At 45.7% G+C, this 72,089-nt stretch overlaps 2 protein-coding genes and 1 pseudogene across 3 annotated transcripts in view; all 3 read right to left on the bottom strand.

Moving 5' to 3' along the window:
- Positions 1 to 30,639: 30,639 nt before the first annotated feature.
- LOC306788398 (ganglioside-induced differentiation-associated protein 1-like) lies at positions 30,640 to 33,136 on the bottom strand (annotated as a pseudogene). The gene is made up of 4 exons: positions 32,991 to 33,136; positions 31,983 to 32,184; positions 31,304 to 31,471; positions 30,640 to 30,842 (listed from the first exon to the last, which is right to left on the bottom strand). The product of its transcript is annotated as a ganglioside-induced differentiation-associated protein 1-like (transcript).
- A 12,440-nt stretch (positions 33,137 to 45,576) lies between these two features.
- LOC306788397 (uncharacterized protein) lies at positions 45,577 to 49,448 on the bottom strand (the record flags this gene model as incomplete). The annotated part of the gene is made up of 3 exons (XM_079283923.1): positions 45,577 to 45,697; positions 45,819 to 48,320; positions 49,353 to 49,448. The coding sequence occupies 3 exons, from the start codon at positions 49,446 to 49,448 to the stop codon at positions 45,689 to 45,691; spliced, it is 2,607 nt and encodes an 868-aa protein (XP_079140049.1). The 3' UTR covers positions 45,577 to 45,688.
- A 21,086-nt stretch (positions 49,449 to 70,534) lies between these two features.
- wscd1b (WSC domain containing 1b) overlaps positions 70,535 to 72,089 on the bottom strand; it is a gene marked incomplete at both ends in the record, with an annotated part of 17,204 nt that continues 15,649 nt past the window's right edge. The window contains 3 exons of the mRNA XM_079282971.1: positions 70,535 to 70,887; positions 71,089 to 71,289; positions 71,383 to 71,547. Coding sequence (XP_079139097.1) covers positions 70,535 to 70,887; positions 71,089 to 71,289; positions 71,383 to 71,547 — 719 coding nt within the window. The remainder of the gene's footprint in view (positions 70,888 to 71,088; positions 71,290 to 71,382; positions 71,548 to 72,089) is intronic.

Below are 72,089 nucleotides of genomic sequence, written 5' to 3'. Positions count from 1 at the left end.
AAAATTAATGTTAATACTACTACACTGAAGTTCAGTGGTACTAAACTGAACTCATGCAACTTCTCTAAGTGTCCTGACTCTTGCTTTCTGTTTTTATTGGCACCTACCTGTTCATGTTGACAAATCCTATTTGTTTCCGGTACTGAATAGAGTTATTTTTCCATCGTGGATCCTGTTTACTAGTGGCTGACCACTGAGAGGGAGGGGCCAGACAAGGGCACATAAGGATAGGCCTATCTCCCCCGATTGCAAAAAAACCTCAGGAAACCGGATTAACCCAAAAAATATTCTTGCAGGGTGTACATTTTTTATTATGTTATTCTATCCTTGGCAAGTTAAGCCACATACTCAAACACTGTGAAATGGTCTCTCATTAGACTGAACCTGTTGACTGTTTTTCTGTCGCGGCTCGAGGCGACATTAAATTAATTGAGATTCGAGCTTTGAGCCAAAAATAGCGGCGTGTCTGTGGAGAGTGAAATAGCACAAATGATCCTCTTTTGGCTGCCAGCGTGCAGGGCTTTGGTACAGATAACAAAATGTGCAACGTGTTAAAAATCACTGTTGTCGAGTGAACAACTCCTGATTAATGCATCTATATACACGTCTATTTTCTTTTACAACGGGCGCCTACCAAGGGTTAGTAAACAAAGGGTTTTCTGTCACATATACCTCAGCTTTGGTGTTTCACTATGACGACATTTTTACTTCTGTTGCAACGCAGATGTATGTTGTTGTCAACCTATATTAAAGCTCTATGTTAAAGCTTTATATTAAAGCTCTATATTAAAGCTCTATGTTAAAGCTTTATATTAAAGCTCTATATTAAGCGCTATATTAAAGCTTTATATTAAAGCTCTATATTAAAGCTCTATGTTAAAGCTTTATATTAAAGCTTTATATTGAAGCTCTATATTAAAGCTCTATATTAAAGCTTTATATTAAAGCTCTATATTAAAGCTCTATATTAAGCTTTATATTAAAGTTGTGTATTAAAGTTATAGGCGGTAACTTTAACAAAAATAACTATTGGCATGTATGCGTTGGTGGGCGGTGCTTGGTTTTGGCTTGACTGTTTTCAACATGGCAGCCGGATCACAAACTTTGAAATAGAGAAGTAGACAATAGAGTAACAGAATCTTGACTCATATTTGATCAGCGCTGCTTAATTTTGATCAGTTTGATCGAAGTTCAGAGCTTTGACAGCTACGTTCTCCTCGGGTGCCATGGAATCTCTCGAACGCCATTAGGAGCATTAAAGGAGGCAGAAGAACCTGCTTATTTCACAGATCATCTGGCTCATGTTCTGCTGTCAGGATATAGTGGCAGTTTGAGCAAATATGATAAAAATGTATTCATATTAAACTGTAGCTTTAACAGCGCGTTATTTAAAAGCCACCATGGTAGTTTTTTCATATCTGTGCACCTATGATGTGTTTTGGCGTCCCTCTCCCCCACAGACTATAGATTTTTCACATCTACCAGCTTGAGAAGTCCGTCAGATATTTCCGCCCCTGTCTGGTGTGCAATGGTATATCCCGTCCCCACCCATTCTCATTTGAACTTTGACCCTGGCCTCCTGCCTCTCAGGATATGAAATGACCCTCTCAGTGCGAGAATGTTTTGGAACTGTTTTAGATGAGTCTGTTTTTTTTGTTGGAGGCCGGAGCAGATCAGCTCAGAGGGCTGCATGGCCATTTTGTTTATTATCGTATTGTCTATTTTAACTTTGCAATCGTAATGACAAGTTGAGTCCTTAGACAATGAGGATGTCTCTTGTGGACTCTTTATATAATGTGCTTGGGTGTTACATGAATTATAGATAGGCCAGCCAGTCATAGCACCGGTCTCATGTGTTCACTGAACCGATGTGCCAACCGTGGATTGTGCTCTTCAACGACGATTCCATTGCTTTCCATTGGAGAGGAGAGCAGCAGAGATGTGTCGATTGCATGTGATGATAATCAACATAACGTGCATGCATCTCTATGCTTTTTGTGCCTCTCCTGCATGAAAACAGAAAACAATTCAACTACCAAACTGTAGTAATGATGTTTGCACCAGTTGTTCTTGCACCACAGTGGATGGGCTCCGCTTGTCCCGGCCACGTCACCAGTCTGTGGTCAACACCATTAGCTGTAATGGATTTTAGATGAATATGGTTGATGCACTGATTGTGCATGATTGCTTGTAATCTATTGTCTTCTCCAGCCATTGTTCACGTTCTCATTTTTTAAAATCAACCACAGGCCAGTTAGGGCTGGGCGATAAATCGATTTAATCGATTAATTCGAATGTGTGCTTTAAGGCGATGTGTTTTATTGAAAATCGAGAAAATCGCCCCCACCCTCCCCCCCCGTTGGGTTCCCGTAGTTGAGTGCGCGCGCATTGTTTACAAACGAAAACAATGGCGGCCAGCAGTGAAGCTCTCGTCCTTAAGAGAGGGAAGAATGTGTCTTCGGTGGTCTGGAAATGGTTTGGGTTCGTGTCATCTGACACAGAACAAACAGCCTCAAACAGAGGCATGCCGCCGAGTGGGAGAAGCGGTGCACCCTGAGGAGGGAGCAGGACCGCGGGAGCACAAGCGACGCTGTCTTCCTGGCAAAAAATATTTCGAAAAAACATGCACTACTGTTTAATACTGTTGGTTATGTTGTGAATGCACTTGATTTTGTTTACATGCACTTATTTACTGTGCAAAATATGTTATGTTGATGTTAGATCAGATGTTGCACTTTTGAAAATGTGAATGTTAAAGGGTCACATACATTTTATTTCATGCTGTGTTTGTATCAGTGTATTCAGTTAGAAAAGCTTACTGTAAAAAGTTACATTTGCACAGTTGTTTACAATGGAAGGCTACTATTTAATGCCATTTAATGTTATGTTTAATTTAATTTTATATTTAAATGATTCAGGGAAACAAAAGAGTGACCAAATACTTTTTGTATACTACAGGCACCTTTCTACAATGTTCAGGTTTTGTTTGCACTTTATTTTTATCAACCTACGAGGGAAAATCATCACAAAATAAAATAAAAAATTGTTTTCAACAGCTTCTGTCATCTGCAAAAATTTGTGGGGGAAAAAAATCGATTTAAATCGTGAATCGGATTTTTTGTAAAAAAATCGGAGATTTTTTTTTTTGGCCATATCGCCCAGCCCTAAGGCCAGTACATGCTCAACAATCTGATTTAAATTGGCATTTCTAGCAGCAGCTCAAAGTCTTACTTTACTGAGGTATTCTATTTGTTGCGAAAAATTGGTAATACCGTAGTAGACCACACTGAATTAATAAGCTGGGTCCTCCCAAACGTGGCCAATGAATGACGGACATTATCAAGAAGTCTTTTAGCAACCTAGAGCTCAACCACTACTGTCAAATCTTTCCTGCATCCTTTGTTTTGAGACCATCCTCGATTTCAAGCTAATCTTTAGTCAGCTGCCACAATATATCTTTAAGTGCTTTGTGCTGGGAGAAGAAGTGAATCAGCTTATAAGATTCCATTCTGGATGATCCATCCATCCATCCATTTTCCTCCGCTTATCCGGGGTCGGGTCGCGGTGGCAGCAGTCCAAGCAGGCTGACCCAGACTTCCCTCTCACCGGCAACATGTTCCAGCTCATTCTGGGGGATCCCGAGGCATTCCCAGGCCAGCTGGGAGATGTAATCCGTCCAGTGTGTTCTGGGTCTTCCCCGGGGTCTCTTCCCAGTTGGACGTGCCTGGAAAACCTCCAGTGGGAGGCGTCCAGGAGGCATCCTAATTAGATGCCCGAACCACCTCAGCTGACTCCTTTCGACGCAAAGGAGTAGCGGCTCGACTCCAAGCTCCCGCCTGATGACCGAGCTCCTTACCCTATCTCTAAGGCTGAGCCCGGCCACCCTACGGAGGAAACTCATTTCGGCCGCTTGTAGCCGCGACCTTGTCCTTTCTGTCATGAGTTGGTGACCATAGGTGAGGGTAGGAACGTAGACAGAGTGGTAAATTGAGAGCTTCACCTTCCGGCTCAGCTCCCTCTTCACCAAGACGGTCCGGTGCAGCACCTGCTTTACTGCTGCAGCCGCACCGATCCGCCTGTCGATCTCCCACTCCATCTTACCCTCACTCGTGAACAAGACCCCGAGATACTTGAACTCCTTCGCTTGAGGCAGGCACTCCGTCCCCACCTGGAGGGAGCAATCCACTGGTTTCCGGCAGAGCACCATGCCCTCAGATTTGGAGGTGCTAACTCTCATCCCCGCCGCTTCACACTCGGCTGCAAACCGCCCCAGTGAATGCTGGAGGTCACGACCCGAGGAGGCTAACAGGACCACATCATCTGCAAACAGCAGAGAGGCGATCCCGAGACCCCCGAACCTGACGTTCTCTGCCCCCAGGCACCTAGATATCCTGTCCATGAAAGTCATGAACAGGACCGGTGACAAAGGGCAGCCCTGGCGGAGGCCAACACCCACCGGGAACGTGTCTGACTTATTGCCGAGAATGCGGACACAGCTCCTACTGCAGTCGTACAGAGACTGGATCACCCGTTGTAATGGGTCCGGCACCCCGTACTCACGCAGCACCCCCCACAAGAACCCCCGAGGGACCCGGTCGAAAGCCTTCTCCAAGTCCACAAAGCACATGTAGACTGGTTGGGCAAACTCCCAGAACCCCTCCAGTAGTCTTGTGAGGGTAAAGAGCTGGTCCACTGTTCCACGGCCAGGACGTAATCTGCATTGCCCCTCTTGGATCTGAGGTTCGACAAGCGGTCGGAGGCTCCTTTCCAGCACCCTGGCATAAGCCTTCCCCGGGAGGCTGAGTAGTGTGATACCCCGGTAGTTCGAGCACACTCTCCGGTCCCCCTTTTTGAAGATGGGAACCACCACCCCGGTCTGCCAGTCCAAGGGCACTGATCCCGACCCCCATGCGACATTGAAGAGGCGTGTCAGCCAGGACAGCCCAACCATGTCCAGCGCTCTCAGCGTCTCAGGGCAGATCTCATCCACCCCCGGCGCCTTGCCACCAAGGAGCTTTTTAACTACCTCAGCGGCCTCTGCCAGGGATATGGGTGAGCCTCCCCTAGATCTTCAGGTGCTGCCTCCTCTGCAGAGGACATGTTGGTCGGGTTTAGGAGTTCCTCAAAGTGCTCGTTCCACCGCCCGACGATGTCCCCCGTCCGGGTCAGCAGGTCCCCCCCCCCCTGCTGAGAACAGCCTGGGGTAAGCCCTGCTTTCCCTTCCTGAGCCGTCTGATGGTTTGCCAGAACCTCTTTGAGGCCAACCGAAAGTCCTTCTCCATGGCCTCCCCGAACTCCTCCCATGCCCCAGTTTTAGCATTCGCGACTACCGCAGCTGCAGCCCTTCTGGCCTGCCGGTACCTGTCAGCTGCTTCAGGAGACCCCTGGGCCAACCAGGCCTTGAAGGTCTCCTTCTTCAGCTTGACTGCTTCCCTCACCTCCGATGTCCACCACCGGGTTCTCGGGTTGCCGCCACGACAGGCACCGATGACCTTCCGGCCACAGCTCCTAGCGGCCGCGTCCACAATAGAGGCTTTGAACATGGTCCATTCGGATTCCATGTCCCCAACCTCCCTCGGGATGTGTGAGAAGTTCTTCCGGAGGTGGGAGTTAAAGACCTCCCGGACAGGGTCCTCCGCCAGACGTTCCCAGTTCACCCTCACTACACGTTTGGGCTCTGGATGATGACCTTTGCATTTACGATGGTCAAACAATTCTGAAGGATGAAAAAAAAACAAAGAAAACTTTAATTACGAATGAAAGTCACGGTGACTCTTTGTACTTCCTGTATACAGTCTGTGGTTTACACACCAAAAAAATGTATAGTTAACTTTCATGAAGTGAAAACACTGTGAAAGGGTTAAAGTTGTCAGACAAAAACAGACGACTCCCAGCCAACAGCGTGGCAGCGACCTGAAGCATCCCCTGCTTGATGGTCTGTTTGACTCTAAATGGACCATAATTTACCAAATGAACATCATGCTGTATTGAAGAAGACTTGAAACTAGAGATTGAGACCATAAACTCATGTTTACAATGTTTACTGAGGTAATAAATCAAGAGAGAATAAGTCATTTTCTCATAGACTTCTATACAACCAGAGGAGTCACCCCATGCTGGACATTAGAGAGAATGCAGGGTTAAGTCACTTCAGCATCGGCTTCACTTTGCAGAACTTGAGACTCCCCCCTGGTGTCAACGGGATTGACAGAACATGTCGTTTTTATTTTTGAAATGTGCAACAATGTGAATTTATGAAACTTGAATGTTGGAATTCTGGTGTGCAAAGGCCCTTAAATCAGATAATAAATAAATAAAAATAACTGCTCAGATATATACATGGTTTATCATCACATTTACTGGCCTGCAGTATATTCTTCCAAATGATCTATGTGTGATGTCACCACTGCCTCAGCACCTGTGCAGTCTGCCATTTGGTCGTATGGGATGGAAGTACTTAATGTATCGACATACTATCATTATACTGCCGTAGACTGTGGGGATAAAATGATGATTTGAGTATGTGTGACCAGACATTTCTAGGCTTTTTAGATGCAGGGCTCCTAAAACATGGTTAGAAAACTAAACAACAAAAAGCTGTCAACAAACAACAAAACATGTCCTAATTTATTCATGAACAGATTCGGCAGATAACATCAGTTTTGGTGTCAAATAGAGCGAGAGAGATCGAACGCGTGAGAGGCTCTCGAGGCAGAACTTGAATCTGGTCTCTGGCACAGGTCCATGACATTATACCTGTGTCATTGTAAGAAACCACTGTGTTTCGGCTAGGAAACACGTTCGTCTGCTGTCAACATGTGACTTTGATTGGTAAGTCAGAGCGTGTCTACTTTTAAATGATCGGCCATATTGAGTCACTGAGGAAACGCAGCCATTTAAATGTACAGTCACTATGAATCTGATGTAGTCACATGGTTTTGGATGAATCGCGTCAACTTTATTTCAGGATTTGGATCAGGAGGAGCGGTTAGTCATTAGTTCGCCCCGGGTCCGCTCTTTTGTGTTGACTCTGTCAAAAAAAATCTGCTGGTATCTGAGCTGAAATCTCAAGCAACCGAAACACCCACAGAGTTGACTTTGGAAGGCAGCGCGCATTCCTGCTCGACACCATATTAGCCCCAACGCCCCCACCCACCACCACCACCTCGACGTGCCGGGCAGCCTGCCAGGTAGAGGTTGCCATGCCTCCTAACAGAACCCTTTACTGACCCCCCCCCCCCCCCCCACCCCACCCCACCCCCACACACACACACACAACCCCAGAAGGTGCCAGATTTTGGGAGGGGGCTGCCCGGGCTAACGTTTTGATTTGGACAAAAGATGTCTTCACAATGTCAGCAGAATACTTACTGGGAATGCTGTGGCTTTCTGGGAGGAAATCATGTGATCTTTCTAGCCAAGGTTTTGTGACGGTGCCAGGGCGAGAGAGAGAGAGAGAGAGACAGAGGGGGGAGGGAGAGGTAGAAAAAGGGGGAAACTTTGAATAATGATGCCAGCAAATCGTTTTCATCCAGTCTTTTTCTTCTCTTTCTTCCTCTTGTTTGTGTTCGGAGGAAATGGCGGCCGGAGCGTCACCGAAACTGAACCGCGCATTGTCAGCGAGCTCAGTTTTTAAGAAGGTGCCCCCTCGGTTTCTTTTCATCATTCCTCTCATTACCGAGATTAAAACAACATCAACAAAAACAAAGGGTTGCGGCGCTCGCTGCTCACTACCAGACATAGACACGATAAATCAGACAGGGTAGTAGAAATGTGGGTAAGTGGCGTTTTTTTTCTCACTTCAGACTTTCCTTTGTCGCACTGCGGCCGTAGGAATATTCCGGTTTGCAGGCTCTCTGGCACTGGCACAGTTAATGGTAGCTGACCGTGGCATGCTTCATTACACTGGCAATACTCTCTGCTCTCTGCGGTCTAGGCTGAGCTGAGCCAACAGCCACATCGCTGCTGGTCAGGGCGAGGACTGCTCTGGTAATTCTGCGGGCCAGTTTGGGGAAAGCGGTTCACAACAAGAGTTCTGATTGTTCTTATCACGGACTGTGAGCTTCATATCTGGGAACTGCCGTGGCGTGTGACTCTCCCAAAACCCGAGGCACAGCAACCTCAGAGTGTACAGTCATTTGTGTTCTCAGATGTTTGTGTGGATCTGGTGTTGTCACAACAGTTATGTTATGTTGTGTAACCTCAACCTTTGTTTTCCTCCTCACCATCACACAACTCAATGGTTCCTTTGCAGTTTACTGATCGTTGCTAGTGTTTCATAAAGCACTAAAACCACTTTCTTTTTCCTGTTTCTTTAAAGGGGAAGAACTCAAAATCGATCCCGGCAGCGAACCCCCCCCCCCCCCCCCCCCTCACTGAGCAAGACACTTCCATGAAGGGTGAGTTTGTCTGCTTGGTGAACTTTCATTTTACAGGACTGAATCTCAACAAGACTCCTGCTGCAGTTTCTCTAAATGTCAGCGGAACGGAACTCTTCTGTTGCACACTTTCCACTCACTGTCAGCGCTCAGTACAAGAGGCAAAGACGTTTTGAGGTCAGGTCCTGTTGTGTGATTGGCATCGCTTTCTCCCATCAGAGACACGTCACAACATTTTCACTCCTTTATTGAATTGCTTTGGTACTTTGGCCATAACCATTTGGCACAAACCCGTAGATCCGATCTTGTGGCAAATCTGACAGCACAAGCTCGCCTCTGTGGGTCTTTGTCATTGTGGTGTAAACATCGCCTTTTAACCTTTTTTTTTTTTGGTATTTTTGCTTGGGTCACACAGGTGAAAAACCAGCAAGAGTACACTAGATTTAAAAAGAGATCCAACCTCAAAACCCAGCCCAGTGTTGCCAATTATTGTCCAATGATCGTACAGCGCTGGCTCCAAAAGTCTGCAGCACTGGCAGCCCGCCCCTTCAGACCTGCCTTCAAAGCCACTCCCCCAAAATGATCACCATCAACGTAATCAACCAGTGCGATCAGGTAGACAGGCAGTTTTGGAAGAAGCTTACTTTAAACTTAAACCTTTGTGTTACATAAAGTGGAGCAAAATGTAATTTAGGCTAATGGTATGTGATATGCTTCGTTCAATGAATAGAGAAGCATACCCAAAGTTGAAGATGTGTGCATCCGGGTTGAGGTAGTAGGTTGTATGGTTTAGAATTACACCCTGGGAGTTAACTGTACAACCTTCTAGCTTTCCTTGGAGTACACGTATGACATCAGTCTGTACAGAAAATACTTCTAATGCAGTATGGACCTCTTCATGCATTTTGTAGCGCCTCGTCATGTAACCTTTGCCCACCTGAGGATCTCCTTTCATAGCTGACCTTTAGCCGTGGTCAGCCTTTCCTGCCGCGGCTCAAAACCTTCAATTAGCGTTAGCTTGACGTATGTTGTATTTTTAGACATAATGCATTGTGGACAGCCGGAGTAACCACACTGCATTGACTGCATTATGGTGTCCCTTTAACTGCAAAACACACACACAAACACATGAGCAGTCTTTCCTCCACCAAACATCTAAAATTAAAAAAAATACGAGTGTTAAAACGGACTAACTGTACTTTATTTATCGTCTCATTTGGAAATTTCCATTTCCCTCACTGAGGTGTAATTGCGTGGCGGAACCTATTTCACACAGTGATGGCTTCGTTCTTCTAACTGTTGCTCCGTCTTCGCACCCTCAGCCCGTTTAGTCAGTGCGGGGGCCGCGGCGTCAGTCCCGTGGGAGCTGCCCGTCAGACATTATGATGCACAGATGGTTTGAATACAAACACAAAGTATGAAATATAATAATCACAATAAATCTGACTTGCTGTGTTTAACAGATTCTTTCCCGGTGACTGCCATGCCCCGTGGTTTTACAGCGCTGCTGTTCGCTCATTACCTTTGAATATTTTTACAGCAGCTGACTCAGGTTAGATACATTTCTCAGGGATTTGGAGCTTTGATACCGAACATATTTAAAGCTGTTTGCCTGAAGCTGCCTCAGCAGTCGTCGGTAATATTCCAGGTTTCCCAGCGTGGGAAAATCTGAATGTTTATGCGTGGACTCTGGGCCTTGTGATATATATCGTTGGATGGGTTCCATACAATGAGCATTTGTGTTATAAGGGTCTAGTTTCAGGTTGAAGCTGGCCTCGGTGACACTGAAGCCTCTGTTTACTGTAGACTTGTCCACCAGGCTGAATGCGTCTGACTCCATCGCTGTCTGGCACTAAGCCACCGCTTGTAAAATGACTCTGAAGCACCAAGCAGGAGGAAAATGGCCCAGCAGATCGGCTCAAGACTCACCGCAGTTTGTTACTCTTCTGGACGGCTTGATTTGAAATGCAGCTTGTGCAGATCACGTTTTTTCAATTTCTGCTCCAGTTCTTTATCATTGTGTTTTCGGTTTGATGGATGACACTGCTTTTGCTGTGATTAGGACCAGGGCTGAGTGGATGGCCTCTCTGCAACCTTTGTCATTTATCCAATTAGCTCTTTGGTTTGGAGTGGGTGAGATTGTATAGTTTTTCTTTCATGGTGTTTGATGCTCAGAGTTTCCACTGAACCGACCTCATACCAAGCCAGATGTGTTGTACTTTGAGATTTTAAATCAAACGTGTAATCATTTAAAATAATCTCTAAAGGCTGTGTTTGCTCTTCTCTTTGGCTAAAGGCAGAGACCTTAAAGGAGACATAGCATGCTCATCTTTAGTTTCATACTTGTATTTTGGGTTTCTACTAGAACATGTTTACCTGCTTTAATGTAAAAAAAAAACACATTCTGTCTCTCATACTGTCTAAATAGACCTGTGTTCACCCTCTGTTTGAAACGCTCCATTTAAGTGCCGGTCTCTTTAAACCCAAATCTGAAAAAGCTGCTTCGATTGGCTTGTGAGAAAGTACCTTTGCTAAGGTAGTTCTCCAGCCTTAGATTGGGATACTCAGAAGGGGGTCGGTGTATTCTAATGAGCCTGAATGTGACAGAGGAAGGGGAACCAAATGGGATCGGCTTGTTTCTGATCTAGCCAGCCCACAGAAAACTGACTGGCTCGTCTTATTTCACAGTTTATGGGTTGGTAGACACTCCAAATACCCACATAAGTATAAGCTCTGAAGAAGTGACCTTTTATTTCACGATTTATCCCTTTTAACCCTGAAAGTCCCTTATTTGTTTCCTACCAGTGCAGGTATGGAATGGGACTAATTGGAAGCAGCTATTTTTAGGTCATGAGTAGTGAAATGGGGAGTGATACTAACAACTCCATGGAGCTCGGGGATCCTGCTCAGCCTCGCATCGCCAACAGAGTCCATTGTCATCAGACACGTTTCTGTGAGGGAATACGATCCCGGCAAATCCCCGGAAACCCAAGAAGCTCTTTATCTCCTGTTTTCAGCCCCCGGTGTCAGGAAGCTCACGCCTCCTCATTCAACCCGACATCTCAGGCTCACGTCGCCGCAGCTCCGACCCGCTCGCATGAAAAATAGTCGAATAACTGCTGACAAGTGGACGCGGAGGGAATATCATACGCTTCAAATGAAAAACTAAAAAATGCTTTATTTGATCAGAAACACATCATTTATTTTACAGTTTTGCTAAAACAAAGAGGCTCCTCAGCTCTCACAAATTAAACAGAGCTCGGGGGGTCAAGATGTGGCTTTCTCGGGTTTATTTTAAGAACTATGATTTTCTTATCCATCCTCACCTCTGGACCCCAATCGCTCCTCCAGATGTGTAGGGGAAAGCGTCAAGCCGCTGAGAATCAAGCTGCCTCAGCGCTCCCCTGTCCAGCTGCCCACAGCAGCGCGGCTAAAAGTCATTGGTTCCAGCTGGGCCTTCATTTATAGGATGGTTGAACAAATAAATGATGGGATTAGATAGGGGTGGTTCAGGTTTGTCTCCACTGCTGTAACAGCCCCTTTGAGCAGTCCGTTGGCCAGAAGTCTCGAGGTCCTTCAGCTGACTTCAGGAATTATAAGATAAAGATTGTCATTATTGAATTTGGTGGAGTCCAAATGACGTGCGGACAGCGCTGGCAGTGTCACGAAGCACGACGACGACTCAACGAGAAACAACAAGAGCAGTCCACCTGCATGCAGCAAAGATAGTATATATTGCACACATCACAACTGCCTCATTTCATTACGGTCTTGTTATAAAAGCTATTCTTCTTTATTTGTTGTTGTTTATTTTATTTATTTTTCAGGGACAATGCACACTAATCAACAGTTGCACTGTAAGTGAGCCAGAGTTAGCCAGAGAGGCTCATTTCCATCTGCTGTCCCCGGCCAGATGTTTCAAGGCAGCCTAAAATAACAAAATCTCAAATTGAAACGGAATTAAAATTCATAGAGAAATGGACAGCAACGTATAGACAAAACCAAAACACAACAAAAGAAAAGTGTACGACATTAAAGCAGAGCAGACATAACAGGCTTCAGCATGCGTCACGCAGAACAGACCCACCTACAGGACAAGCACATGTAACACTGAAGCACTTCACATACACATCAAAAAATGGAGAATAGCAACACTGAACAAGACAAATGCACATATAGATGAATCAAGCAGGCAGCACAGACAGCACATCAATGCTGGCGCACCTGATTGGCAACAAGCCATTCCTTGAAGTGATGCTTGAATGTTTGGTACGTGTTTTGTGTGCGTATGTGTGGTGGCACAGCATTCCATGAGTGAGCTGCCTTCACAGAGAATGTAGATTTACTGAATGAGCTTGACCTATGTGGAATGACACAATCACCTCTTGAAGCAGATCTAGTGAGTCTGCTGCTTTGAGTGCTTAAAAACACAAAGCTGTAAATTCATTCTTTCAAATATCTTTGCTTCATCCTTGACATGGGAAAGATTCAGATCTCTGGCTGACGATAAATCTCCTCCAGATAGAAAAGCAAAAACACACAGTGCCCAAAGTCAGGTTATACACATTGCAGATTACACTTGTGCTTTTTTCCTTTCACGATCTGGGAAACCATGTTATATACACACAGGGATTATATGATATACTTTCGCTCCCTCAAGTGTTCAAGAGCCATCCAAATCCATCACAGGGAGTGACACTCAGGCACTTGTAAAACCGGCCAATCGCCGCTTGCTTCTGCAACTGCTGCGCGAGTCCTGATTGGGTTTCCTGCTCTTGACGTCACAGACTGGTGGGGACCTTAGTAACAAATCGTCTGATCGCTGTCGGTTCTGTCCGGGCCCGGCGCTTGGGCTCCACCAACTCACAAAATCTCACTCCCCTATAAAAGCGAGGAGCCCCCAGCACTATTTCTTCCCGAGGAAACGTATTCGCTTAATGTGCTCGGGTTAATGGCAAATGAATAATCATAACACAGCGATGGCAGACGATGGGGGGTGTCATTGATCTGTCTGGAGTCAGCCCTGCTCCGCCTGCTGCATCAGCCACTCTCCCCCTATTGATACGCTCTTGCCCCTTGACCCCTGGGACAGATCAATGGCATTGATCGGAGAAGGGCAGGGACAAGGGCAGGATCTGCTGACTGGCCCGACCGCTAGTGTGACAAGACATGATCGTCATTAATGTCCCGCTGGCTGGCTGGCTGGCAAGGCGCTGTGCATCACATATTTCCTTCCTCCCCTGCCTCCCCTCTCCTCCTTCACCCCTCCTACTTCTGCGGCTCCATGTTCCCATTCTGTGCTGCTTTCACTGACTGAGATAAGTCCATTCTTTAGATACCTGTCTGATGCCTGCCTGGCATCCATGGCACAGATAGCCATCTAGATATTTTGACGAACTGCAAGTGTCGTGCCGCATAACGCCTCGTGGCTCATTGTGCGTGTTACTTGGCGATCACAACGGAGCCGGTCCAATTTTTTCTGGGTGGGGGGCTTTGAAAAGATCTGTCTTGGTACAATTCAAAGCGAGCAAATTAAAGTGTGCTCCAACTCACCGCGACGTGGGTCTCCGATCGATGGCAAACCCTCACAATGATAAAATACCCCGCGTTCTCTGAAAATGTGTCGTTGGTACCCAACAGCAACTATTGTGCGCCATTTGCTCTCTTGGGCCAATTTCATCACGCCAACGGGTTCTATTTCCAGTCTAGACTGGAAACTAAGCGGGTAGTGTGTGTGTATGTGGGGGGGGGAGAGGGGTGATGGGCGGGATGCGGCTCCAGCTCTGCAGTGACACGGCTGTAATGGAGCTGATTGATCACCTATATGGCCGCCTGCTGGCCCCACTGGCTTTAGCATACAGAACCCCCCCCCCCCGTCTCTCCGTCACCGCCGCCATCACCGAGCCAATCTGCAAAGACCCACCATCCCCCATAGACTTCAACCTGGCCACGGTTTTGACATTGGCTGCAGGATTCTCTTCTCCAGCTCCTCGCGTTGGGTTCGCTGTGGTGTGGAAAGGTGCACACTCCTTTACCAAAGGGACATTTTCCAATTCTGCCTTGTCTGCGTTGAGTTTAAAAGAAAAAAACAGCTGCTGTTTTCCATTTGAATTAAAAGGCAAAATCAATCAATGATAACATTTGCAGATCTGTCTCCCTGCCCCCTCCGTGTCACACGGGGTCATAACCCTAATCTATCCAGGGTGTTGAGGGTGATTAAACTCTGAGATTAGAACAAGCTGTCAAGGGCACATCTCATTCAGAGGATGAGAAAATACATGTCTTTTTAATTTTATTTTCTACAGCCTTACCCCCACACTTTAATTGTATAAATTATTGCGCGCTACAAAAAATAAAAACATGTATCACATTTGCAGTCTCTGGAAAGAGCTGTGTCCATCAGTGAAGCACTTGTGAATACCCAAAGTGGTATTCCTGCTGGAGATGCTCATCTGAAGAACGTTTAGACGACAAGAAAAGAAACTGTATGCCTAAAACGTAAATGAACGCTGAAAAGAACACATTCCTACCCTTCTGTTATTTGTGACCCTGCAGGATTGTTTGCATATTATATTCAATAGCTGTGGGTATAAGTGTATGTGATCCACAGTATGGTGACATGGTTTGTGTATGTAAAGGCAATCGTGTGTGTTCCTGTGGTGCTGTGCTGGTAGAGAGACGTGTGTGTGTGTGTTAGATAGTTTAGAGGAAGACACTTTGGACATATGTACAGCTGCAAATTTGGAGAAAATCATAAGAAAATTCAATTCTGGACAAAACGACAATGTGAGTCCAGGGATCGAGGAATTTCTTTGACACAATACCAGCCTCCACCTTCCCATCAGACTGGGATTGTTGCCTTCTAGCCTCGGTCACCATGTTGTGACAGTGACCACATCACTGCATGTTAGTCTTTCTGTGTCCTGTGTCTTGCTTTTCCATTCAAGCCGCGTTGGTATCCGCCCTTTTTTTTGTCTCCAATCGTGTTTGCAATTGTTGTATCGCAGCCTTTATCTGTTGATTAGTGTCTGTGTATGTGCAAACTGAATTCATGTTACAAGACGGTGGGATCGCTACAGTGCATCCTCCTTTATGGCCAACCAGTTTGCTGCAGCGTGTGTGTGTGTGTGTGTGTGTGTGTGTGTGTGTGCACGCTGCAGGAAAAGAGAAGAAATTGATCAGCACAGAGAGGAACGTGTTCGCCAGCAAAGGCTGGATGGAGGGTGTGTGTGTGAGAGAGAGAGCGAGAGAGAGGGGGAGAGAAAGAGCGAGGGCTGTCGCTGCAGACTCCTGCTGCAGTATCTCACTTTGGGCAAGCAGCTGCATACAGGGAGTAACAGACAAGCGAGATGAGCAGACAGGTACAGACCTGGCGCGACGGGAGGGGACGGGTGGGGGTATGGAGATAGTGGTAGAGGGCAGGAGATGTTGGAGCGGCAGGGCCTGGGGGAGGGGGGGGGGGGTCAAAAGTGGGAGGAGGGGGGTGAGAGCAAAAGGTAGCGGGATGCGGCGACAGGAGGAAGCAGATCTTTTGGGCTTTTTTTTCTTCTTCTTCTGTCGCATCGCGTTGGACCTGTGGCAACAGAGGAAAGAGGTGGAAAAATAAAAGTAGAGCGCGGTAGATGACAGCATCACGACGGGGCTGATGTGACCTGTCTGGAGCAGGGGGGGGGGGGGGGTTAAGATGCTGAGATGGAGTTGACAATGCAAGCGCCGGGATGGAGCAATGCTCTGTGCTGGAGGGAGGGAGGGAGGAGGGGGGGGGCGTCCCACCTCAGTGACCTGCGTCTGGCTGCAGCTTCCCGCGGACACCTCGGTTTCACCCCCCACACCCCCACCATCTCTTTCTCCCCCCCCCCTCCTTCCTGCTACCACTTCCCTTTTTTCCCTCTGCTCTTCCTCATCCTCAGCTCGGCGGCGGATAACAAAAGGCGTAGTCGGCGGGCAGACAGAGGAGCGAGCGTGCGAGGCAACGCATCGGGGCGGCGCGGAGCGTTCCTTTCCGGAAGCCTCCACTTTGCCTCGCGTTCCCCAGAGAGAAGGAGACAGTCAGAGACATCTATCCAATTTTTTCTAGGGGGAGGAGTTGTGAGGTGGGTGGCAGCATGGGGAGGGGGGTGCAGTCAGCGATGTGTTTGGATACATGACGGGCACAAACGACATGGGAATGTTTTCAACATTACATTGTTCATATTCACCGCAGTTTGGCATTTTATAGCAATTCATGTTTGTATTCCGTTCTAACCGTGCCTCAAGCTTTTTCCCTTTGTTTTTGTTTTTAGTTTGATGGAAGCTGTTTCAGGTTTGTTGCCTTCAACAACTTATTGGTAGGGGTCCGGCGTCAAGGGTGTTGCAGTCAGCGTGGAGTTTTAACTGTGTTCTCGTCGATTCCTTGCGTGTGTTTTTTATATATATACATATGTATACACTGTATGTATATATATATCTCTGAGCGAACTCCGTCTGTGTTCGCCCCCTGTGGTGGAAAGCCAGAGGCTGAGCCTGCTAGGTGGCTCTCTGCGCTCAGCCGGTCAGTGCAGACGGCCCAGCAGACGGGTCTGGGTCCAGCCGGCCTATAGGGACAAATGTAGACTGATGATCAGCCGATGCTCTTTAGGACAAAGAGGCGAGCCCTGGCTGCTTGGCTGGGGGGGCTTTTCCTCTCCCGGCACAAAGGCTAGTTAGCACAGAGCAGGCTCGTCCGTCTGTCTGAGCCTCTGCTTCTGCTGCTGTCTGGGTGCTGCGATGAAAATCAGTTAAGTCTGAACCAATTTGTCCGACGCATCTAACCTCTTCGTCTGCCTTCTTTCATCTCCGCTGTCGTCCTGTGGCATTTCTGTGTGTAAGCTGAGAATGTTTCTACCTCTGCATGTCTTTGTGCTGAACCCTCCGAACGAAATAAGTCATCTGCGGTGGAGGAACACAACCCTTTTTCTCCGTCCAGGATGCAGACTGTTTCTTTGATTGCAGCCCATGTCTCGTATAATACAGAGACGTTGTGGCTGTGGCTGCCTTCGGGAAGAGATTGAGTACTTTGAAGTGTCAGTGGTTGACGAAGGGACAGTGTGTGTGTGTGTGTGTGTGTGTGTGTGTGTGTGTGTGTGTGTGTGTGTGTGTGTGTGTGTGTGTGTGTGTGTGTGTGTGTGTGTGTGTGTGTGTGAGGGAGAGAGGGAAAGGTGTCGGTGCCACTCGGCGCCCTGCAGCCGACTGCGGCTCCTCAGTAGACTCTGTCGTACTTCACCTGCTCCCTGAGACCCTAACTTGTGAGCTCTCTTGATAAAAAATCACGGGTTAGGCTCTTGGGACGTGGGCGGACGGCACAATCGACTTTCTACCCAACGTTCCCGAGGGTGGAGTCGGAATGAAGCATCAACTGATTTACCGCTATCATGTACACACGGTAGGGACGACGCGGAGGACAGGAGAGTGAGAGGAACCACGACAAGGACGTAGCTGAGCGTCAATTAAGAGCATGTGTGTGTAGCTTTTAAAGTGATGGAACTGTATATGTAGAATGGGCATGTTTGGGATTGCCGCATTTTCTTTTTTTTTCTAAATCAAAAACGTCTTTTGTGATCTCGCCGTTGTCATCGCCATGAAACCGAAACGGTGCAGAGGGCCGACATTGTCATCTCTCTTTATGTCAACATCTTTGTTTGAATACCATTTGAGTAACATGGGATGTGATTAGGAACGACAGGACATCCACCACACCCCACACCGGTGCTGATGAACCCGTCAGCACCACGGCACAGTACCGCAGAGACCCGTATATATGATTCATATTTGATATATTACCGAGGCAGTCGTCCTGCATTTGCTCACTCCGGCTTCATTCAGCAGCCTGAGACCAATGCCACATCTGCAGCTGCTGTTTCCACATTGAAAATAGTCTCATACACATATTCTACAGTTTGGCTTTCATTAACTTAATCCCTCCACAGCAGCTAAATCCATCATCCTGTCTTTTCTTTCTTGTTTTTTTTTACACACGCCATTTTTAACATTTCTCAGCCAAGCATAAGAAAGTGTAAAAATATATAATATTATAATAGATTATAATATTGTTTTCCAAAATGAATATCAGAATGTAACAATTCAATAAAAGTCTTTCAAAGAAGCAAGTTCCAAAGTTCAAATATAAACTAATTAAAATAATTAAAATTAAAATTAAAATAATCCACATGCATCACGGTTGTGATTTAAACGGTGCATATAAATTGTATTTAAAGTGAATGACGATGCGTTGAATGAAAATCAATGAGCAGACTTTTAAATTGTTTCATCAGTTCCACAGGAATTTTTGCCGCTTTCCTAATTAGATCATTTCTATTGAAACGTTCCATCATCATGAGATGTCACAGCCAAATAAATCAATATTTAAACTGGAGGTCGACGAAAAAGACAAGATGGAACACAAGTAGAGAATGAAAGTGTTGGACTGCTCTCTGAGCAACACTACATTAGGCCCGCTGAAGAAGATGTTATTTTCCTTTATGCAGGTCAAAGGTCAGACTTCTTTCACCATTACAGCTAGACCTGATCTTTTAACTTTCCCTTTCTCCCAAGGCAGCACGCTTTTGTGAAAACCTTATTTCTGCTAAATTACCCATATTAGGATGCAGTTCAAAACAATTGATTTCCTCTCTAATGCTCTGCTCTCCATCTCTCGCCCAGTCTCCCCTCGCTCCCTAATTATGTTTTCTTTTCGGGCTCCCCGTTTGGTTTCACACTGAACAATGTCGATGCCAACTAATCAGTCTGTGCCTGTGCCACGGAGCCCCCAGCAACAGCTGAAGGAGCGCCGTGCCGCCATGAATACCAAGCAGCACAGCCTCAGTGCGACAAGTGCTGAGCAGTCAGACGCAGCGCAGCCAGAGCGGAGCTGGTGCCCACTAAACAGCCAGACACGGTTATTAGGGTCTGTCTGACACGCAGTAAAGTCTGGCAACACCCGAGCCCACTGATGAAATCCCCCCCCACCCCAACAGCAACAAAGTAGCACGCTCAGAGCAATCCGCCAAGGATCCAATAAATATCACCCCGTAAAAATGGGCTCCCGACTACTTTAGTAACTCTGCTGAACGGGGAATACAAACTTTGTTCAGAGTCAAAGCAGTTCTAAGCCACTGCGTCATTGATCTGGACACATCACACTGCATCAGACCCAACGGGGGGGAATCCTGCAAGCGCTTTCTACTACTGACTTATTAAAAAAAAGGCAAATTAATTCAATTTAGTATCTTTAACCTTTTGAGCATAATGTGGCTGACTCATAATATTCTTGTTCTTGTAATTTCATGTTTTGGTGGAGATGCTCGTTCTCTGAAGTCTTTTGGTTGTGACGGTCCCATTGCTCAGCAGCAGGGTGCGAGCTGTTTGCGTCCTCCAGTGGCATCATTCATGCGCTGTGTTTACACACAGCCAATCTCATTATTTTACAAACATGAAAATGAGGAATTAGTGCCAGTTAAGACGCAATTTCTTTCATCAAGTGTGATATTGAAATCTGAATTCATGGAAGTGATCAAGAAGCAGAAATTGAGCTTTTCCTTCATTCTGTGAAGTGCCTCAGTGTTTATTCATATGAATATGCTGCGATAGGCTTTCCTCATTAAGCAGCGTTCCCCGTGCCGTCTCTCCGCTCCGCTCATCCTCCACTTCCTGCAGGAAGGATGGATCCAGACGTTGAATAGGTGTAGATAAACCAAAGGCTCCAGCTGACGGACCAGAGATTACCCTCCATTGTTCAGAGGTGGTCATGTAGCACGCTGCGCCGCCACGTCGCTCCCCGATGAAAGCAATAAGGGACAGATTAACGTTCATCCTCCGCATTTGGATTCGGGCGGACATAGAAATCAGATGGATTTAGTGAATCAGAGGGCCCGTTTTATTTTTATTTTTTAGTTGCGTGGACCGTCAGATTATGTTGTGTGCTGAAGCAGCTTAGTGTTCAGTGGATCTCTTATCGCAGTGGAACGGAAGAGGAGGGGGGGGGGGGGGGGGGGGGCGTAAGCAATGCCTGATAGAGGAGCAGTGGTGAGAGGTGGGGGGGGGGGGGGTTGTCTAAATTTCCAGACACTGCGGCAGGAGGCCAGACAGTCACCTTAACACACACAGACACACACACACACACTGTGTGCCGATGACAAGGCACACACCAGCAAAAACATTTAATCCACAATAACCCCCCCCCCCCCCCCCCTAAAGTCTGCACTAAAGCTAATTCAATCTCGTTTCTAATTCAATCGAGGGTATAAATGGCAGTGGCACTTGTGATGTGATTATCCCCGTGCATCGAGCTAAAATAAAGTTTGTCTTTTATTCTCTGGGTGACGGGGATGACTGATAAACCCCATTCACTTGTTTTCTTCTTTAGATTACAGTAAGTGCTTTGGGAGGTGGAGGAGGAAGGGATGGGGGGGGGTCGTCCATCGAAAAGGACAGTCGAGCGGCGCTGAGACTTGCGGATCTTGGCCTCGTGGGCCCCGGAGCAGAAGTCTGGAAGAAGCTGGGGCCAATGATTGAGAAGCAAACAGCGAGAGCTCAAAGGGAGCGGACCGGCAGGTCCTGAGGTCTCAGCACAGCCCAATGGAATGCTCCCACTCCTGCTTGCACGTGTGTTGGTACTGTGTGACGGTCCACAGTGTTTCAGGGCGCCCCCCCCCCCCCCTTGTCTCCCTTCTCCCTCTGATCTGGTTCTCTTCGGGGCGTTGCCAGGGAGACCTGCTATCTGGCTGCAGCTCGGTGGACTGATTGAACTGTGACGGGCCGGGGTCGCTCTGCTCTGTCTGGCAGGTCGGCCTTCCAGCGGCTGGGACTTGAGTGTGACCTTTAGCTGGCCTCACGTTGTCGCCACAGACAGGAGCTTTTAACCCCTCAGCCGCCCGACAGTTGAACCGCTGTAGCTTTGGCAGACGTGCCCAATCACAGCGTACACTTTGAGCCTCTCCCTGACTCTTGTTGTTTTGTAGGCCGACGCTGCATTAGTGCCGCAGTCTACTAACAGTAGCAGACACACATGGGGCCCGGTCACATACTGCTGCTTTTTCTTTGTGTCCCTCAATCGGGGCCTTGACCACAAATTGCCAGTGTGTGCTCGAGTGCATCCGCCCAGCCCCCGGACAGGTGGGTAGTCAGCAGGCAGCGGTGGAGGGCAGTGTTTTGGGTGGACTGACTGCGTGTGCATCTCGCAGTAGTGGAGCGAGTCAGTAAAAGCGTCAGCTAATTAGCCCCGGAGCCACTTGGAAGCTGCTCCGCTCTGCTCAGGTACCCACTATGCACAGGAAGAGACCAGACGACCTTTACTCAGCTCCGTCCCACTGCAGTCACTTAGAACGGTGATGGATGTTTTCACTTAATGCACCCCCCCTCCCTCCCTTTATTTGTCCCATCTCCTCTCCTTCTTGTTTTTCTACCGCCCTTCTCCTCTATACTCTCTCTGTTCTTCCAGAATGATGAGGAGGAAGACGAAGAGGAAGGGGCGAGGCAGAGCACCCCCCCCCCCCCCACACACACACACACACACACACACACACACACACACACCTCGGCTCCTCTTCAGTATGCAGCGGCGGTTGCTCAGGTGACACGGCCTCTGGATTCGGTCTGGACTGCAGGAGCATCCTTACTGCAGGTAAGGACAATGAGGCGGGGGAGAACGGGGGAGAGAGAGTCGTACAGACAGGGAGGAGGGAGGACGAGGGGTTGACTGCCACACATACACACAGCCTTACGCACTTAACATGCTGTAACACACACACGCAGCTGTTGTATTTTATTTGTATTCTTATTCTTTTAAATATCACTTCCTGCTGAGTTCTGAGGGGTTGCAGTGGTAAATATCTCTTCATAAATGTATGGGTTTACAAAATGCATCAGTTGACAAATATTTGTTTCTTGTATTTTATGTCCAAACAGAAAATGTAATATTTGTAGACATCTGCTTTTCATATTGTAAATGAGGAGATTTCATTAAATGTTTCAGATGAATATGTTCTGCGTTTGGTTATTTCAACTAATTGTGATGTTTTGTTCCGTGAAAGCAAACAATGAAGGAATCCTGCAGATTCCCCTCAAAATGATTTCACCATTTTCACCTGTGAGGTTTTCATCCCCCTTGATATGTAGGGTATTGGTTTTGTTGCCAAAGGCAACAGAGAGAGGTGTGTTAGACAAATACTCATACACTGTGTGTGTGAGTGTGAGTGTGTGAGTGTGAGTGTGAGTGTGAGTGTGAGTGTGAGAGAGAGAGAGAGAGAGAGAGAGAGAGAGAGAGAGAGAGAGAGAGAGAGAGAGAGAGAGAGAGAGAGAGAGAGAGAGAGAGAGAGAGAGAGAGAGAGCGAGAGAGAGCGAGAGAGAGCGAGAGCGAGAGCGCGTTGGGGGAGCAGTGCGGCCAGCCTGCAGATATCATCCATCTCTCTGTCACCGGCCCAAGGGCTGCTGGGAAAGTGGCAGACAGCTCCCGGATCTGACAACAGAGGCGGAATCCTAATTTTCCGACACAGAATGCTTGAAGAAAAAAACAGCCAGTACAATAAAGCATTAACCCCGCGGTCCGGGAACCGAACGTGGAGCTCAGTCCTGGACCACCGCTGGCTGCGAGTCACATCAGCTCCCATCATGCACCAGCTCTAAGCAGCAACGCTTTGCATGAAGTCGTAGAACGGGTTCATTTCTTAAGTCAGTTTTACTGACGACATTGCAGGGGTTTCATTTGCAAAGTGCATTTTCAAAATAAAGGTCCTCCTGGCAATAGCTAGTTCTAAGTGGATTACATGCTTTCTGCGTAGCCGTGACTACTTGTGTTATACATCTGTTGTCAGGCATTCTATAGCTTTTGTTATATGCACAAGTACTTAGCCATCTCTCCAAGACTTCCTGTTTGTCATCTCTGTTTAGGGAAGCACCTGATACAGATTCCTGGGCTTCGGGTATCATTCGATACCGAGTACCCATCTGGTACCAGTGTTCATTTATAAGCTGTGTGGAACACACTGGGATCATTATAATGTTTAAAGCAACATCAGGCTTGATTTATACATTGCTTTCCTGACTTTGGAAATCAAAATGTAGCAAATAGATAAATAAATATTACTGATAGTACTGTTATTTATTGTTAAAATATTAAATCTTACAACAGAAGCCTTGTGAATACTTTCACAATTAACAGTAATTACAATCGTAAAGTGTAAAACCTTTTAAGTGCAGCAAGAAATTGGTCAAAACTTTAAAAATAATTCAAATGACATTCTGTTATGTCTATAGTATGTGAACATCACTGTCTACCATATCATCCCTCGCTCTGTTCCTACACATAAATACACATAAATACACAGTGTGTCTTAAATACACATCAATACACAGTGTGTCTTAAATACACATAAATACACAGTGTGTCTTAAATACACATAAATACACAGTGTGTCTTAAATACACATAAATACACAGTGTGTCTTAAATACACATCAATACACAGTGTGTCTTAAATACACATAAATACTATGTGTGTCTTAAATACACAGTGTGTCTTAAATACACAGTGTGTCTTAAATACACATAAATACTATGTGTGTCTTAAATACACATCAATACACAGTGTGTCTTAAATACACATAAATACTATGTGTGTCTTAAATACACATAAATACACAGTGTGTCTTAAATACACATAAATACACAGTGTGTCTTAAATACACAGTGTGTCTTAAATACACATCAATACACAGTGTGTCTTAAATACACATAAATACTATGTGTGTCTTAAATACACATAAATACTATGTGTGTCTTAAATACACATAAATACTATGTGTGTCTTAAATACACATAAATACACAGTGTGTCTTAAATACACAGTGTGTCTTAAATACACATCAATACACAGTGTGTCTTAAATACACATAAATACACAGTGTGTCTTAAATACACATAAATACTATGTGTGTCTTAAATACACATAAATACTATGTGTGTCTTAAATACACATCAATACACAGTGTGTCTTAAATACACATCAATACACAGTGTGTCTTAAATACACATAAATACTATGTGTCTTAAATACACATAAATACACAGTGTGTCTTAAATACACATAAATACTATGTGTTTTCCTGCTCTTTTTGTGTTTGTTCATAAGGAAATTCAAAAGACGTGTCTCACAGTAGCGACAGGTCAAGTGTAATTAACATAATGAATAATACCTGTCGGGTTTCTGTTCTGAGTCCAACGTGATCTATAATCGTGGAGAAATCATGTCAATAAATGAATATGAATATACTGTGAATAACTCTTTCCCAGTATAAATATTTGGTGTCAAACTGAATATTTGGTGTTAAGTTGCATGTAATAGATCTAATAGGTCTACTTATTGTTATTATTTTTTACATATTACAGAAATACATAGACATATTTTCAATGATTAATAGATTGGGAATGGATATATTGATGATGAGTAAATCATTAGAATATTCTTTCAACGTGTCTGGCTGGTAACTACATTTGAATCCCGTTCCCATATGTTTCCATCCCAAACCGTCTGTTCATGTTGACTGTGCTGCTCAGCATCCAGAGGAACCATCTGCAGATCAGAACACAACCACGGTCCGCTCTGTCGGGCATGTTGATGATCACAATCCAAACATCAAGAAATGAAAACCAACTTGATAGGAAAGTACTGAAGAAGACTGCATCTCAGGTGAGGATAATAAACAATGTAAGGTTTGAATTCAAGCTGCCATGAGGGGGGGGGGGGGGGGGTGGCATTTCGTCCCAGATTAGAGCTGATGTGTTAAGGACCGCTCTCGGGGCTTTAACCCACATGAACGATCAAAGCCGGGAGGCCGAGGCCGGCTTTAGAGCTCTGATTATTGAGAACAGAACACGTCCACGTGTTGGGTGGGAGGTGATCTATGTTACCGGAAAGAGAAGCAACAATCCACTCAACGTGTGCTTCCCTTTCCATGTCTGCGATGTTTAACCTACATGTACAGAGGGAGGGTGACAGTGAACGATATCATCACTTAGTGCAGAGCCTGGTGAGAACACGTACACCTGCACGACATATAGCTGCAAGCACTTACAGTCAGAAACAAGAACCCAGGGGCCCCGCTAAGCCAGGTAGAAGACCTGGGGCCCCAACTCAAAGGGCCCCAAACAGATATAGATTCATTAGTAGGTTTAGATGTGAAACATATTACTATTCTAACTCATTGTACCCTGAAACAAGTTACAAAAGGCCCCAAAGCACTGAAACAATGTGAAACTCAACTGTTTACTTACTGTGTACTTGTAGTTCAGAGGAAATCATTGTAGTACTACCTACCTGATAGTACTACAATGAGAAATCTGACTGGACATTTGACTTCAAAATAAAGCAATTAAAAGCGCTGCATTTAATTTGCGGAGGTATTTTAAGTTAGTGTGACGTGTTACAGCGGGGACATTGACCCGGCGGGGGGGGGGGGGGGGGGGGGCGTGGCTCACTCGCAGTCACGGGTTTCATTCTGCTTCCAGTTGGCTGTCTGATCGTTTTCACTGCAGGGAAGTGAGGAAGAGTTGGGGCGTACAGGGAGCCGCAGTCTGCACGCGATGCTGCGCTGTTCACTTGTTTATCCAACACTCATTAATATTGAATGTGTTGCGTTTCCAAATTGTGCCAAATGGATGAGCGGTTCTCGAGAGATGCAAAGGACACACAGATTCCTTGTCTTATAGTTTTATATCAACACAGAAGTGAGTGAAGACTTTTTATTGTTCAAATCATTTACGTATTAGCAACACTTCATTTGAATCCCCTTTTTAGCACCCAAGCACTTTAAGTGATGCACAAATGTGCATATATATATATATATATATATGTGTGTGTGTATATATACACACACACACACACACACACATATATATATATATATATATATATATGTAAGTCATTCTCTGTGGCTACAGTTTCCATGTTTTCAAGCCTCATTTGCAACAGTAGCTTGTTTTTTTCCTCTTGGTGTGAGATTCCCGGAGGCCACTTTGTTTACATTGACAGTCAGCTGATTCTTGTAACATGTTCAAGCATGATGTTTACTAAACTCATCAGAAATGAAAGTCGTCTCAGCCCAGCAGGGCTGGATTCAGGCTTCAGAGGTCTCCTTTGAGCTCAGCCGAGTGTTTGCAGGCTGTGGTTGAATGATGGTCACAGGGATTAGCTGGGAAGCTCCGTCCACAGTGCTGCTCACAGTGATGCACGTGAGCAGGTCTGCTGCTCACAGTGTATTAGAAAGCACACTTGTTCTGATGAGTTGTTTCTTGCTCCTGCTGTAATAATGCTTAAAAAGCATAAAGGCTCATGCTGCGTTCATGTCATGTTGGAAATGATCGCAGTGCTCCAGTTGGAAGCACGCGGGAGCTTTACAGACGCAGTGGTTGCAGTCATGTGCAGATTGTGGTTTCCTCTCATAAGCTCTTTCACATGTGCACGTGGTTATGGGGTTCATGTTTAACAGCGAGCCAAACATAGACATGTAAACCGCAAATGACAAATCCAGATAGTTCTGTGTGATCTCGTCCTATTTTATTTTTTATTTCAGCAAAAAAAAAAAAAAAAAAAACCCGACAGAAGGTCATCCGGTTCTTTGGGTTTATTTAACGGTGAATGGTTCATTCTGTACATCGCTGAGCGACAGCAGGATTCAGGAGGAGTCAAGTTGCATTTTACTCTAACACTTTACATAACACTTTACTTTTAGCATTGAAGCATTTATTCATTCATAGTGTAAAATAACTCTCATGTATTCTTAAGAGGATATATGCACATGTTATATGCGTTATGAATGCTCTGCATTCATAACTGGTAATAACATGTAATGAGTGAGTGTTACAGTATAACATAGCTGTAACCATATTAACGTATATATGATTAAATGGATGAACACACGTTATTGCTTTTGAAAACATGTATTTATTGTTAAAACACATGCACTAATTATTGGCAGGCAGCTTTAAAACAATTGTATTGGACCATTGGGCCACTTGCTGCATTTCTTCTTCGGATTTCAGCAGTATCTGGTGGTCTTCATCAGCAGATGTTCACTCAGTGTTTGTAAATAAATACATCAACAAATATAATAAACACAACTAAATATATATGAATTATCCAGATGTCATGTGAAAAACGAACGCATATTTTATATGATTACAATTGTGTCACCGCACATTTGTGCATCACTTAAAGTGCTTGGGTGCTAAAAAGGGGATTCAAATGAAGTGTTGCTAATACGTAAATGATTTGAACAATAAAAAGTCTTCACTCACTTCTGTGTTGATATAAAACTATAAGACAAGGAATCTGTGTGTCCTTTGCATCTCTCGAGAACCGCTCATCCATTTGGCACAATTTGGAAACGCAACACATTCAATATTAATGAGTGTTGGATAAACAAGTGAACAGCGCAGCATCGCGTGCAGACTGCGTTTTCTTCATTTTGAGGCCACCCTATTCGGCACTATGTCACATTTTCTCCACTGGAAGGGCACCCTGGAGTGCACTTTATAATGCTTTCTCCATTTAAGGCCACCCACTAGGGCACTTAATCATGTTTTCTCCACTAGAAGGCATCCTAGAGGGCACTTAATTATGTTTCATTTTAGTCTGACCCTAAATCCCTAATTTGTCTTTGCTCTGCACATTTTAATTACGGGTTGTCACAATAAACTTATTTTGGCAGGTAAATGAATATGTTTGACAGTTCAGGTTCAATGAGGAAATTGACATGTTTGTCTGAAGTTTCTCATCGTCTTGATCCTCATATTAGTAAGTGTCCTGGAAGTGAGCATTTATTTTAAATATGGGAAACATATCCTCTAAAAGTCTTTCTGTATTTTATCACACCTGCCAACAGCGCCTATAAACACTGGTAAGAGGCATTTGAATGTGTCGTTGTATGTATCGGGCTAAGGGGTTCAGGACTGTGAACTGATACAGTAATAAGCTGACAGCTTCAGTTATATTACATGACATTGACTCTGATGTCAGCACTAATCATTTAAACAATACGTGACCACGTCCAGCTCCAACAAGAGGAATATATTTTCACTTTTGGCTGCAACTGCAGTCTAAATATGTAGCAGTCCAAAAATAAATACATTTCCGCAAATAAAACTAAAGGTGCTGCTTAAATGTGATGCATATCACTCGACATGTTGTACAGAGTAGTAGCTTTCTAAAGGAATGTTCAAATACAAGCACAGAGGCTTAGGGACTATCCCGGTAAATGATGGAATGAATGGTATTCTCACATTTATTCACAGAGGTAAGTGTTGTTTTAGGAAACACTGCCCCCTAGTGGGGACATGTTGACTTCTTCATATTCATCAGACAGCTTTCATTTAATGGCAGAAGCAGAATTAGAGTTCATTACCTATTTGAAATGACAACAAATGTATTGTGTCAATGACACATATTAGTTTCTAAGATTGCCTAACGCATAGTTATTGAGTTTTGAAATCAACTAAATATGTCTTTTTATAGGTTTTGTTCATATTCTCCATACATTCACAAGTGTGTCACTGAATGATGTCTTTGGATAGTGTTTCTGTTGTGATGCAACACCACTGATCCAGACTTCAGTCAATGATCAGGAGAGATGAATTAGATGGTACTTTGTCAAAAGTCATGGATTATGTCGGATAGTCATAATAAAGTCATAGTATACCATGTTGAATAAAGTCATAACAAAGTCAGTTTAGCATGTCGAAAAAATTCATAGTAAAATGCAAATTGGGTTTCTTCCAATCAGAGCAGTGAAACGTGGTACGCAAACAAAACATAATTACTAGAAAGACTTAATATTTGTCTTAATAACTATTATCCACCAAATAATTCAGTTCAAAACAGTTTTAAGGTCTTAAAATGTTGTGATTTACTCTAACTTCCTACATTAGGAGAGTGTTTTTATGTTCTCATTCACGCTCTCTCTCTCTGGCTCTCGCTCTCTGGCTCCTACTCGATCAGCTGACAGTGGGCGATTTCGCCTCGGCCTCCCTCAGCCAATCATATGTTTCCCGTCAAACTTTAAAGACCTGTTCTCTTCTGTGCAGTCAGCTGTCATTTCAGTACGAACCGATGTGACCCTCCTCCCCATTCATCATCACATCCGGTGCTCAAGGTTTCTCCTACTGAGCTCATTGCACTCAGTCCCACGCCACATGCCATCATCTAGATCTTCAACCTGCCCCTACTGTCTTCAACACCCCCACCAGTGTCGACTCTCCAACATCTTTACTTTGCACAACAGTAACTGTATTTGTTGACTGTAAACGAAGTTTCTCCTGATTGAACAACCTTTGCCTACCTGTACAATTGTGTCAATTATCTCCCGTTTGTTCCAGTTCTCATATTTGTTATGTTTTATGTTATGTATGTTGTTTTATTTCAAACTAATTTGCAATCATAAGAAGGTGCAAGGTGACTGGTGACGTCGGCCATGCTGAAGAAGTCACCACACGGCCAGGACTGACTGCCTGCTTCTACAAGTGGAAGACAAGGCGGCAAGAAGTACAAAAAGCAACAGATAACATGATATTCAAAACGCTACTGCCATTGCATTTTGACTGTTAATATGAACGCAGTCATAAAATGTAATTGTGTAATTTATTGTTTGTCTCTTAATGGTAAATTGGTTGATAAGTGACGAGCTATTGTGGGTGTGTACCTGGTGTTTCCTCCACCTGTCAGGATCCAGGATCCCTGTCTGACCCGGTGTGTGTTTCCCCTGATCTCCTCTCCTCATGTGTCCTGTCATTCCCCTGTGTGTTGTGGTGTGCCATGTGCTCTGTTTGTCCTCTGCCTCCAGACACCTCCCATGGCCGCACCCTTGATTGTGCACAGCTGAGGACACTCCAGCCGATCACCTCCTGCAGCCTGACACACCAGACTCAGGGCCCACTAATGAGTCTCCTGTCACTATATAAGCTCTGGCCCTGCAGTCTGGGGTTGTCAGGTCGTACCGTCTTTCACCCGCTGAAACCCCGTGGCATCCTCTGCCCTCCTTGTGTTTGTAGGATTACAGTCCGCCGCTCTGCCCTCCTTGTGGTCCACGGATTACACTCCGCCGCTCTACCCGCCTTGTGGTAAACGGACTACACTCGCCGTCAAGCTGCCAGCCCTCCGGTGTCGAGCCACGGGCCTCACACCGTCGATCTGCCGCTCGGGTGTCGGACCACGGGCTCCACACCTGCACGCACAGTCTAAATAAAACCTGATTAATATTCACTTCTGTCTCCTGTGGTCTTGCGTTTGGGTCCTACCTGTGAACTCCCGTGACACCACCCTCCTCAGTAGCTCTGTCTCGACCTGGTCCATCACACTCTCCAATTCATCCAGAAGCTTCTTCAGGTGCTTCATGTTGTCATGGTCAAACACCTTGGACTGCAAAAATATTTTCATATAGAAATGCATTTGTGCACATTTACCTTATGACACATTTTAGACAGAGAATTGACACATTACTACGTTACTATGCCTTCAGTTTATGCCTTTTAGGCTGGTTAGTTTGCCGAAAAAGAATTGCCATAAAACCTACATAATACTAATACAAAAACCCATACTGCATTCTTTCAGCTATAGTTTGTTAAAGAAAATAAAAAATGTTTTGGTTATTTACAGTTGTCTGCAGGTGCCGATACTGTTAGTTAAATTGATCTAATACATGAATGTACAATTTAATAAATCTATGGCAACATCAAAACACATGGATTCCACGAGTAAAAATCAGAGTTTTCAGTTACTTTACTTATAGTTAGCTTTAGTAGGGGGTTAGGTTGTTTGTTTCATCTCTAACATGACTAGATTGGACGATCACTCTGTAAATATGTTAATTGCTGTAGGACCAAATCTGTATAACACTACTCAAAAGCATCACAGTGAGTCTTACTTCGTATAATAGCATATGCTGGTATGTGCGAGTCCATTGTGATCTCAGGGTGGAGGACACAGCCATGGGTGTAGGCATCCATCTGTAGTGAGTCCAGCAGCTCTGTGTGGTGCTGCACCCTGAGCTAGTATGTACTGCCCTCTTCAGGGATCAGCTTGGGTGGGCCTTCTGGAGACATACAAGTCATCAAAAGGAAGGAGCAATGCTGTCACTTTGTTTCCTTACACCTTTTCTCAGAAGAGACTCAAAGTGGTTTTATACACTGCAAGCTTGCCTTGGAACGCCTACGCAAGGGTTGGGAAAAGTTGGAAAAACAGTAGGTATTTAAACATCATTTTTCATGAGCTTGAATAGCTGCATGCTTACCAGGTTTACTCTCCTTTTAAGGCGCCTGGATGAGACTCTTAGAACAAAGGTATCATGGATCAGTGCAAACAAAGAAAAAATGGAAAATGAAAAGAAAATATATGGAATGAAAGATCGAAAAAATCAAGATGAAATTTACGACAAATTTAAACTAAAATCTTTGATTTGAAATCAAAGATTAAAGATAAATACTGAAATAAGAAAACAATGTATGAAAACAAGTAGTAACGTCTGTTGAATGGAGCGCGCCTTGCAACTATCCAGCTCTGCTATAATACATCAGAGCAGTTACCACAGTCTTTATTTATCTCACCATCATTGAAACTCTGCTCCAGGTAGTCCATGATCTGAGTCACAGATGATGTCTTCATTGCGGACCAGAACTGGCACCTCACCAGTAGGATTCAGATGCATCAACCAGGGCTCGTTGTGTTCACTGAGAGGAAGGCTCACGTCATACTGCTCACAGAGCAAACCTTCCTCTGCTATAGCCAGACGCACCTGAAAAACAAATTCTAAAATCTACTTGTGGTACTATAAATAACGATCAAATACTTTCTATAAGTAAGGGACTATTCTTTGGAGGAATACAGAACAATGATCATAAAAGACACTTTTAATTCCAGGTTTTCGTCCAGTTGTGACCAAATGAAAGATACAATTTTGCATTAAAGTACACCTTTTAGCAACAGATGTAATGGCAGTGTACACAGGCAACTGGATTTGCTAAATATTCACTGACTTCATGACAAACATATCGGGGTGTAACGGTTCACAAAACTTACGGTTGGGTTGGGTACGATACAGTGGAGCCACGGTTCGGTACGTTTCGGTACAGTAGAAAACTATAAATGCCAGAGAAATGTACTTGATTTTAAGATATATTCATTCATTACAACTAACATCATGAAGTTATTCTTTGACTTTGAACAATGATGGAACTATACCTGAGTCTTCTGGGGTGTCTTCTTAGCAACACATAAGCATAAAAAACAAAAACTGTTCCTTAATGTTATGTAGTGTTGTTACTTACATCTTGCTTACATCTTGTATTGTTACTTACATCTTGCAAAAGAGATTTTTTATCTCAATGGGACAACCTGGTTAAATAAAGGTTTTTAAAAAATAAAAATAAAAATTTATTCAAACGTATTCGGTTCGTCATGCGTACCGAACCGTGAGCCTCGTACCGAACGGTTCAATACGAATACGCGTATCGTTACACCCCTACAAACATAACATTAGAAAGATTTGTCTGGACATCTATTCAAATCTGTGGTGAGGAGCTGTCCACTGGACTGTGGTGCTGAAATGTAAATACGCTCACCGCGTCCAGTGATGAAGCGTAAGTTTTGATTCCCTTTGTTTTGCGATTGTGCCACATTCTTGATGTACATCTTGTTCTGGGTCCTTCTCTATAAGAGACGTTTTCTCATCTTGGGATTCCGGTCTGTTTTCCGACGCCATTTTATCTGTTAGTATGTTAGGGGACAAGTGAGGGCAGCACACTTTATCAAAGTGAAAATTTAAATAATCCGCCCCCTCCTGGCACGGAGTGGAACATTAATCCTCTTCTTCAATTTGATAGAATTTCGAGGCTATTTATGTTTACAGTTTACACATGTTCTTCCCCATCTTGTTATTTTTCTTCCTTCTTTATTTCTCTCTCCTTCTCGTTGTCGTCGAGGGCTACGTTGTTGCTATCAGTTCGGAAAGTAGTAGTTTTAGGAGTAGTAGGCTACAGTATATTTTAACCAGTGTTGGGCCGGCAGGGCCAGCAAGGCCTTCTCTGGCCGAAACAGAATCACAAAGTTATAGCTATTTTATCATTTAATAATTTTTCTTAAATACACTACTTCAGGGGTCTTCAACGTTTTTCAGGCCAAGGACCCCCAAACTGATAGAGAGATGGAGCAGGGACCCCCGACATATATAGTGTATAAAATTGTGTTTTATATTAAATGGGCCTAGTGCCATGTGTAAACATACCTCTTTGTTGTGCATTCAATACTAAGCTATTCAAATAATACACAGGTTCATATATTCATGTCTTTATTTTAAACAGGTACTAGGGAGGTACTAGGGTAGTAGGGAGGCCGTGTCACTGCCATCTATAAACATACCTTGTCAGCTAATACCAATGCCAATATCAACATTATCTGTCAATTGCATGATAATCATGCATACAAGCTATTCAAATAGACGCCTATTAGTGTCACTGCCATCCATAAACATACCTGTTATCTTTCATACAATACTGAACTATTGAAATAATTCATGTTTAGAGAAAAAACTCTTTTTTTTTCTAATCAACCAAAAATTTCGCGGACCACCTGGGGGCAGCAGACCCCCTGTTGAAGACCTCTGCACTACATGTATTATAATTTATAAAAATATTTGTCCCATTAGCTTATTTTCTCATTGCACAGCTCCTGTCTTGCTCAGTTGCTCTGCTTCCAGTGCAGCTTGTTTTAAGTAGAGCTTTTATCCAATCAGATCTCACCTCTATGTCTTTAGGTAAGAAGAGAGGCAGAGGCCTGCAGATTCACAAGTGCATCCCTTTGTACTTTAAGCGAATGGGGACGATATTGTTGATTGCAGTGGCGGCTGGTGGAACATGTTCTAGGTCGGGCCGTCCTATCAATTTCAGCAAAATCCCAGTATGATTTAATGCAAAAAAAATGTAAGTATCAAACACGCATTATTACTTGGCAGTTAAATATTTAACATGTATTCCAACACGAAAACAATCAGTAAATAACACTTATAGAATATAATATAACATGTTTATTTATTGAGATGCCCCTATGGACCTTGTTATAGGAGGTAAAGATCAGGAGAAGTAAACATGAAGTGTAATTATGAATACTGATGTTAAATTAAGCTATGATGAGTTTTCACTGTTAATTTAACATCTCTATTACATGTTGATGCCTCCATGACCAAGTTAAGCAGATGAGACTGAGGACAACTATGTAGAAGAAAAGATGTTCACTTTATCTAATATGTAGCTTGACAGAGTTCTCCATGTGTGTCCTGTTGTTCTCATGTTTCCTTACCACCTCATCCCTCACTCCCTACCCTGGTGTTCTCATGTTTCCTTACCTCCTCATCCCTCACTCCCTACCCTGGTGTTCTCATGTTTCCTTACCTCCTCATCCCTCACTCCCTACCCTGGTGTTCTCATGTTTCCTTACCACCTCATCCCTCACTCCCTACCCTGGTGTTCTCATGTTTCCTTACCTCCTCATCCCTCACTCCCTACCCTGGTGTTCTCATGTTTCCTTACCACCTCATCCCTCACTCCCTACCCTGGTGTTCTCATGTTTCCTTACCTCCTCATCCCTCACTCCCTACCCTGGTGTTCTCATGTTTCCTTACCTCCTCATCCCTCACTCCCTACCCTGGTGTTCTCATGTTTCCTTACCTCCTCATCCCTCACTCCCGTAACTGTCCGTGCTGGATCCGTCCCCGTTGTTTTAAAAAGCTAAATATGTTATTAGCATGACGTCATACAGCTAGCCAAACCTGTCTGGTGTACAGCTAGTAGTGGAGCTTTGCATGTACTGCTTCCCTTTCCCGCTAGTCTGCTGTCTGATTGTGAGGTCAGGCTGATCTGATATCAGCTCTTTGGCTGCAGAATCTCCTCAAAGTTCTCCTCTCAAACGGGTCTTGGAGGAGGAGTGCTCGCGCTGGCGCGGGCGCCTGTAGAGACTTCTCCTGACGAGAACGCGCAGCTGTGGGCCTGATCGTTCTGGCCCCAAGCTGAATCTATTGTCACTCATTTATATCTTGAATCAGCAATTGGCTAAACTGCTTCATAGACCCGCCTCTTTTGGGCCAAACAATCAGGCCCCCAAGCTGCGCGTTCTCAGAGTGTCGTGCACACAGACAGAGAGCACGAGCAGAGAGCACACAGGCGGAGAGGACGAGCAGGAAAAGCATATATTTTGAGCAGATATCATATTTTACACACATTACTGGGTACATTCCATAGTTCAAAAACACAAATATTGACAATTTGTATAATTTATGATTATTATAATTTTTTTATTATTATTTTTTTTTGTGTGGCTCATGGTGGGGCCATGCCCCATGGCCCTCTATTGACCAGCCGCCACTGGTTGATTGTCATAGTGTTCAACCAATCAGATCTTTAGTTTGACATGTTGGGCGTATTCTTTGACGTGTCAGCGCTGCTAGCTGGCCTACAAGTACGTGATTGGTCAGTGGGCTAGCGTGACATGTTGGGCGGTGACAATCCCAAAATCTGCTGCCTCTGTCGAGCTGACATTTTCAGCCCTTAAACGCATTAAAACGTATTCAAGAAATACAACTGGGGAGGCTCGACTGTCTTCACTGGCGTCCATGAATGGAGAAGGACTTCTTACTGGAACTAAAACACACGGATGTACTGAACAACGGTGGGATTAAACTCTTTATTAACAAAGAAAGGAGGATGGACTTTGTCTTTAAATAGTGAACAGCAGCTCTGGTAAGTTAAATGTGTTTGTTTTTACACCCTGCAGTAGCTTTAATATGCTTGTTTATACATTATTATTTGTACAACTTGTTGATTTTTGTTTGGTTTTATATGTGATAGGAACCATTGTCCAATGTTGCGCTGGGGACACATTTAGCCGGTGGCAGTGTTGCCAACTTGGCGACTTTCTCGCTATATCTGGCGACTTTCCAAACCCTCATCGCGACTTTTTTGTCAAAAGCTATTAGCGACAAATCTAGCGACTTTTTCTGGTGTTGTTGGAGACTTTTGTGGTGTTTTGACTCGTGAAAGCACGTACCGTTCTGCACTGTCGTGAACGAGCAGCAGGTGCTGCCGTGAGCTGCTCCAAAGCACACAGTCCCAGCTGCAGTCAGAGCAGAGAGGAGACGCACTCTATGTACAGGTGTTGGCTTTCATTTTTACACGAAACAAATAATAACCGTAGCTGTGTTTCAGCTGCAGGACAGCAGTGAAGGCCCAGGTATGAAATGCACGGCCCGCCACTGGTTTTGAGTGAGACTATTGCACGGATTGCAATGAAATTCTGAACATTCATGTCCCTAAACCTTTCTTTAGTGCCATCATCAGGTCAAAATGTAATTTGCCTATTTGGTTTGGTGAAACAAATAGTTCCCATCGGCCTGCTAATGCTAGAATGCCAACAAGCTAAACTAAGATGGTGAACATGGTAAACCCGAAAAAGAAACATCTGCATGTTAGCATGAAGATATTAGCGTTTCGCTCAAAGCACAGCTGTTCCTCGATACATCCTCAGAGTTGCTCGCATGCCTCTTGTTTCTTCATGATTTTCATAGTCTTTTCATTTTTTCTGCATCAATATTCTCATGCAATCCTACTTCTGATCATCAACATGAAATGATGACATCTGCACATGTTTTAGGCCGGATACAATAAACCACAATATGGCCTCTGCACACACACACACACACACACTTACATCTTCCGTTTATTGATTCATCTTTATTTCACAGTCTCACACAACAATGATGGCGGTCCACGGCTCGCCACGCAGCTCCTCGTGTGCTGCCACGCGGGGCTGAGCAGCACATTGCAGGGGTAGAACGCTCGACTATACAGATGTCTCCGTCCCTCACAGGCTCACTGGTGCCTGCACTCAAAGACAGCCAACACACAGCGCTGCTGCTGCCGGGGCAACAGCCTGTCAGACAGACATCCATCAGCGCAGAGACGGAGGATGCAGCCGTCTCACTGCGGCTCCTCCTCGGTGATGTGAACGAGAGGACAGACTCGTGTCAGAATTAGTTGCTGGAACAGAGGAGACAGAGCTGCTGCGTTCAGGAGACGGCGTATCGTCTGCGAGGAGATACTTTCAGCATTTCAGGCTGGAGAAACTGACAGCTCTTCATACCAAAAGACCTGATCACTAAACACAACCTCTCAGATTAGATTTGTATTTAAAGATGATACCTTCACAGTCCTCTCCAGTTGTTCCTCAGCCTCATACAATGATATATATTACAGTAGCAACAATGAGTCAGTGATGGTATTCCTCTGGTCTAACATCCTCAGGTCTAAAAATATTTATAGGAGACCTGCAGTCCAAAATCAATTTGTGGGGAGTGGAAGTGGGTTCTAAAACCCTCCAGTAGTGTAATCCCGGCTGACTGACGTGTCTCAACGTTGATAATGTTATCAGCTCCGTGGGACCAGCAGAACAAACATCTTCTCGCAAACTGCTCAGACTATGACAGACATTTGATATTGTATTTAGGATCATATACACTTTTGTCTAGTCTGGGACATGGCGGATGTGTTTATTTGTTTGTGCAAAAAACAAGCAGCTCATAAACATCAGAAACAGAAATGCAAGCAGAGAAGCTTGTGAGCTAAGCTAAGCTAACTAGCAGCTGGCTGTAGCCTCACACTTAGCATGCACACGTGAGAGTGGTATTGATCATCTCTAGAAAGTGAAAGATTGTATTTTCACGAAATGTCAAACAAACAAAGTCCTTTAACATACCCGAATAAACACTATTGCAGTTATTAAGTGTTTGATTTCATATTTCATGGGTTGATTAATATATATATATTTTTATTTTTTATTTTTACAAATGACCAAAATGAGATTCTCCAGTTGAAAGAATATCCTTTAATAACCAGGAAAGTATATTGAGCTGTCATAGAAGTAAAAGCAAAGGTGGTGCTGATAGCACTGCTGATGGCTCCTTTTGATTTGTAGTGTCTCATGAAGGGACCCTCCAAGATCAATCAGAGGGGTCGTTAGATGATAAATAAGAACCAGAAGCTCTCTTCAGTTTTGGGGGATTTATTGGACAATTATACCACTTTGGGCCTCAAGCATTATTTGAATAAAAATCGGAGATTTTAAAAGTAACACATACATCTGAAACGTGACAAGCTATTTATTTTGGAAGGGGTCAGAAGCTAATGTGTGTCTGTGTTTTATAAGCCCAGCGTTCATGTGAAATCTGAAAGGTCATTGTAGTTGTAAACTAAATGTAGAGTAGAAGCATGAAGTAGCATGACATGGAAATACACAAACCCAAACTATGTGGAAGTGAGTGAGAAACATGTTTTTGTGTGACGTGAGTCTCAAGCGAATCTTCACATTTAAGCAATGAACACTGCTGAGTCGACTCTCGTGTAAATGGAGCCGATTAATCACACAGCTATCCATCTGATGATCGACTCCTGGTGATGCAAACACACACACACACACATCGCTGTACCTAACGGGGCAGAGACAGCAGACAGACAGGCAGACAGACAGGCAGACAGACAGGCAGACAGACAGCAGACAGACAGGCAGACAGACAGGCAGACAGACAGGCAGACAGGCAGACAGACAGACAGACAGACAGACAGACAGGCAGACAGACAGGCAGACAGACAGGCAGACAGGCAGACAGACAGACAGGCAGACAGGCAGACAGACAGACAGACAGACAGGCAGACAGGCAGACAGACAGGCAGGCAGACAGACAGACAGACAGACAGACAGACAGGCAGACAGGCAGACAGACAGACAGGCAGACAGACAGACAGACAGGCAGACAGACAGACAGACAGACAGACAGACAGGCAGACAGACAGACAGGCAGACAGACAGCAGACAGACAGACAGGCAGACAGACAGACAGACAGGCAGACAGGCAGACAGACAGACAGACAGACAGACAGACAGGCAGGCAGGCAGGCAGACAGAAAGGCAGACAAACAGACAGAGGGCGTAGAGCGGTTAGCCTTACGGGGCTCGTACCCGCAGAGACCGACCAGCAGGGGGCGGTAACGGGCCACACATGTTGCCCTGACAGACTGCACTGTTTCTGGGTTTGTTTGGTTCACTGCAGCAGGATTTGTCTATTCAAAAACCTTCGCGAGGATCCCGCCCTCTTCCGCAGCCTGATGGGGCGCGTGTCTGCTGTTATGGATGTGTCCCGTTATTTTTGGGGCTCATCACTGATGTATTTCTGGAACCAGCCGGTGTCGGGATTGTCTGGGAATCAGCACGCGCGTTAAACACAGCTCCGTTGTGCAGCATGAATATGATGAGTGTGTGCCATCGCTTCACTGATTACTGAGTATTTACCTGAAAAAGTGAAGCGAACAGCCGGTCAAAGGTCAGCCAATGAGCCACTCCGGGGACATGACACTAACAAACATATATCTTGGGCTAATTGTTTAATTCATGGCAAGAAAGTTTACACAAGATGGAAATTCAAAGACTCAATATATCGAGACAGAAGCCTGTACAGAAATCCATAGTTCCAGTTGATAAATATACCGATTCATGCTCTAGCGCACCATACGTTTGACATGTTGGGTTCTCAGTGAAAAGTGTCAACAACTTGTATGGATCACACATCTATGTCCCTCTCAGGATGAATTGTAAAAAAATGGAAGAACTTTTTGTCTCGTGCCATCATCAGGTCAAACATTTGGTTATCAACCACATACCTGCAGAACGAATGTAAAATTAGATTTGTTTTTGTGAATATTTATTTTGTAGATCACCATTATTTGCTTGATTTGTACTAACTAAATATATTTGATTCCCTATTTCACATGAGAACTATATGATGTTGTTAACCTTGTCTGTAGTGTCAGTGATCGTTTGATTGGCGGAGTAATACGCTGGTGCTTAATGTACCACATCTGTTCAGTGTTTTCTGTTTTCCCACCGTCAAGGTGGACATTAAAGTGGACTAATAAGCAGAGTCCTCATGCTCTAACATGAACTTTAACCTTCAACCACAACCTAAGTAGATTGAATTTTAAGTCAGTAACTATCAAGTGTTTAATGATAATCATGTGTCTGTAATGAATAATCATGGAATTCATTGTGAGCGTGTTAGCAGTTAGCTCAAAGGTTAGCCTCCCACAACTGCTAGCATGTCTGTCGACCTGCGGGCCAATTCCCGAGGTAGGCCGGAGCGTTGCTGTGAGAGCACGAACACTTTAGTTTGACCACAATATTAAATCACGACCTAAACAACCACAGAGGGCATATTTCCGTTCACAGTTTCTGCGCAGCTATACTGGTTTTTTTGTGCCAAGTTTGATTAACTCTGAGCGATACATCACTGTCGTCATTATCAAACTGAATAATTACTTGTTCAGTTTGTTGGGTAACAAGCTAAATGCTGCTCATGGGGTCACTGTGTGGTGCAACACTTTGCTTCAGACCTTTCAGTCACTCTTGTTGGAGAGAGGTCACTTCCAACCACCTTTAAAAGTCACACTGATGTCAGGCTGGGTCATACACTTATGATGAATTATGGCTGAAAGTCACTGATGAAATACTTGTTCTGCCCTTGTGTTTCTTATTCTGGAAGATGTTGTATTCATGCCTTAATGTGTAGCTACGCCTCTTGTAAGAGCCAAATTCAATTAGCTGTAAGATATTTATTTGCATTTACATGTTTCACTTGAATCGCATCTGTTTCTACTTTGAATGTTCCAAGGATGTTGTTATCATTTGTTGTGGTAAGAAATACACGTCAGTGACAGACTGACGCCACTTTAAAAGGACACTTTGTGACAGTTGGTTACGGTTGTTAGTATCTGGAGCAGAGTGGAGCCGCACAGTTTTCCGACCGTGGCAGATGGTACGTGCTATGTGGATTATGTTGTGGATCTCTAAAGTGTGTCGATGTAATCGGCAGTACTTTTAGGAAGAAAGGAAGTTGTTTCACCAACTTGTACGGGAGGAATTGGATCAATAAAACATGTCTTAGTTATGTGCATATAGGACCAGAAACAATTGAAGGTTTACACTCTGCAGCAGGTTTGGACGCACACCTCTCATCTATTACACATGCTGCTGAAGGGACTCCGGAGTCAAAGGTGAAGGGGTTCCTCTCTATTTATCACTGAGTGAAATGTGATGTCATGGGACAGCGTTGACACGAGTCTCAGTGCTCATTTAGACACGTTATCACTAACAATTACATTCCCTGTCCAGCTGGGACATAATACTGGAAGATACAACTACCAGGCTCGAGTCAACAGCTGCTTTTATCAAGGAGTCCTTCCTGTAGCTCGTCCTGATTCATCTTCACCGCACAACAGACATAATAAAAAGAAAGGTCGGATAGCCGGGGAATGGTGATGGCAAACAACACAGCATCTCTCAACAGCCTCTGGCTCCGTTTGTCCTGAAACCTGACTCAGCTGTTGGCTGTCATATGTTTTACAAAGGTTCATATATTTAAGGAACAGCCAGCCAAGGACCTGTTTTGTGTGCTTTTGACAAAGCAATGTTTTCATTTTCAGAGCCAGAGCTATGTTCTTCCTTCTACACACTACAGGTACGACTTAAACATCAAGTAGTACTTCAGAGTTAGCTCTAGGGCTCCATGTAGGTTTCTATTCCAACCGATCACTGAAATGATAAATATATCTTTAACCAGAAGCAGCTCAGAGGACTGTTCCTAGTATGTGCTGTATACAACTTCTGAGGAATGGTCTTAAGAAACGGTCCTAAACTTCTACTCATGTGTTTATAAACTCTTAGTAAGAAGGACTTACAAGCTTATAGTGAAGCCTAATGGTGCGTTCAGGTGCTCCTCGGATGCTCCAGTTTCCGGAGTTGGGAGTCGTTCTTCTGACTTTGATTTGTTCATGAGCTTTAAGTTGTAATGTAGAAAAAACATCGTGTTGTGTTTTATTGCTCAGTGTATGTTGATATCTGTTTCTATATATTATAAACTGTAGTCTCAGACTTGATGCTGAACCAGCTGCTCGGCGGTCCTGGTTGGGAGCCGAAAGGAAGCGGCCGGCGCTACTCCTCAAGCTTCCGTGTCCGGTGTGAACACAGCGTTATACCATATTACTGCTTACATGGGGGCACAAAAGTCATATGCAATACATGAATTTATAAAAAACTGTTTCTTGCTCTCAACCCAATATTTGCTTTTGTCCGCGATGTTTCTTCGTAACATGAAGTGAACATGACAATTCCTAAAATGTCGTCATTGTCATGTTATGATTCCCAGTTGGAATATAAAGTATTTTATCAAATGATTGAAGTGATGTTTATTTCACGGTGCAGTTGCTACCTCTTCTGGTCATTCTTCTTGACATAATCGATGTTAGAGACCATTACCTGACGAACATTGAATACTTAGTACACTTAGAATAAGAGCAGAATGACCACAGCTTTACTGTGAACTCTGAGCTGTTGCTGCCTGCAGTGTGAACCTGTCTTTATACCAGCAACAAATTGATATGTAAAAAGTGCATTTTACTTTTGTCCGCCATGTTTCTGCGTAACATGAAGTCAACTCGGCAAGTCATGTTTATATCAATCCTCCCTGGAATATGATATATTTTATCAAATTATTGTTGTGATGTAAATTTCCACAACCTCCACTGAATGTTTTTTAAATATTCAGTCTATCTTCCTTTATTGTGAAGCATTGGTGCTGCATTTGTTGTTCGAAAGGTGCTGTAAAAATAATGTGTATAGCATTATTATTATGAGCACAATGATGCAGTGCTGCAAATCAATATTCAGCGGTTGTGCTCTGTCAGAAGGGTTATCTCCTGCTCTTTAGTCTGTGCGCGTCATATTTGTGCTGGTCATACTTTGAGTGGTCGGAAGACTAGAAAAGCGCTGCAAGTACAGTCCACAGTAGGAGCTGGCTCAAATCGTGGCAGCGGCAGCTAGTAGAGGCACTTCCTGTTGCAAGCTCAGCTGCCACGACTTTCCGTGGCAGCTGGGCTTGCAACAGGAAGTGACTGCCACTGTATGTGGCAGCTGCCACTAGCATCTTGTGGCAGCTGCCACTCTTTCGGAGCGGATTCCGCGGTAGTTTAGCCTTTATTTGTCGTTATTTGACATTATGTGACAAAACATTAAGGTCATTGAAGGCATGACTGTTGGTAGTTGTAATTAGTTTATTAAAAAAAGGCAGAATTATAATGGTATGGCCACTCGTTTTTGTCAACAAGCTAATTGCGGGCTAACTTCAATTGATACCTGTTGGCCATGGCAACGATAAACACTTTCATGCTGCAGACTAAAGGAATGCAAATTGTAAATATGGATGATATGCATTGTACTGTTTAGAATGATGACAACCCATAGAACGTGTGGGTTGTCACAAGTTTTGGGAAAGGTGACACGGCTGTTTGGTCGATGGTTTATTTGAAAAAAAATGTATTGAACAACAAACAACAACAATTTGACATATTGTCAATAATAACAGCAAAATACAGACATTTACATTGACAGTGAAAGGTTAGTTAGTTACAACACTTGGAAAGCACATGTAGAATAATTATTTCTCCTCAAACCTCGAAAACACTTTAAAATTGTTTTTATCAATAAGCTCTGTGCAGAATTTGTCATAGTCCTTCTGTTTATCAAAAACAAAAGTGAAAAGCTCTGCTGGAGACTCTTCACTTGGGTCATCTTCGCAGCTCCTGGAGGGCTTCCTGTTGTTCCTTTTCATCCATGGAAAGGATAGCGGGAACTTTAAACCCTCCATCGAATTGTATCTTGTGACACCAGTGAGCTGCAGCCAGGCTGTCTCTCAGAAGAACATTTACCTGCAGTAAAGAATAAAGTGTACTCAAAGTATTTATTGTATATTGGTGTCATAACTGTTGGGAACGTAAAGGAGCGTGTTTGGGTTATCAGCATTGAAGAAACAAAATTCTTGACATCAATAGAATTATTGATGTAAGTAACAATTATTAATGATTATTAATGATTATTAATGATTATTAATAATAACGGGGCACCACCCTGCGAACAGGGACCAATAACCAAACGATAAAACTAAGTCTCATAATTAGTGTTCACTCACAATGTCAGTAGTCTGAGTACTATTACACATTCGGAGTGAAAGTGAAGGTTTAAGTTCGAGCACAGACCACATATACAGTTATTATCACAATACGCATTGTAACAGCCCCCGGGGTGGTCAGGGGTGTTACGGGACAATATGCAATACTTATAAAGACACGGAGACTTAAAGACGTGGCAATCAAATACTTTACTGGGGTATTGGTAACGACACAGCAGCCACACAGCCAGTACAAGTCCGTTAAGCAAGAGAAGGGTCTAGGTGCAGTTCCGGGGTCTGATACACAAGGCGCAATTCTCGTACGGTCCAGGGATTGGGCAGGGGCGTCGTTCTCCTCCAAGCAGGGGTCAGTAGCCGGGGGCAATCCAGTTGGGGTAGTCTTCCGTTCCAGGGTCGTTTGCTAAGTAGTCTCACAATATCTCACCGTCTTGAATGGTTTCACCTAAGTTACTTCCCCGACTTCACATCTTCCTTCTCCTTTTATATCCGCCCATGAAGCTCCCCTGGCCGGCTCTCTCAGGTGTGCCTTGTTGCGCTGATTGCCTGCTGGCACTAAGGGAGCGTGTGCAAAGTGCAATCCATTTCTCTCTGGTAGTCTGTAGTATCTTCCTGCCATCACTACTCCCTGGGCTCGCCCACCCCGGCTGCCACACACCCCCCCCCTTAAATCTGACCTGGGGGGAGGACTGCTCCAGGAACACCAGGCGTCCCTGCGGGACAAGGCATCGGCGTTTCCGTGAGCGGCCCCGGATCTGTGGACGACAGAGAAGGCATAGGGCTGCAGAGACAGAAACCAGCGGGTGACCCGGGCGTTATTTTCTTTATTTCTCGACATCCATACCAACGGGGCATGGTCGGTGACCAGAGTGAACTTTCGTCCCAATAAGTAATATTTGAGCTCGCCCAGGGCCCACTTGATGGCTAGGCATTCTTTTTCCACTGTGGAATATTTCTGTTCCCTGGGCAAGAGTTTTCTGCTGATGTATGTTATCGGGTGTTCCTCACCATTTTGTACTTGGGCCAGGACGGCGCCTACCCCGGTCTCCGATGCGTCGGTCTGGACCACCAACGGTTTCTCAAAGTCCGGGGTCACCAACACTGGTTCTGAACACAGCACCCTCTTGAGGTTCTCGAAGGCCTCCTCTGTCTCTGCTGTCCACTGGATCCGCTCTGGCAGCCGGTTTCCTGTTAGGTCCGTCAGGGGAGCTGCAAGGGAGGAAAAGTGGGGGACAAATCGCCTGTAATAGCTCGCCAGTCCAATAAATGCCCTTACTTGTTTCTTGGTGAGGGGGCGGGGCCATTCCCGGATCGCCTCGACCTTCCCTACCTGGGGCTTGACGCAACCTCGCCCAATGGTGTACCCCAGGTAATCCGCATCTCGGAGGCCGAGGCGACACTTTTTGGGGTTAGCTGTTAGCCCCGCTCCCCTCAGGGCTCGGAGCACGGCGTCGACCCGACGCAGGTGGGTCCCCCACTCCTCCCCATGTACGACGATGTCGTCTAGGTACGCCGCGGCATACTCTCGGTGGGGCCGAAGGACTTGGTCCATCAGCCTCTGGTAGGTAGGTGGGGCCCCGTGTAGACCGAAGGGGAGCCGTTTGTACTGGTACAGCCCCTCGGGGGTGGCGAAGGCTGTCTTCTCTCTGGCCTCGGGGGCCAAGGCCACTTGCCAGTAGCCCTTCGTGAGGTCCAGGGTGGTAATGAATCTGGCACTCCCTACCCGTTCGATCATCTCGTCCACTCGTGGCATCGGGTAGGCGTCGAATTTGGAGATCTGGTTGAGCTGGCGGAAGTCATTGCAGAACCTGACTGAGCCGTCAGGTTTGGGGACGAGGACGATGGGGCTACACCAATCGCTTCTGGAGGGCTCGATTATGTCCGCCTGCAACATTTTGCGTACCTCTGTCTCAATGGCGGTCCTCCTGGCTTCTGGCACCCGATACGGCCTGAGACGTACCTTCTTCCCAGGTTCGGTATGTATGTGATGGTGGATGAGGTCGGTGTACCCCGGCTCTGGGGAGAAGACGTCCCGGAATCGGTCCACTAGCTCGCGGAGGTCTTGCTTTTGGCTGGGGGTCAGCTGCTCTCCCATGGGGACCTCTACTGCCTCCGTCTTTCCTGTGGTGGGAGGGGAAGAGAGAGAGAGGGAAAATAGGGCCTCACGGGCCACCCATTTTTTTAGCAGGTTAATGTGATACACCTTTGTTGGATGTCGTCGCCCTGGTTGTCTTACCCTGTAGTTCACTTCTCCTATTTTTTCCATTATTTCATAGGGTCCATTCCACCGAGCCAGGAATTTGCACTCAGATGTGGGGACTAATACCAGGACTCGGTCCCCCGGGCTAAATTCTCTGGGCTGGGTTCCCCTATTGTAGACCCGGGCTTGGGCAGTCTGGGCCTCGGCCATGTGTTCTCGAACCATCGGCCAAATTGTTGCCATTCTCTCTCTTACCTCTTCCACGTGTTCCACCAGCGTACGGTGGGGTGATGGCTGGTGTTCCCAGGCCTCTTTGGCCAGGTCGAGGAGTCCCCGGGGCCGTCTTCCGTACAACAGCTCGAAGGGGGAAAATCCCGTGGAGGCCTGGGGAACCTCACGAATGGAGAACATGAGGAAAGGGAGCAGCTGATCCCAATTACGTCCGTCTGCCTCCATGGCTTTCCGGAGCATCCGTTTCAGGGTCTGATTAAACCTCTCTACTAGGCCGTCTGTCTGCGGGTGGTATACCGACGTTCTTAACTGGTTTACCTTCATTAGCCCGCACAGGTCCCTCATGATTCTTGACATGAAGGGGGTCCCCTGATCAGTCAAGATCTCGTCCGGGATGCCTACACGAGAAAATAACATCATTAATTCCCTGGCAATACCTTTGGTGGCCATGGTCCGAAGGGGAATGGCCTCTGGGTAGCGAGTGGCGTAATCCAGCACCACCAAGATGTACTGGAATCCCTTACTGGACCTTGGGAGGGGTCCCACCAAATCCATCGCAATCCTACTGAAGGGAATTGAAATAATGGGTAAGGGGATCAGCGGATTGCGATGGTGCGGCTGGGGGGCGACCCGCTGGCAGTCAGGACAGCTCCGGCAGTAGTCCTCCACCGTTTTTTTCACCCCGGGCCAGTAAAACCGGGCCTTGATTCTTTCCAGGGTTTTCTCCACCCCCAGGTGGGCCCCCAACAGGTGGGTGTGGGCCATCTGGAGCACCACCGACACAAAAGGGCGGGGCACCAATAACAACTCAAGGGGTGCCCCGTCCTTCATTACCACTTGATACAACAAATTAGCTTTAATGGCAAAGTGAGGGTAAATTATTTGTCTTACCCCATCCATGGGTTTGCCGTCCACCACGGACACCTGTCGCAGGGCATTTTGGAGGTTGGCGTCCTCCAGCTGGGCGGTCCCGAAGCGTCCCGCTAGAGGGGCAGGCAGGGGTTGGTCCTCGGGGTTTAGTGGGAACACATCAGCCCAGGCGTCCTCACTGGCCTGGCTTGGATCCCTTTCTTCGGGGGCTGGAAGAGGGTCCTCCTCCCTGGCTGGACGAATGGCGGCTTCCGCGGCCCGGACGGCGGCGCTGGCGGCGCCTTCTGAGAGGGGGGACGTGGAGCTCAGGGGGTCGGCCCCCTGAAACCCACACAACTTTCCTGGCGTGCGGTGTGGTTTTCGTGGTGGGGCTTTCTTCCCGTTGGCCAGGCCTCTCCATAGCCCCGGGAAGACAGTGGAGTCCCTTCCGATCAGGAGGTCCACCGGTAGGTCGGGGACCACCCCTGCCGGTCCGGTGCTCTTCCCCTGGGTGGTGTGAAGCTCTAGGATCGCGGTGGGGTAGTCTCTGGTCTCCCCGTGAATACAGGTGACTGATACTGTACTTTTCAGGTAGGGTAGCTCGACGAAGTCGGGGCGGACGAGGGTGACGGCGCTGCCGGAGTCGACCAGGGCGGCCGCGTCATGCCCGTTCGCTCGTACTGGGGTGAGTGGGGCCGAATCGCCCTGTTGGGCCCAACAGGTGGTCAGTAGTCCACAGGGGTGACTAGTCTCGCTAGCTGTGGGCATGGGGGCGTCCCCCCGCTGTGGGCAGTTCCAGGCAATATGTCCCATCTCACCACAGTCATAACACCTGCGGGTGTCGGGGTTAACAGGGATCTGCGCTGGGGGGTTTCCACGGGAGGGGTCCTCATGGCCGGCTCTCGTGGGGAATCTCCATGTTTCAACAGTCGGGGCCGGGTGGATATTTCCATCTTGGGCGGTCTTCCCCCACGCACCAGAGCCTGCGCCGCTTGCCAGCCCTCCATTACCTCAGTCAGTTCCTCGAGACTGCGGGGATTTTTTTGTCCTGCCAATTTTTTTTGCTTCAAACGGTAATGACCTCAGTAACTTATCCATGATTACCCGATCAAGGGGGGAAAATGAGAGGGGCTCCGACATCAGCCAGGCGGTAGTGATCCGCGTGATATCATACAGTTGCGCTCTTGGAGAGAGGGTGGCATCATAATTCCACTCATGAAATCGCTGCGCTTTTGTCAGAAGAGTCACCCCGCTACGCTGAAGCACTTCCTCCTTCAGTGCTGCGTAGGTGACGGGTGAAATATTGGCTAGGTCTTGGTAAGCCCGTTGCGCGGTGCCCGTCAAAAAAGGAGCGATCAAGTCTGCCCACCGTTCCTCGGGCCATTGTTCACGTTTTGCAGTGATTTCGAAAGTCAGAAGGAAAGCTTCCACTTCGTCACTGGCTGTTTGTTTAACCAGGAAGCGCGAGGGATTCACTCGCTCCAGTCGTTTCACTTCCTGTTGGTTGGTTTGCAACTCCATATATTTTTCCATTTGCTGGTGGTGTTGGTGTTGTGTTTGCTGTTGAAGTTGCAGCATTTGTACTTGCATCTGCAGTGCCTCTTCGTGCCTCCTCTGAGTCTCCGCATTGCTGGCTATGAGACCTGCGAGAAGCTCCTGCACAGGGTTGGGCGCGGACATTTTGATGTCGATACGACGCGTAATATAAATATTAGATATTGTCCAGAAGCCGGTTAGAATGCCCACATTCTCCACCAATGTAACAGCCCCCGGGGTGGTCAGGGGTGTTACGGGACAATATGCAATACTTATAAAGACACGGAGACTTAAAGACGTGGCAATCAAATACTTTACTGGGGTATTGGTAACGACACAGCAGCCACACAGCCAGTACAAGTCCGTTAAGCAAGAGAAGGGTCTAGGTGCAGTTCCGGGGTCTGATACACAAGGCGCAATTCTCGTACGGTCCAGGGATTGGGCAGGGGCGTCGTTCTCCTCCAAGCAGGGGTCAGTAGCCGGGGGCAATCCAGTTGGGGTAGTCTTCCGTTCCAGGGTCGTTTGCTAAGTAGTCTCACAATATCTCACCGTCTTGAATGGTTTCACCTAAGTTACTTCCCCGACTTCACATCTTCCTTCTCCTTTTATATCTGCCCATGAAGCTCCCCTGGCCGGCTCTCTCAGGTGTGCCTTGTTGCGCTGATTGCCTGCTGGCACTAAGGGAGCGTGTGCAAAGTGCAATCCATTTCTCTCTGGTAGTCTGTAGTATCTTCCTGCCATCACTACTCCCTGGGCTCGCCCACCCCGGCTGCCACAGCATGCACAAAGTAATCACAGACAGCTGCTCTTTAAAATACAACAGAGTTTATTAAGTTCTAATACTAATGATCTCGTCAACTAACATCTAAACTAGCAACAACTATACATTCATGAGCACGCTATCTAAAATCAACAGACTATTGAGTGGTCTCGTGTGACGTCACAGTTTAGCTGTCGGCCATGTTGGAGTACACACAAAGCCACTGGCATGCACGGCTGAGTCGCATAACCTATCGGTGGTGAACTTTTGTGCTGTCTTTGGTTGTGGCAGCAGAGCTGATAGAGACAAGAAATCATTCTTTCGTTTGCCAGCGGTCATTACACATCAAGGAAATGACACGAAGGAGCTATCCAAGCGACGTCGCGAGAAATGGCTGTCACGCATCTCTCGAGATATAAAGGAATAGAATTTGGCGTACACTAGAGTATGTGCGGATCACTTTATAAGTGGTCAGTGATTTTATTTACAAATTCGTTTGTGAACAGTATTTAATAAAGGAAATATAAATTAATCCGATAAGACTACTTCGGTAAACTTGTATTTCAATGTTTATTACAAACTGTTTCAGGTAAACCCTCTACTCTCCAAGATGCCGATAATCCAGACTGGTCTCCGTCTCTAAAACTTGGACATGAGAAGGTTACCGAAGCTTCATCGGCCCGTGACAGCAGTCGGTACCAGAGACCGTCGAGCGTGTACAACAGGCGAAACACGTAGATGCAGCCTCAGCATTGCTTGATATGAGTTTAACGTCGGATCACGCATATGACAGCCCACCAGCAGCAGAGGATGAGGACGAGGATAAGAAGAACCAAGCCAACCAGACAGACCTCGGTGGGGCCACGATTGCAGCAATGCAAGCTGAGATGCAGCGCCTACTCTCGGAAAATCTGAATTTGAAAAAGGAACTTTCCGATGAACGATCCATGTTTGATTCAGAGTTTTTCGAAAATAATGATGAAAAAGTGAGATTTTATACTGGACTGTGTTCACGAGATATGTGTAGATGTTGGCGTAGTTTACCGATGGAAGATAAGTAGGATCGGCACTGAAACGATCTGCACTCATCGTATAGGGATCCAAATTACCAATAACCTTCAATTTGGCCAGGTAGCGAACCTTTGATGCACTATCCAGTGATTCAAAGTATGGGATTTTCGCCGCACTTCCTTGTTTACTCGCCGCCATATAGGATCTGTATGTACTCCAACATGGCGGACAGACCTCGTAACTAAGGAGATCGTGACGTCGGCGAGACCACTCTATAGAAAAGAGGGGGGTGTGGGTGTGTGTGTGTGTGTGTGTATGTGTGAGCAAAGGGGGGGGGAGCGAGGGAACAGCTCAGTGACGTGTGACGTAGTTGGGACGTGGTGACGTCTCTCATGCGCGGGACCCAAAATGGCGGAGAGCCAACAGGAGACCTGGTGTCTACATGTGCTGGTAGCTGTTCAGCACGTAGCTAGATTAGCTCAAAGATATATGCGTGTGTGTGTGTGTTAGTAAAAGAGAAGGGAAAGGAACCCAAACAAAATGAAATAAATCATGCGATTACGATCCTCTGCGCCGCGCAGGAGTACTGAAGAGTCACACCCTAATGTGAGATGAGGAGGTTTGCTCTCATCAAACCACAATCAGGATGAAACCTTTGCTTGCAAAAGGGAAGGCCTGATTCTTTGTCCCACAGCACATGTTGAAACCATATTGTCAGACCCCAACATAACCAACTAATACTTCAAACTTGTACAGCATTTACAGTACCTAATTAAGAAATAGATGTTTTGTAACAACAAATGTTGGCTTTATCACCATTTGAGTCATTCAACATCTAAAAGTCAAATCTCTATTTAGAGAAATAAGCAACAAAGAACAAACAGTAATGCTGGATGGGTTCCATCGAGAGCCTTCCAAATTGAATGGCAGTATAGAATAAGATTTATCTGTATTTATTTATGTAAATTAATACTGACAATAAATAGTTGCAAACCAATTCTAGCCAGAATCATGCGCATAATTAAGTACCAATCGTATTAGATATCCTGTGAGTTCACAAAAGCTGCTTCATTTAAGTAGTGAAGTGGTTCTATATCGGGCGACTGTGGCTAAGTGGACAGCAGGGCCGTCTTTCAATCAGTGGGTCGGCGGTTCAATCCCTGGCTCCGGTTCTGCTAGTCGCATGTCGATGTGTCCTTGAGCAAGACACTTAATCCCAAAATTGCTCCCGTAGCTGTGCCTACAGTGTAGAAATGTGATAGACTCTGAATTGTAAGTCGCTTTGGATAAAAGCGTCTGCTAAATGACTGTAATGTAATATATTGTCTTATGATCATGCAACATACAATACCTTCATGATGGATCTTATGTGAAAGGCTAAATTACATTCATTTATATTTACAGTTTTAGTATTTCATGCTAATACATTTTTTTATTGTTTATCAGGCAGCCCAAAATCTATTATTTCTTATTTTTGTATTAAAGAATCTACTTCAATCATCTAATCGGTTTATATTCAGCTTAATTGTTATTACTGTACATGCATGCAATACATAATTATATACTCTGCTTTGTTGTTGAATGCAGAAATAAAGTCACTGTAAATCAAACTACGCACCAGCATCTGTGTCTCTGACTGCAAAGATTTTAAGATTTCTTACCTCTTCTGTGCTTTCTCTGTCACTTGTTGACAACTCTGGAGCACTGAAAAAATATATATTATCTGTAAATGAACCACTGCCACATTCAGTCATTACAGTTATGTCAACTTCACATGCAAAACCACTCTTAGCCAGGATTGGCATAATGGTTTTCGTGATGTTACACATATGCATGCTCACCCACAATTCAAACACAAGTCATGTCGTCTACCTTTTCCCTTTATATGTGTTCTCCAGCAGCACAGATTCTGCCTGGTAGCACATGTTAGCAACATGTGCAACAGCAACAGCAACATGTTAGCACATGTTGCTGGTCCTTTGCAACCACTGAATCACAACCTACAAAAAGGTATCGATAATAATAATTATAAAGTATGTTAAATCAATTTGACAGTTTTTACCAAATGTTAATTGTCAGTCATTACATACATACATTTATATTTCATTTAAATTGATACTTACCTGTACCAGGTTACCCAGTTAAGTTAGCACATTGATACTAAGTTATTCTTCCAGTTGTAGTTTTGGTTTATATTCTCCAAATGGTGTTCTCAAATGTCTATTAACACTTGTATCTCTCAGAGGCCTATGCCATTAATAACTCACTCATTTTCTGCTGTAAACGTAATTCTTAAACTTCCGGTAATTCTTAATTTGGTACACATCCTCAATAGCTCACCTCTGGCAAAATGACCTCTGTGATGAATAGCTGCTTCTCTGCTACAGTTCCAGGCACTGACAGTAGTCTTTCCAGACGTTGGATAATCTGTTCTGTCTGGGAAAACAAGTAAATAACTTTTTGTATACCATCCTGAAAGAGGAGAACAAGAAAATGTCAGGGTAACATTTCTCTATCAATCTATTCCTACCTTTTCCCCTCCTCTGCCTAAAATGCTGTGTGTACAAATAAGACAAAAAGAGCACACTCTACCTTCATGTCACTGAATAAAGTGAAATGTTCACTGTAATATTTTCGAAGGGCTGCATCCAATCCTCTGTGTTTCCACAGATACATTCTGTTGGAGAGAAAATGCCCACTCTGCAGATTTCTTTCCAAGTCCTGAAATATAAGATGTATATGTAGTTGTAGATTCAGTGTTATGTATAATTAGTGAATACCATTTTATGTGAAAAACCTTTGTACAGCTCACTGGAGAAAATGTACAATGTATGTTATTACCTTTATTTCTTCATCCTTAAGAATTTCTTCTGCTTTAACAGACTCCAAGATGTTGTCTCTGTTTAAGACAGAAGCATTGCCTGAATTTGACGAAAATCTTTACATGTTGTAGTTTTACAACATACACCTTTAATTACCATGTATCACATTTTACATTGGTTATACTGTATATATAACTAGCTTGTTGCCAGTATATACTGTAAATCGTTAAAGGCTATGAATATCCATATTTACAATTTGCATTCCTTTAGTCCCTCGAATCATAAGTGACTTACATAAAACTGAACTTTTCAACTGTGTTGTGTGTGAAGTGCTATATAAATAAAATAGAGTTGAGTTGCCACTCATGTTGCACATACCTGGTTGTCCCAGTTGCTCGCTGGAACAAACATGACTTTTTTTGGGCAACAAGTACCAATTGAAGTTAGCCCGCAATTAGCTTGTTGACAAAAACGAGTGGCCATACCATTACAATTCTGCCTTTTTTTAATAAACGAATTACAACTACCAACAGTCATGCCTTCAATGACCTTAATGTATTGCCACATAATGTCAAATAACGACAAATAAAGGCTAAACTACGACGGAATCCGCTCCGAAAGAGTGGCAGCTGCCACAAGATGCTAGTGGCAGCTGTCAGAAACAGTGAAAACTGTCGCGAAAAGTAGTGGCAGGTACCACAAAACGGTGGTAACTGTCGCAACAACTTGTGGCATACTGTATATATATCTATATACTGCGTATATATATCCAAGTCAATAGGTTATATGGATTGCTATCACTCTAAACAGTACAATGCATAAATCCATATTTACAATTTGCATTCCTTTAGTCTGCAGCGTGAAAGTGTTTATCGTTGCCATGGGCATCAGGTATCAACTGAAGTTAGCCCGCAATTAGCTTGTTAACAAAAACGAGTGGCCATACCATTATAATTCGGCCTTTTTTTAATAAACTAATTACAACTACCAACAGTCATGCCTTCAATGACCTTAATGTTTTGTCATATAATGTCAAATAACGACAAATAAAGGCTAAACTACCGCGGAATCCGCTCCGAAAGAGTGGCAGCTGCCACAAGATGCTCGTGGCAGCTGCCACATACAGTGGCAGTCACTTCCTGTTGCAAGCCCAGCTGCCACGGAAAGTCGTGGCAGCTGAGCTTGCAACAGGAAGTGCCTCTACTAGCTGCCGCTGCCACGATTTGAGCTAGCCCTTTCTCACAGTCCATTTACCCTTACCATTAAACCCCAAGGTAGAACAAGGACTCCTGTATTCATTACATCAGCATGTTTTCTTCCATATTCTGTATGAATTCCAAAGATACAATAATTACAAACAGTCAGTGGTCAGTCTGGCAGAGCTGAAAACATCACGGAAATACCTGAGTCCTCATGATTCAATGCATGGATCAAGAGTCACATCGACCATCAGCAGGGTGTGGCTATCTTGTGATTGACAGGTCGCCACCACGGCGTTGGGAGTTGGGAGTTGTCAGTAGGCTATCAGATGATGAGTTGAAAGGTATTTTAATGAGAATAGTAAATGTATTTATCATTTTCATACATAGAACTTGAATTGTCTGGGATATAAGTCAGTAAGTAAGTTGTTGGACAGTCCTTGATCCCATTAAAGGGTCGGCCATAGACCTCAGTCCTAAAGGTGATCCTCAAGATGGATCTCCAAGTGAGTCCAGGCTGATTCCTAACACCATCCACCTCCCATTAGAGGCTACAGCGGCTGTTATCTTGTTTCTCAGCTCACTCCGGAGGACGGCGTGAATTCTACTGATCACTCATTTTCTCATTTCTGAGTATTAATTCAAACCTGCAGCTACAGTAGACGGGGCTGAAGTGAATGAATTTCATACAACTATTGAATGCTGGTAAAATAAAAGGTGACAATATTCAGTGACAGGGTGACTAACATGTTACATAACATACACTGTTTTATGCAAGCTGCTGTTCAAATGGAGCTCTGCAACAACATTTGAACCAAACTAATTGAGTGTCAGTGCAATCGTTATGTAACCATGTTTTGGAGTCTGACTAGTCATATTTCTCTTCCCTGACTTTGACTTTGAGGAAAAGACAGATGTGGAAATGAGAACTACATGATTGTGACTCTACCCTGCAGGCTTAGGTTTTAGACACTCATAGACAGGTTCATAACTGACATGTGAAAATGTAGATGCTATCTATATTTTAAGATGTTAACTCATCCCCAATCACTGCTCTTAACAGTCCACTGAAAATACTTAAGAAATAGCGTATATTACTTGCAGTATGTGTGTGTTTTCCACTCGTTAAAACCTGTGTGTTGGCGTCCTCAGTGTTAACACATTGATCAGCAGAAAGGCTGCAAATGAGGAAAACAACCCGTCCGTCTGAAGTGTGTGGGTGCCGCTAAGGACTTCGGTCAATATGCTATTTTCGGTAACACAACGTACCCGGCTCGATCAGAGGGTGGCACTGCAGTTTGAAAAGGAGCATCATAAAAGGGATACAGCACAGGCCTAATGTGTTAATAATAATAATAATAGTGTCTCTCAAGCTTTGATACACATTTTAAAATAATTCAAGTCTTGAAACTATTATTTTAAAATCATTTTTCATCCAAAAATCATTTATACATGCAGAATGCCTCAAAAGCAACCAACAAATAATGTAGTAATTCTTATTTAAAATGTTACTTTATCAGCAAAATGTACTTCATGTATCAATAGTGAAGGTATAGTGCAGAATGGCCCCTTTCAGAGTGTTACAGTGTTTTGTTATAATTGTTCTATATTTTAAATTACTGATGCATTCATTTGTTTTGTCATTGTTGACATAATTCTAATTACTGTTGGACAATTGAATCTGTTACAATGCACCCTATATTTATAAACAGATCATGTACTTTTACTAAAATCTTTTTCTGCAAAATAAGTAATAACTGGCGTCGAGCTAATTGTAGCAGGATAAAAAGTGTTATATTTCCCTCTGAAATGTAGAAGTCTAAAGTAGCATCCAATAGTTTCTGAAAATTGTACCCAAATACAGTATTAATGTAGAAAAAGAAGAAGGCTCACTTGTGTTTATTTGATGGAGCTACAGGTCAGCACTGATTGGTGGAGGGTTGACTCCTGTTTGAGTGTTCTCCTCCCCTGATGTAGAAAAGAGTAGAAGAGAATAGAGACCCTCTGATGATGTTGTTTATTATTGTGTGTGGATACTGTATATACACCCTGTGCATTCTATTTCATCTTAGTCTTTATCTTGTGTTTTTATCTTGCTTTATCAAGTGTGTTGTTTCCTATTTGCCATCGATTATTCCATTCTATTCTTGTTGTTATGTTCATTCTATTTCCCCTTATTGTGAAGCACTTTGTGCTGCATGTCTTGTATGGACGAGGCTGTACAAATAACTTCATATGAATGAACTTAGTTTCTTTTCCTCTTCGTCTCTTTAGTCGTCACAGTATTTGGTTCACCTGTACACACACCCTCTTCCTCCTCTCTTTGTGATTAGCCTGAAGTCTCACTGATATTGACATTGTGTATCCTTTGAGAATCCTCCTGAGCTGTCAGGACCGGCTCATGTCCCTGTGACTGGGGGGAGCATCATCTGCATCCAGCTGCATCCTCCTCTTCTCTGCCTTCCTCTGTCCCTTCCACTGGAACTGAATCCTTCTCTCTCTCTCTCTCTTTCCCTCCCCCCCCCTCTCGCTCTCTCTCTCTCTCTCTCTTATATGTTTAATAATTTTGTGTTTGCAAATCGACAGAGAAGAAAGGCAGCGTGGACACCACATATTTGTGAAACAGATGGTGTCGGGTGTCTTAATATACGCCAGACTAGCTGTCAGTCCAGTCAGTGTTAGTGACAGACACCTGACTGTGAGGCCTTATGGCACTGCTTCACAAATGAAGCTTAGTCTCAAACTCGTCCGAGCGTCTGGGAATAACTGTTAGAGACAATCACCATGACGAGCCTGCATGCTTGTCATCCAGCCCTCGGTGAACAGTCAAAGCCACCTACAGATGTATATGCTGCGCTTGTTCAGCACGTCTTACTGTTGTTTCTTTTTGAAAGACATTCAATTCATTTTTAGCTAACAGATAGCTGCTGTTGGTCTGCGAAGCTCCAGAGACATCAAATACAAATAGGATCCTTCTTATCTCCAGCAGCCCAAATGCTGCAATCTGTTTCCAATGATTTCTCTTTCAGCTATAAAAACAACACTGACATGCCACCACATAAAGCTGATATGAGGAACATGTTAGCTGAAGGTTTCCTATTTACACAGCAGATGTGGAGAACATTATCTTTTGTTCTTCTTCTCACCTGATGAATATAAGTCCAATATTCACTGTGAAGGGGAGAGCCTACAGGTGAACAGAGTGAATATTTGAACTAATAGATATCACCATGGCATGTTTACTGACATTCAGACAGTTATGTTCTGTTTAATATGTGAATGAGGCGTTATCTAAGGTAACACGTGGTGATTTTAGGAGAAATCCACAGACACGAATAGACAAAGTAGTAAAATAAAGACCTAAATGTGTATCTTGAATGTTTTCACTAGTCTGAAAGAAGACCACCATCTCTAAAAATACATGAATGTGCATGAATGTCTTTGCCTGAGGACTCACAGTCCTGTGTTACCGTTGCAGAAGGACAAGCTGATTCAAATCCCTCTTTATCTACTTGGTTTGAGATCCTGTCAACAGATGCAGAACTCTCTTTGTTTGTCGTGAGTAGGATGGCAGCTGAACTCTTGATTTGGAATTCTGAATTATCACAAAACAAATTGAATTCTCTTTGCAGTCAAGCATCCACCGTATCTCTGGTTCTGATGTTTCTGACGGGCGGATAAGGAGTCCAGTAGAGACCAGCACACACAGCTGGTGCTTCTGCACAGTGCTGCAGTTGTGTGTCACAGGGATCTAGTTCACAGCAGGGTTGTGAATCAGCTCATGAATCCAGGGATTGAGGCTGCTTCCAGGGATTGGATTTAGCTTTAACATTCAATGTTGGCACTTGTAGCTGGAGGAGGACTCTAACCTTGTGGCTTGTAGCTGGAATCGACAGCGGTTGGTGGACACAATGTCATGGAACCTTTGCAGTCCAATATAACAGCCCTGCAGTGGATCTGTTGTTAAACTTTAATGTTCCGTTTCGATGACGACGTGTCAGAGAGCCGTTTGAGACCAGAGTTCATGACGTTTTCCTGGAATTGATTTTATTTGAGTGTCCTTGATATATTACCAGAATGAAAGAAGCTTTTTTTGCAGACTACTGCAGGTGTTGTTAACATTGTGCCTCTCATCATACAGTGACACATCTTTGTATGCCTCTATTTGTAATCTAGCTATTCAGATATCAATACTAAAAACCTGGTGACTACATTCAATAAGCCACTTGTTCTTCTTTTGAAGCACCAAGAGAGTGAAAGCAGATCAAGGTGTGCGTGCCTCGCTCTGACATGTTAATGCTTGTTTCACTGCAGCCATAAGGTGGCACTATTCTTCCAGTCTACCGTCAGAAATAACCACAGCTGTGGGTCTGCACATCTGCAATATCTTAGCAAAGTGAGAGCAGAGAGTGTTTCTTTTAGCCTCTGTTTGAGGTTGCAGAGACCACTCTGAAGACCGTCCGTTACATTGTGACAGACTAACAGGTGACCTCACTAACCTGTTGAGATGGTCCTCGGCCCATTCAAGTGATGCAAGATTAAACGACTTCAACGCTTTAATGAAATCAAAGTTTACAGTCCAAAGCAGTTCCATTGTGATCAACATTTGTCTGAGTCCATGTACTGTGTCAAGAAGAGTTGAGATCACAGAGAAACCTGCCTCGAAAACATGCATACACGATCAGGGGAAAAGTCAGGATAAAAAGACATGAAGTATATACTCAGAAATCGATAGTTAAAGTTGATTAAAGATAAAGTTTATGATCATTATATAACGAATGTTTAATACAGAGAGTGATTTAACAAATGTAAAAGCTGATTATAATAATGATCTGTGTACCGGAGTTGAAATGCGAAGGGTGTGTGTGTCAGTGGAAAGTTTTGGAGAAGTGAGAATAGGCAAAAGACTGAGACAGTGAGATCAGAAACAGATGTTTTGGGCGTGGGTCGGGTAAGCAGACACGCGACTTCGGACTCTGTTGCAAGAACAAGGCGCGGAGGGAAATAAGGTACTTTCCAGACATACGCACTCACACAAAAGGGTGGGATAAAGATCATGTGTTCAGAATAGGAGGGGGGAACAGACAGCCCAGATCAAGGAAATAAGGAGATGCTTGCAAGTCGCAAGCTGGAATTTCTACACGAGAGCCGTTCCAAGTGCTCTGAGAAGGAAGATACGGACGATTCGCGACTGAAGTATTTGAGGACTCCGTCTCTGCTCACGAAAAGAAAGATTGCCATTCATGGACAAAGATTGAAAGACGGAGGGTTTCCCTCTCCCCCCTGCTCGACTTTAACAACTGAACAACTGAGGAACACGGCAGTCCTAGAAAGACTTTGTACTGAGCCTTGAGGACTGTTGAACGAACTCCGCTGAGGGAGCAGGAGGACCGAGGGTCTGGCCAGACCTTCGCTCCTAACTCCAAAAGAACTTTTTCACCGTACCTTTGAAATCCAGCTCCAACCGAGCCGTCTCGGCAACTAAAACCAATGAGTATAATCAATGAATTAAAAGTACGAATCGAGTGTAGTAACATTTTATGTGAGCTGTAGCTTAACCCTTGCTGATTAACTAAATATATCCTGCAATAAATATCTAATCTGCATTTAAAGTAAATTTCTCAAGTGCATTTATTTGCTTAAGTAGTAAATGTTCCTCGTGGCAGTAAAAGGTTAAATCTATTGTATGTCTAACAACTGAGTTCTGTAAGGTTATCCTAGAGATCGAATCCACTTAACAATCCCTTACAGTTTTAGAAGTAATCCTAGGGCACATTGTCAGCGTCCAGACAAAGTGCCGGTGGCCCACTAAGCCCCATGTTAAATTTTGCCATAAAGCCCAAATTCCCTTGCCGTTACAACCTAACCTGGCAATTTACCAAGCGCACGGATCCAGAAGAGGGAAGCTGCCATAACTGACGCGACTGGTAGAAGCGCCCGGTGCCAGGGTGGCCTCTCGGCCGAGTGCGCTCAGACCGGAGGAAGCAGGGTAGACGTCGGGAGTAACGGCAGTTAGCAGAGCCAGGCGAGTTCCCTCGCAAGAACACCAGCTCGACAATCTTTTAATAGAGAGCTGAGTCAGTAAGTAGCCACGTATCGGGCCGAAGTACCCCAGGATCTAACACGTGGCGCCCAATGTGGGGCTCGACGGAAAAGGAGTACGTTGAGCCCAACGAGAAGAAGAACCCCGGCGGCCGAGAGAGGCTGCCGTTCGTGTACGAAAGACCCGAGGAGGTGGGACTTGGGTAGAAAGTAACGCTGCCCAAGCCTCAAAGAAGTCAGATTGCGAGACATCCACGAATCGAAGCTGTGCATGGTATTTACAAGCCAGCACAGGAGAAGCCGCAGGCGACGGAGGAGCATCGACCAGAATCATCCGACCTGTAGAGGGGCCAGAGCCTGATCCCATCCCGACTCAACGCGCGACGAGAGGCTTTGGGAGGAAGGCGACTCGAGACAACAAAGACAAAGTCCAAGATGGAAGACCAGCAGCGCGGACCCGATGTCGGAGGAAGCAGCCAAGAGCCGGAGGAGCCTCAGTAGGACGAACCAGCGACACCGACCCAGGACCAGGCAGGGGAAGGCAGCGAGGACCGGGCGGAGGACCACGGGGGTGGAGGAGCGGCATCGGGAAGATCGACGACAGAGATAGAGAAAGGAGGCAACGTCCGACATCAGGTCATCCTGCGAGGCAAAGGATGGGCCACATGGGACGTCTCCGTCCGACAACACCGAATCGACCTGCACGAAGAAGATGAAAAGGCGACAGTGGGAGAAAAAGTAGAACGGCCATGCGAACAATCCCCTCACCCTTAAGGCAGGAATGGTGGTGGCAGTGGTAGGGAGTGCAAACCCCCCGAAGACCAAGAAGCAAGTGGGAGAGTGGCTAAACTGGTGGCTCGTGGTAATGGAAACCATTAAAGGGAAAATAGTCACCGTGATCAGCCCGTCAAAAGAGTACGATGCGGTCGTGAAGATGCTGGCCGCAGAAATAGGAGCGGGGGCAGTAACTATAGGGACTACAGTAAAGGCCACCTCCCGTTACAAAGAAAACCAAAAAGAGCAAGCCGCAATAGCGGCATACATAGCCGAACAGCCATGTTACGCTGATGAGACCGGCGAAGATCAGGTCAGAAACTTTGGGACCGAGAACTCCACGGACTCTCGGTCAGAGGAGTCCTCCGAGTCCGACAAAGAAGAAGAAAATGACGGCAGCGGCATAGAGGAAGACCAGGAGGAGAATGAGGAAAAAGTGGGGGACGACTCACCGCTGAGCAGAAGCGGAGAGTACCACGCGCTCCCATCTTCCTTCGCATCAGGGACTCCCGCTGCAGTAAGAAGGGTCCTGAAGGAGTTCAAGGACCCAGAGCCGGAGCGGTACAAAAAGTCAAGACCAAGACGAGACACACTCGCTCCCTGAGCCCAGAAGATCACCTTCCACTGTTAAAAAAGATGCCCGAAGACACCAGAAAATATGCGAACCAGACAGGGTTGACCGCATATAACCACTTCGGAGAGCCCTGGGACATAGACAGCCATGGACTGGTTGTCTTAACCAACTCACATCTGAAGCCTCATATCTCCCGGTTCAGAAAGAAACTGGCCAGAGAGGCAGGCAAGGGCTACCAAGAAGAAATCGAACAAAGCCTCAAAAATATGGAGAGACCAAGCCATCGGTAGTGGTTTCAAGCGGCGGAACGTCAAGTCACTTTGCGGTGCTACATGTACCTATCGAAAAATATCAGGATGGCCAAAATCAGGACGCCTATCGGGACGACATAGAAGAGGCAATAGAAAAAGGTGTCACCCGAGCAAGCGAGATGTCCTACAAAAGAGTCGTCATATGCAACGACGGGGCCAGGTCCAGCAACCTACCATGGGAGGTAGCGGAAGAGGCGGCCATGAGGATTATACGCCTCCTGATGAAAGCTGCCCACGCTTGGAGCCATATCCAAGAGTTGGCAATAGTCACCTCGGTGGCCCAATACCACGAGCGAAAAGAGAAAATACTGAGACCCCTCTACAAAACTGAGGGGCCGAACAACTGGAGGGCAGGACAGGCAAAATACGAGGAAGAAGAAGCCCCAGTTGTGAGAGCAGTTCTGCCCCGGCTCCGTCATCAGCAGGATTAAAGAAAGAAGCAGCAGAACAGAAAGGCTACCAGGAATCGACACCCGGACCCTCAAGGCAAGAAGAGCGACGTCCACAAGCCAGCTCGAGCCAGGAGAAATGCCCAAAGAAAAAAGATACACAAATCGCCTCCCCCAGAGAAGTAGCGGTGCAGACCGACGTGGAAACCTCCGTGCCAAAAAGATCACAGCATGGGGTCACCAGCCCAGCGGAGTCTGTCGGCCTGCAGAGAATGAACGACGAAAGTGGAGGAGAAGGGTCCATAAGGTTCAGGAGTCCAAACTGGAGCCGGGCAAGTCCAAGAACTCCGAAGAGAACACCAGAACCAACTCAGCCGGCACCACCGTCCCCAGAACCAGAGAGGGAGGGCGAGGTGGACACCGCAGCTGAAAGTTCAGACGAAGAAGACACGGTGCAAAGCCTGACTTCAATCGAATACGAGGCTCCGGGAGGAGTGAAAGACCTGAAGCAGGGAAGCAGAAAAGGCAAGAAGAACGCACTGCCCCTTCTCTCAGTATACACGGCTTCGCAGAGAATAGCCAGAGATGACCACCAAAGACGGAAGAAAAGCCTATGTCCCAGAGGTTAGCCAAACAGGTTATGATGTTCCTGAGACATGTTTGCACGACCTCGAGGGAATGAAAGGAACGATGGTCTACGCAACTAAAGGAGAATGGGCGAATTTTCTGATGACCCCGACCTACGGCTCCCTCGCAAAAGCCACGGAGCTGACGGGTAATTTCCGCACGGGCTTTGTGGCAATCGTATATGATGTCATGCTACGACGCCTGAAGAAAGCAGCCTACAAGCTGGCGAAAGGGGAAGAAAAGGCGCTAAGGCAAGACATCTCAGATAGCGAAGACGAACAGCAACCCAAGAGCCGGGCCCCGCACGGAGCAGCTGCCTCACCACCGCTGAAGAAAATGACGGCTTAACAAAGATGCAAGCCTCCACCCAGAGCTTTGGCGAGTTCAAAAATATCAGGGCGATGGTGGCGAACAAAGACCCAAAATAATCGGTGCAAGAATATCTGATGCAAAAATGGCTTATGGTAAAAGCCAGCTCCACAAACGACGAAGCAAAGAGATTGTGGCTGGCCCATGTGATGGACCAAACGATGGGTCCCGAAGAAACCGCGGAACAGCACTACCGAAGATTAGTGATGGAAGACTGCGAGGACGAGGAGTCACAAATCGAAAAGGCAAGAAAAAGCTGAGAGAAAGGGCAAACTCTCACCCAGGCATGGTACGCCTTGCGACAGGCGATTCCGCCAGAAAGAAGTGTGCAAGCCCTTAGGAAGCTGAAAAAGGGCCTCATGAATGACATCGATTTTGTGACCCTAAACATCACCAAAAATACCACAGAACAAATCCAAGAAACAGTAAGAAAATGGGATTTAAAGAAAAAACACTTTGAAGATAAAAGAGAGAGAGGAAGCCAACCGAAGCTACCAGCGTGAGCCGGGATTCCAGAGAGGTCCGCAAGGCTACCAAAGAGAGCAAGGCTACCAGCGTGAGCCGGGATTCCAGAGAGGTCCGCAAGGCTACCAAAGGGGGCAAGGTGCTCAAAGGCAAGAAGGGTTCCAGAGGCAAGGCGGTTACCAAAGGACCCCACCTGACCAACAGGAGGGGCCACGGCCCCCACCAGCCAACAAGAGCGGTTTTCTCTCCTCCGAAGATTACAACAAGTTGACAACAGAGCAGAAAGAGGCAGAAACAGGGCAGAGGTAGTAATGGCTAAGGGGGCGCGGGTCACAGTGGATCATGCCTATTGGGTGGGGGACGACACATACACCAACGTGGATGGAATCCCCTATCAGGTAGATACTGGTGCTGAAGCGTCGATGACCCGCAAATGTCTTGAAACAATAGGACACCTGACCGTTCAACTAGCCGACGGAACCATCAAAAAGATTCCGTTTGGCATCTGGAAAGGAATTGTGTGGGCTCTAGGACCCGACAATTTGATGACAATAACGGAGCTAAAAGAGCTGCATAGCAGCCCAGAAGTTCGAACCCCGATAAACCAGCGACTAGAAATTCTAGGGGCAAAACTAATCCAAATGGGATCATTACAGAAGTAACCCAGCAAAAGACTGAAGAAAGTGACTTTTCCCCGGAGGGAAAAGAAACGCTAAAAGACATACTAGCACACGCCGGAGTGGCTAGGTTAAAAAATGACTGTGGAGACATGGGTGCAAAGTATACCCACACCATAGAAGGGGGTGTACACCCACCCGTCCGCCAATATCCCCTGAACCCAGGCGCCGTTGCAGAAATGGACCTGATAGTCACGGAGCTCAGCGAGCTAGGGGTGGTGCGCGAGGAACCAAGTCCCAACACCAACAGCCCAATACAGGCCGTTAAAAAGCCTGAGTCATCGGGAGGAGGATGGAGACCTGTGATCAACTTCAAAGCCCTCAACTGCAGGACTGTCGCCAACCGAGCCAGCCTGATCAACCCCCAAGGGACGCTGAAAACACTGAGACTGAAAAGGTACAAATCCTGTATATATCTGGCACAACTGCACAACCCGTGAGTAAGAAAAAGACGACACAAGACGACATACCATCCGAACCGTTAGAGTGGACTCTATACACAGACGGATCGAGAAAAGGACAAGACGATAAAGCCTACTGGGGCTTCATTCTCAAACACAAAGAGAAGGAGCGCTCCAGACAACGAGGCCAAGTCCCCGGCAGTGCCCAGACCGGGGAGGTGACAGCGATACTGGAAGGTCTGCTCGAGTTGGAGCGAAGAAGGGTAAAGCGAGCCAGAGTGATAACTGACAGTTATTACTGCGCCCAGGCCCTGAACGAAGACCTGTCCATATGGGAAGAAAATGGTTTTGAGAGTGCTAAAAACAAGAAAGTGGCTCACGAAAACCTATGGAGAAAAATAGCCAAATTGCGGCTAACAATGGAGCTCAAAGTGGTGCACCAGAGGGCCCACACGCGAGAAGGAACTCATTGGCAAGGAAACAAAAAAGTGGATAGTTTCGTCCAGATGAGACAAATTGTCTTTGTTGCGATCGAGAAGTGGGAAGATTTGCCCAAAGGAAGGGTAGTCCCAGAAGAGAATGTGAAGGAAGTGGTGCAGGCAGTGCATGGCGCACTAGGACATGCAGGCACCGTTCTGACGCAAAGGGAACTGGAAAAGCAGCGACTCTGGATTCCTGAAAGAGAAGTCCGCAGAATCCTAAAAGACTGTGAGTTGTGTGGTCGATACAACGCAGGAAGGAGAGGACAAAGGGTGCGAGGACTCACCATTAAAAGTACCGTACCCTGGGGTTCTATCTGCATGGATGTGGCAGGACCCTTAGGGGTAAAAGCGGAGAAAAGTACCTGTTGGTGCTTGTGGACTCCATGTCAGGATATGTAACCACAAAAGCCGTGAGAAAAGCTAATGGCAACAGTGTTGTTAGCACGCTGGACCAAGTCTGTGGCTACTTAGGGGTGCCTAAGGAGCTCAGGACTGACAACGGCACGCACTTTCGCAACGCTAAAGTGGACCAGTGGTGCCAACAACATGGGGTAATGAGGATCTACTCTCCCCCATACACCCCACAGGCCAACGGGGTGGTGGAAAGGACCATTGGCTTGGTGAAAAGTTGGATTGGGAAAAATGCCAACTCGAGAGAATGGAGCACTAAGACCCTGGACATTGCCAAGGCCCTGAACGACCGCTAACGAAGTGACAGGCCCTCCCCTGCAGAGGAGCTGATGCGCCGCCCCTTCACGTCACAGGAAGTGGGACGGGGCTCGGAGGATAAAGAACCCAAGCATGAGCAAAAAGTGCCACTTCGAGTAGGACAGCGCATCTGGATCAAGGCTCAGGTCGGTGCATCTGACTCTGCAGTCAAAGCCAAGTACGAATCCGACATAGTGGTCAAGATATTGGACAGTAATACTGTTCAACTTAAGAAAAAAGGAATCCAAGGAATAGGGCAGCTGAAGCCAGTTCCGTACTAGGAGAAAACCAGGAACTCAAGAATGGCCACCAACATACAATATTTACCACCCTACGTCAGAGTGGTCAATGTCAAAGGGGTGGTTACCATGAGAAGGACGTACATACTACGGGGCTCTGGGCAGGAAGAGCCCTGAGGAAGTTGGGATATGCAAAGAAAGGATTTCTCTCAGAAGAAAAAGAAGTGTTGCAATGGAGAGAAATCATAAACGACTGTGTGGTCTGCCTGCTGCCGACCACCCTAGCCATTGCATGGCGGGGACCCGGAAACCAGAAACCACACCGGGTCACAGGAAAAAGAAAAGAATTTAACCGAATGCACCACAAACCAGTGAAGGTTATGTATGCATATGTATGCGGCTCATGCCGTGTGGAGACATTACCAAGGTTGACCTTCATCACCCAATGGGATCTGCAGGGGACAAAGCTGAACCTAAAGGACTGCGTCTGCCAATGGGATGGACACCGGCTGCACCTCTGTGCGTCCTGCTCCTTACAACATCATTCAACATCATTCCAGGAGGATGCCCGCTGTATCTGCTGTGGAATCGTCACGGAGCAGATATTGCACCTATGGGAGGTAACCCCGGCCCTATGGTGCACCCAGTGCTACCTGGGGCATTTCCCGATAGGAGCAGCCAGCGGTATCTTCTGCAAGGGAAGTATCCCTTATATACCTGCGATGAACGTGGTTGAATGTATGGAAGTAGAAACGAAGGCAAAAGTAGTGTGGAATTCCGCTGAGAGAGCTGTACCAGAAGTTCTGCTCTACAGTAATGGTATGTACTGCCCAGTATATGCTAAAATCTGGGAGTACCCTGATGGCACCCGGGTGTCACTTCGTCGTCATTGGGCCACGCCTGCCAGTGGTGCTATACTGCGCACCAACTCCAGAGGAAGATGACGACGCAGCAAGCATCACGGGTGTGGAACACCGAGACGTGGGCGTCCAGACGGAGGCCGCAGGAATAATACCAAATCTGATGGGGATGTGGGGATACGACGAGGAATGCGGCGAGCTGGTGGAGGTTATCCCTGAGGGACTAGCGGGATATCGCGAGTCTGAAGACGACGCATCAACCAGCCCAGTCCCTACCCTGGCTTCCCTCTCTTCAGACAGCATACTGGACCAGAATGTGATAGCCCTAGCACTGAGCATGGACGAGCAGCTGAGGGACGCCGAAGATGACGACCCCTTCCTGGATTTCCAGCGACCAGGTCTGGATGGCCTGGTGGTGATCGACAGCTGGGAGCAAGGATCAGAGCCGTCATCACCGGAGGATGACATACTCGTCATCACCGCAGAGGGGGACGACGAGTTCCTTGAGGACTACTTAGGGGGCAACGCGGCAGCCTGAGACCTCAAGAAGGGGGTGTCAAGAAGAGTTGAGATCACAGAGAAAGCTGCGTCGAAAACATGCATACACGATCAGGGGAAAAGTCTGGATAAAAAGACACGAAGTATATACTCAGAAATCGACAGTTAAAGTTGATGAAAGATAAAGTTTATGATCATTATATAACGAATGTTTAATACATAGAGTGATTTAACAAATGTAAAAGCTGATTATAATAATGATCTGTGTACCAGAGTTGAAATGTGAAGGGTGTGTGTGTCAGTGGAAAGTTTTGGAGAAGTGAGAATAGGCAAAAGACTGAGACAGTGAGATCAGAAACAGATGTTTTGGGCGTGGGTCGGGTAAGCAGACACGCGACTTCGGACTCTGTTGCAAGAACAAGGCACGGAGGGAAATAAGGTACTTTCCAGACATACGCACTCACAGAAAAGGGTGGGATAAAGATCATGTGTTCAGAATAGGAGGGGGGGAACAGACAGCCCAGATCAAGGATATAAGGAGATGCTTGCAAGTCGCAAGCTGGGATTTCTACACGAGAGCCGTTCCAAGTGCTCTGAGAAGGAAGATACGGACGATTCGCGACTGAAGTATTTGAGGACTCCGTCTCTGCTCACGAAAACAAAGATTGGCATTCGTGGACAAAGATTGAAAGACGGAGGGTTTCCCTCTCCCCCCTGCTCGACTTTAACAACTGAACAATGGAGGAACACGGCAGTCCTAGAAAGACTTTGTACTGAGCCTTGAGGACTGTTGAACGAACTCCGCTGAGGGAGCAGGAGGACCGAGGGTCTGGCCAGACCTTCGCTCCTAACTCCAAAGGAACTTTTTCACCGTACCTTTGAAATCCAGCTCCAACCGAGCCGTCTCGGCAACTAAAACCAATGAGTATAATCAAGGAATTACAAGTACGAATCAAGTGTAGTAACATTTTATGTGAGCTGTAGCTTAACCCTTGCTAACTAACTAAATATATCCTGCAATAAATATCTAATCTGCATTTAAAGTAAATTTCTCAAGTGCATTTATTTGCTTAAGTAGTAAATGTTCCTCGTGGCAGTAAAAGGTTAAATCTATTGTATGTCTAACAACTGAGTTCATTAAGGTTATCCTAGAGACCGAATCCACTTAACAATCCCTTACGGTTTTAGAAGTAATCCTAGCCGTTAAAACCTAACCTGGCAATTTACCAAGAGCACGGATCCAGAAGAGGGAAGCTGCCATAACTGACGCGACTGGTAGGAGCGCCCGGGGCCAGGGTGGCCTCTCGGCCGAGTGCGCTCAGACCGGAGGAAGCAGGGTAGACGTCGGGAGTAACGGCAGTTAGCAGAGCCAGGCGAGTTCCCTCGTAAGAACACCAGCTCGACAATCTTTTAATAGAGAGCTGAGTCAGTAAGTAGACCCGTATCGGGCCGAAGTACCCCAGGATCTAACAACTGGTTGCACTGAGAGTCCTTATGGCCACACGCAGCAGCTTTGGGGCGTTTGTCCACCATGATGGCAAACCTGTAGCAGCCAGAGAGAAACTCAATGTAGTCTGGCTCATTCTAATGCTCATCTGTGTTAGTAGGACTTTGTTATGAACATGGGTGCATGTTAAAAACACAATGTATGTACGAAAAGGAAAATATAAAGAGCCACAGAAAGCCCTTTTCAAAGGAATGAGTCCGTCCAGGATTTACCCACTCGTGTGTGTGCAGTCAGGCACTTCGCCAGATAATCCCAACCAGAGGCCAACAAATCCTGTCAAATCCTGTCTGAGTATTCGTCGCATGTGCAGCTCTCACAGAGGCAGCCCCGGCCCCCGAGGCCTCCGGCTCTGTTCGCTATTGGATTTCACGATGGATTGTCATGTTTCCTCCAGTGACCTCCAGTGTGTTTCCAAGACTCTACCCCCACGGAGCACCCGAGGAAGAACTCTTCTCTCGCTAAACCCCAGCTGGACCAGTCATTTAAAGGACTAAGAGCATGGCCGTGTCAGATTGTCATCTGGGAAGGTACTCCTCTGGAAGTCCGCTAAAGTTCCTCCTCTGCAGTGCCTGGTCGACAGAACGAATGAAGGGGTCGATCATCCGTCTCATGTCGGGAGTGAACGGGTCAAAGGAGGGCCCCGAGGCCCCCGAGCGTTTGAAATGGCCGTCCTGGTTGCTCTGGGCACAAAGCAGCCTCTCCTCGGTCATGGTGGCGTTCAGGAAGGCTGTGATGACACGGAGCTGAGGGAGGAGGGCCGTCTGCAGATCCTCGTAATGCACCACCAGCAGGCGCCGTCCGAACTTCAGCCAGCTGAGAGCATGGGACGCCCACCAGGGGGCGTAGCTGGAGACAAACTCTGGCCATTCTGCTGGTGAAAGACAGCACAGTTGGGGACATTAAGCCTCATTTCCACTGGCGGTTCGGCTCGACTCAACTGTTGCACTATTTCTGATGTCTTAATTAGTTATTAATTATTTTGACTTGCATGCTCTTTCTTTTGTAGCCTGAGAACTAAGAATCACGGTGGTTGCGGTGCATGAGAAAGTAAAGAGCCGGACAGTATTACCGTTGCTTTTCCACTGTGCGTCTGTGGCATGCCCTAAATGTCCGGCACACTTGCGGTTGAACTCAGCCACGAGGGAGCGGTACGGGTTTCGAATCAGCAGGATGGCAGAATCGAACATCTCGATCTCCTTCTGACCGCTCTCGTGGGTCTTCACGCAGATGCTGCGGCCGCTCCTCCAGTAGTCCTTCTCCCCTTTAAAACCTGGTACAAATGAATCAAATAATGGATAATGGTCAGCTGCGAGGGCAGTATGTCCCCGAGCGCTCACTCAAACTCTCCGTTGTCCTCCCCCACCTCTGTTGTAGAGCGTGCCGTCGAAATAGAAGCTGCCAGTGTAGTAGCCAGTCACAAGCTCGATCAGGTGTCGCACCCAGGTGTTGCCCGCACCAGGAAAACTAGAAAGGGCCACCAGGGAGCTGGATCTCTGCGGCAGAAACATCCTCTCTTTGCACATGGAGTCTGGAAGGAGAAGTCGTTATCGCTTTTAGTTACAAAACAAAGCAGAGATGCACCCGATCACAATCCAGTGGAAAGCTCTTCTAGTGATCACATTTCTTTGTCTTTATTTGTCAAGCATATTACCATCTAATTGACATTTGTATATGCATTACATGAATATAAAGTATTGTAACAGACAAATTCGCTATTAACTGAATTGTATTGCTCATGTCAAAACACAGTACAGCTGTTTTGAGGGTGGCTTCAGCCACAGCTGCCTTTTGTTTCCCCTGTCACTAGCAGCCATGACTGTTCCTCCTCGTCTGAGTAGACTCCACAATGCAGCCCTGAGGAGCAGTTTACCTGCTGCATCTTGATGGCTCGTTTTTGTCATGAGCTCACGAGGACACTACGTTTTTCAGTTTTAAAATGTTCTTTTATTTGTTTTCATGGACGATACGACCCAAAATAAACACTTCAAGCGGACTACTGGATAGCTGGAAGCAAATTATGTAAAGGTGCAATATAAAGGGGATCTAGAGCATTAATATAGCATCACACAA

Source organism: Melanostigma gelatinosum, assembly GCF_949748355.1.
Source record: "Melanostigma gelatinosum genome assembly, chromosome: 14".
NCBI classification, from domain to species: Eukaryota; Metazoa; Chordata; class Actinopteri; order Perciformes; family Zoarcidae; genus Melanostigma; species Melanostigma gelatinosum.
Note: the sequence above shows the minus strand (reverse complement) of the source record. Positions and strands in the feature narration are given on the sequence as shown.